At 36.6% G+C, this 72,089-nt stretch overlaps 1 protein-coding gene across 2 annotated transcripts; it reads left to right on the top strand.

The window, feature by feature from the left end:
- Positions 1-13,832: 13,832 nt before the first annotated feature.
- LOC149792391 (UPAR/Ly6 domain-containing protein qvr-like) lies at positions 13,833-58,803 on the top strand. 2 transcript variants are annotated; one of them, XM_089970973.1, is made up of 4 exons: positions 13,833-13,899; positions 14,178-14,225; positions 49,766-49,909; positions 51,713-58,803. In XM_089970973.1, the coding sequence occupies exons 1-4, from the start codon at positions 13,857-13,859 to the stop codon at positions 51,934-51,936; spliced, it is 459 nt and encodes a 152-aa protein (XP_089827099.1). In that variant the 5' UTR covers positions 13,833-13,856; the 3' UTR covers positions 51,937-58,803. The 2 variants fall into 2 exon arrangements, with proteins under 2 accessions (XP_089827099.1, XP_089827098.1); XM_089970972.1 differs by lacking the exon at positions 13,833-13,899 and adding an exon at positions 13,925-14,041.
- The last annotated feature ends 13,286 nt before the right edge of the window (positions 58,804-72,089 follow it).

Here is a 72,089-nt window from a genome sequence, read left to right as displayed (position 1 = left end):
ATGCGAGGTTGGCTTCCCAACTACAGAGTAATATGATATTTGACAAACTTGCTGTCTCTGAGGTTTCGCTGCGGATAAACGGGCATCAGGAACCATCCGAGGATATACTGATAGATTATGAGCGAAATGAAGTTGCACGGGCGTATCATCGTTTGATGACATTTATGGGACGTGATCAAAATATTGATACCGGGTTGCAGATATCACAACTGGATTTTACAACGCTGTATCCGATTTATTACTTTTCGCTGGAACATTTGGATCTAACAAAACAATCTGTCGTTGATATACACTTCAAAGCTCGTGTAGGTGAGTTTCCCCTCGGCCCGCCTGCTGGTTTTAGAGCGATCGCTGTCATACTCTCCGATAAAGCAATGCTACTTGAAGGTGTTGGCGGACGAATGAGAGTTATTGACGCTCCAGTAGAAAACATGTAACAATTAGATTAGTTTCTGAAATATAATGTCATACAGTCACGTTAATGTCACCTTGACTTCCGGTCAAACAAAGAAATTGCAATCGAAACACGCAAGCACGTGCGGGACATCAATAACGTTAAAACGAGATCAACTTGGTAGTGGTCCAAACAAATTGTCATTGACGGCCACTCAGCTTAAACATTTTAATAAGGCGTTAACAGCAAAAACTGGTGTCAGACTTGATTTCTCTGCTGCAGCTATCAAGGACATGACTAAAACCGGTGGAATATTTCCCCTCATCCCAATACTAGCTGCTGCAATTCCAGGATTACTCGGCGCAGCGGCAAAAGCTGCAGCGTTAGGTGCAGTTGGAACCGCAGCTGGAATGGCACTAAAAAAGGCAACGGGAAAAGGATACAAGAAAAAAAAGGGGAGATCCACTCGCGGATCAGGGCTAAGACTACCAGGAACTCCACCATCATGGTATCCAAAAAAATTCTAACGCCGTTGAGCAATTTTGATTTACTCGATGCTGTTAAAAAATTGCGTGTAAAACATTTCAGAGGCGTATTTATGCGAGATCAATTACCGCAACGACCGAATAATCCAGAAACTGGCATTATCAATCTCGACAACAAAGATGGTCCGGGAACTCACTGGGTTGCTTACGCGATCGATCCACGTGGAATTATTTATTTCGATTCGTACGGTTTAGCACCGCCAGTTGAGTTTCTCAGGTATGTCCGCGGAGTGCCTCGCACTCTCAACAGCAGATTTTTTAATATTCCAGTGTGGCAGTCGACGCTACCAACACAAACATTAGTTGATCCGCCCATTTGTGGAAACGAGGTTTTAAATGTTCTTGATGCAATCTCAAGAAATCCAGCAACTCCTCCGCATCGAGTAGTGTATGAATATACCGCATCGAGAAATGCTAGGCATTTTCATGCTAGCATTTGAAAAACAGCAATAAGAATAATGGTGGATATTTACGGAAGACCTTTCACAAGAAAAGTCAAACCTGGCACAGATGTTGATCTCTCAAAATATGCGACCCGAGATGAAGTCGATAATCTTTTGAATATAGCTGGAGTTGACCCAGATGAAGTTGCTATTTTCCAAGACAAGCAAGGAAAACTAAGAACGAGCAACATTAAGTGGAATGATATAATTCGCAGAGTTCTTGGAGCTACCAAGGATAACTTCGTTGCATTTAGTGATGGCGGCCGGATCAAGGACTCGAATATATCAATCGCAAGCATCAAAGACAGTATTGATAAAGGTGTTGATAAATGTGTGAAAAAAGCCGGTGACACGATGACAGGCGAACTCAGCATGAATGGAAACAAAATAACCGTACTCAGAGATCCAGCCTCGAACGACGATGCAGCAAACAAACAATACGTCGACGCGCAGTACAAACTCGTTGTTGACCTAGTCAGCGACAAAGTAACAAAATCCGGCGACGTAATGACCGGCGGACTTGACATGAGCGGCAACAAAATAACCGCGTTAGCAAATCCCGAATCCGACCAGGATGCGTCAAACAAACAATACGTGGACATCGTCAACGGTAAACTAAATACGCTGCGTGCAGAGTATGATGTTCACGTGGGCGCGTTTACAAGACTTCGAAGAAACTTCTCAAAAACTGATGAGGCCGTGGATAAGTTCTTTGGGGATCCTCCAGTCGTCGACACGAAACTTTCTGAAATCATACCAAATCTTACTAATAACGCCAACGATATCAATAAGATTAATACCCGGTTAGGTGTAGTCAGAACGGAAAAAAGTTTTTCAGATCAAGTTCAGATAATAGAAAATAACATTAACACGATCAAACAAACACAGCAGAATATAGTATCGGGTATTCCTGAGATCGTTAACAAAACCAGTCTGATTAAAGTCCCCACTGGAGTTACTCCCGGGCATATCACCAACATCGTATTCACGGTATCATCGGGATTCGCAACATGGTCACGACAAAATAGCACTATCAAATATACAGCAACAACCACCGGTGTTTACAGGTTGTCTGTGTTTTCAGCCGCTAAATTTGAAATCTTCACAACATATCCTTGGAGACATTCCACCGATAAGTATTCCGGGGTTTGCACTGTAATACTAAACAGCGGAACCGAGGAAACATTTATGCTTGAAGCCGCCGACGATACTTTAACAGCAACATCTTACTGGTTTTGTTTGGAATTCGTCGCTGCAACGCCTCAATTGGTTACCGCGTAATTGAAAATCGCCGGCGATTTTAAATAATAATGTCAACGTTGAAATCCGAAGGATTTCCAGATGCTCAACAATATCGATATAATCAAGTCCGTGAGTGGCAATCTGAGTTAAAAACTGTCATCGAAGTAACCAGTCAAAAAGTAAAAAAATACCGCAGACGCATAACAGTGTTAGACGTTATGGTTTATTCAGTATCCGCCGTTGTTGCATCCGCGGGAGTAATACTATCAGCGGTCACTCCAGTGACTGCAGTAGTCGCTGCCACGATCTCTGTTTCCGCTGCTACAGCAACAGCAGGAGTTTTCGGCATCATAGCAAAAAAAATATCCTCGTGTGCTAACACAAAATTACACGATTACACGACAAAATTAAATACAGCCACGACCGCATACCAGAAATTATCATCGCTGATATCATCATCGTTAGACGCGCAATCCAGCGACGCTGCGTTGATATCAGATTCTGAATTCAAACTAATGTCAGATGTGTACAATGACTATTTGAAAACTAAACAAATAAATAATGTCACTGATGGCAACGCCACAAGAACTGCTTCAACAAATAGTCACAAACACAACACCGGTAAGGACCACAATGATCTCAGTGTCCTCGACGACACCAGAATTCAGCATTAATTTTCGAACTCCAATTGCCGTGAACGAAATCGCGTTGGCGAAGCTCAGTGCGTATCACAGCTGGCCCAATATCAGGTCGGCATCATTTGGCGGTCAGCAGCCAAATAATTCGTTTGTGTTTTCGTGGAAAACCAAAGCCGACTCTGACGAATTCGACTGGGATACAATTACGCTACCCACTGGAAGTTATCAGATCGAAGAAATCAATAATGAGATACAACACCAAATAAAACGAATCACCGGCAAGGAAGCCAAAATATCTGTGACCGCGCACGAACCAACGCTGTCTGCGGTCATTGAAATCTCAACACCGGGATACGCCGTGGATATTTATAGCAGCTCAATCCGAACAGTATTAGGATGGCCACGAGAACGACCCGAGGTCGGACCGGGTCCACCGCCACCATCGAAGTCGGATTTCGAGACCACGAAGGAAGAACTACACGACCTCGTGCGCGGCGAGTATTTATTATTTTCAGATCAATTACGATCAGGCCAAGCCCGGTTTTCAACATCAGATAGACACCCCTTGGATATAATATATACAGCTTTCGAAGACGGGAGATTCCGTGAATACCTTCCAGAAGACATAGAAGCTCATTTTTTTAATCCGATCAAACAAGCACATAAACAACAGCTAGACCTGTTGCGAGTATATTTTCAAGATTATATCTCTGATATAACAAAACCACGCACGAACATTATCACCACCATAGAAAAACTAAACAAACTCGTATCCACGATGGAATTTATGAATCAAAAAGTAATTCAGAATCTACTGGATCACAAAGGCGATTATGGAACCCAAAAAAGATCGAATTTTGCAGCCCGATTTGGTATTCCCGTGAAGGATATTTCAGATTTTAAACTTCCTGGATATAACGTGCACACACTGAGAAAATCAGTCCAGGATCTCATCGCGGAATCTTTCGAAGATATTTCTGCCACGTACACGCGAACAAAACCACAACCTGTTATTTTAAGACACGACAACAGTACAGCATCCGATGGCAGACACATCTCACCCGGGATCGTAAATATCACAGATGTTATTGCGGTCAATCTTGTATGTGACGTCATCGACGGTAGCTACAGCGCATCAGATACTACGACGGCCCAACAGGGGTTTATCCTGTATACGTTCACACCAAAAGACCCCCCCCGGTTTTCTGATTGTGCAAGAACCAATCAATGTGGTCTATCTGCGGTGTAATAATCCGTGGTTGTCAACGATAAATTTTAAACTCACCGACCAACGGGGGGGGTTGTTGGACCTGCGTGGCGAGACTGTCTCCGTGAACTTACTGGTGAAGTCCTGAAACTCTTCGAGTTTCCACGCTCACGCATTTAAAAAAAAACAGTTGTATATAATGTGTGAATACATTCACGCACGAGTTCATATTCATGATAAGCAAATTCTTCACGAGGCAATAAAAACCGCATTTCTGGAAGCCCAAGGGACTTCTCACGCTAGCATTTCTGGAAACTCAAAGAGTCAGCCCCCTAGGGTTTCCCTAGGGGAACAGTATTTCCCCGTTAAAATAATCGTTGACGTGTACGGCGACGAAGACTTCTTGTTGACGTCGTCACAATTAACACAGCTACAGCAAAATCATATGATCACAGCTTGGTGTCAACGAGAACAGATTATGAACTATTCTCATTGTTGTATTGATGTTGAAACGCTTAAGCAAATCCTGGAAGTCTAAGGACTTCTCATGTAAAACTCGAAGAGTTTCCAAGGGCAAAAAAAATAATACACTTTTTTTTTACCGTGGAAATGTGCTTTACACTTAAGCGGGGGGGCTAGCGTTTCTCAGGTTCTACTTTCACTTTGTGCTGTGAGTCACACGCGGCGGTTTATACTTCCTTGTCGGCCTCGTAGTCACAAATACTAGTATTTTCGTCAGAAATGCAAGGCATTTCCGTGTCTAGATTCTTTATATAACCTTTTAACCGTCTCACCCTGGTGCTAATTAATTTTCGAGTCTCATACTCGCTTGACAATACAAGACGAATCTTCTCAACTGCACGGCACAGTGGAATAAATTCAGATACCTGATTTTCAGTTATCCCGGCAAGTGATCTGTAAATGCGATCTTGCAAACCCTTAATGAACCTATAACACGCGGGGAGATTGTTCTTCCCCGATTGTGATAGCTCATTCAAGGATTCAAAATCTGACATAATTGTTTCAGTGTCTAGTAAAATATTAAAACCTCGCTGTTGTAATTCTTTAATTTCAACAAGTATGGTATTTATATTTTCGTGATTCATATTATTATATATTTTTATATTTTTAAATGCATGAGCGATGCTAGCATCGCCAGAGAAATGCTTTGCATGAGCGTGGAAACTCGAAGAGTTTCTCTGGAAGTCCAAGGGACTTCTCATGCTAGCATCACCAAAAACAAAAATAAACAGATAGATGATGAGCGGTTATCACTTACTGGGTACTCTTCACCGGCCTACGGTTCTTTCATGAGTCCTTTGTTAGGATTTTTTTTTCTTTGTCTTATATTAGACCTTCGTGTTGTGATTTTTCCCTTAGGCACCTCATGTTACCGTTTATTTTTGGCCAACACTCTTTCTGAATGTTTCTATTGGTGGGCACCCAGGTGACGTAGAGCTTTATGCATCCATCTATCTGTTTATTTTTGGGGGTCACTCACCCCATGAGGAACTTCTAGATCGTCAAATAACGGTCTAAAAGCTCGGGAGGGACGATACAACACAGAACAACCTTTAACCTCTGATTCGAGTGTCATAGCAGGCAAAGGCACAATGAACATGTAATCTTATCCTAAGACCTTATCCTATGACGACACAAACATACACAGGTGGGTCATTTTCTACGATCAGCAGCAGAGCAAAACCATCCATTGAATCGACCATTGGATGGTGCACAAAAGACACCCGCCATTGGCGGATTTAATTTATGGTTTTGCTTGCGCGTGCTGACTTTCGATCGACCCAAAGGTCTTAGGGAGGGATTTCGTATATAACCCAACTGTTACTTGCGAGTTGGAAATTCGCTCTAGCAGTGGGCGGGACTTGTTTAAAATATTTTAATTGTATGTTTTCTCGAGCGCGGTCATATAACAAGCACAGAAGAGCAAAACAGTCGGATATATTCAGTAAAACGAGGATATTGTTTGTAAAAAAATATATATTCTACGGTAAATAAATGATTACATGTTATGAACTCGATAAAATATTTTATCAAGGTGGCTTTCTCAGGGGAGCAAATCCTCTGACGACGACAACTCTGCAAAGCGTTACACACTCGTGGAGGAGTTATCGTCGTTTGTGTCAGCGATAAGAGTTATATAGCAGAATGAAATCTTCTGTTTGAGCTTCTTTGAAAATGCTGTTTTGCAGATCCCATCTGCGACACGCTGTACAACAGGTGAACAAATACCGAAATACCTACCGGCGGCGTTTATTGACTGGAATACAATTTCTTCACCTGCGTTTATAGATTTAATAGCTCTTCTTGCAACTGTTTTACAACGCCCTGTGTTACCCAGTAGGCAGTTCTTGCTCTGAGTGACCACGCGAAGATTGTTTATAGAGTTATCAAGTATGTTACCGTTAATGTGATCAATGACAAAACCCTTAGGGATCACTCCAAAGAAACATTCATAGACGAAACGATGACATAAATACCTCCCTTTCCCAACAGTAAATCTTAAATAACCAGCATTATCAACTGTACCAACTGGTCGTCTTCGCGTGCAGTGTCGTACTATGCCATCTCGGTTTGCCTCATAATTTGGAATAGTTGGATGTGCAACAAATTCTTGTTCGGGAACAAATTCTTGTTCGGGGACGAATTCTTGATTCATTATACTATAAGCAAATCATTTGTCTAATTCATAATTTGTCTGAAAACTTATTTATGTAATCACGCTCCGAGAACGTGTTCGAGTCTGGATATTTTTTATCATAATACCGTTTTAGTTCTCGATAGCGTTTCCCCCCACACGCTGAACATAATTGCGTTTTTCCTCGTACTCCAATGCCGCATCTGATACACGGTATCGGTCCTAGACTCCCACCGCGGACCTGTTGAGCATGTTGTCCACAGTATTCGCCTCTGCAACGTCTGCTACACGGCGTTAATAAATTTAGTTTGATCCACTTGCATGAGTGCATATAATATATTTGTCTATTTAAATACTTGTCTTAATTATAATAATGAGTTTTGAAAGACTATCCAGAATAAAACCTGGAAATCTCCAATTTCCCCGAGGTCGATTCGATCTTGACCGGTTAACCGGTGATGTACGACGACGAGAACTCACACTCGTAATTGGTGTTATCAAGAACGCCAAAGAAGAGTTTCGTCGTGATGGTGCCGCACATGTGTGGTCTTCGTATAAAATCATTTCTGAAAATGCCATCATTGATGGTACCATCAACGATACAATCGCGTCGAACATAATTGGGTATCTCGATGATAAAAAATATTTCATTCAGATAAAATTTATCGTTGGCGTCGACGACACGGAAACAGGTGAAACAACGTGGATTATCAGAGACAAACTAGACCCTATTCTTGATGCCCGGCGGGGGAAAACCGTCGTCGTAACCAAAGACTCAAACCCGGGAGTACTTGTTGGGATTGATACACCGTATTATGCCAGAGCGTATCCTGTAACCGCAGTCATTTATGGAATTTATCCGATGAAGAAACCACGCGTTGATAAACTCAAACCGATGAAGATGTCAGAGTCATTGATAAAATCCCCAGGGTTGAATTGTGTAGCCGAGCGAGTAATGGAACATTTTAAAAATGCCGCGCGAGGAAACGGCCTAACACCGCTAAGACAGACTAAAATAGCAGCGTGGGCGGCAAAAGTAGTGGATGAAGGAGCGTCAATAAATGATGTTGCCGAGCTCGAACGATTACTAAAATTTCCTATAACGGTTTCATCGTTGACCGGTGAGGTATTGTACAAGAGTAAATATGATTCCCGTGGAGCACCAATAACTATTATCGATCATAACAGTCACGCCTGGACTGACTCGGTTAGGATATTTCCTCGAGATCGTGTTGTAAAGTATTATCCGGAATTGGAAAATGCTAGTGGTTCCACGAGCGGAAATGCCAGCATTTCTATGTTTGATTTTATTTATCAGATAAGTAAAACCGATCCAGTGTCGGTGTGGTTATTCCGAAGTGACCTCGAGGGAGAGTTTGATCAGTTTGTGAAACCCAACGGGGAGGTATACAGAACGGCGGCATTACATCACGAAATGAAAAAACTCGCAGAAAAATATCATGCGACGAACACTGATACGTTACTGACGCAGTGTTTTACTGTCCCGGGTGTTGTCACGCATATAGCCCGAGAACGAAATTCATGGAGACCAACCCCGAAGAGTTTTCTCGAGGATATTCAACAGAGCTGTATCGAATACGGACACGGTGGTTTGTGGAATACCCAGTATGATCACCGCGATATGATATCCGTGGATATGACGGCGTGTTATCCAGGAAGTTTTCTTGGGCGGGGAGAATGTAGTGAGTATTTTAAACGGTTTGGTCATATTACAAGCTCGATGACAAGAGTTGCCATAAACGGACCATTGCCTGATTTTGACCTGACCGGGGTTGCTTGTGTGTCGTCGTTTAAACTCGCTACGGGTTTACATCCTGTGTGTTATGCTTGGTTTGGTAAACATTTCGTTGAGAAGCGATGGGCACCGATAGTGTTATTGCGATACATGCTTGACAGTCAAATACTACTGTCGCTGACGGTCAGTGAAGCGATTATATGCTACTGTCGTCAAACCGAAGTTTGGTTGCCAACTCCGCAAGTCATCGAAGAAACTAATAATTTCCAGGAGTATCCAGAATCTTTTATCGACACTATCATCGAAAGAACTCCTAAAATTTCCCAAACTGATGAAAGCGCCGCAAAAGATCTAGGACGAAGAATAATAGGAAAATTTACTCAAGGTGGAGCGTATGATCATAAACTACATCATAGTCGATTAATCATGGACGAGGCCGAATTGGATCTTATTGTCGCTGATGCCGCCACGAATAATACGTTTTGTACCCGCGAAGATGTGTTTCTGTCAAACGGGGAAAAATTAGGAACTGTTTTTAGTTATATCGACGGAGAATCATCTCAGTACACACATTTGAGATCTTCGATGCTAGCTTATGTATCAATAAACCTATTGTCGATGATTAATAGGTTTCCCGTTGACGCAGTGAGAGTTGCAACGGATTCATTCTATATCGATAAAAAACACTTAGCGGCGTTGAATAAGGTTATACCGAATGATCCATCGTGGGGTTCATGGAGAATAAAAAATGAAATGTTGCATGGATATTGTGAATCAGCTGATGTTGAAATCGAGGATGAATATCGCGGCGCAGAAATATCTGGGATATTTTCAATTTCTACGACAACTTCGCTGCCGCCGGTGCACGATCCTGTTGTGAGACATAGAACAGTTTATCTCAACGGGGCTGGTGGTTCCGGTAAGACAACTCGCGCGATAGAATTATTTAGAAACTCTGACATGATTGTGCTAACACCCACACATAGACTTGCCAGGGAGATGCGACAACGGGATGTTAACGCGTGCACGTATCACAGTTTTTTCAAATACAGCGGCGGCACATGGACTCCTACGCGAATGGGAACGAAATATATCCCTGGAATAATCATCTGGGATGAGATAGACACTGTGCCGTTGGATACATTAAAACAGTTTCTGGATTGGTTGCTAAAGAAAAATACCGCAGTTGTTATGTGCGGCGATCATGGTCAACCACCGCCATTTACAGGTGAATCTCCACACACGTGGCTGAAAACTTTTGTAGATTATTATGAGGAAATAACTAACGATGTTAGAGCACTCGATGAAACGCTGAAAGAGTTTAAAGCGTTGATCAGGCTACAAACCAATAAAGTCCAGTGTGAGATAATGCGTGAAATAATTCCAGAGACTTCGCTGAGCGACTTTTGGGAAACGTGGAAACCAGGTGATTTAATTGTGGCAAGTAGAAAGATAGTCAGGGACACACTTCAGCAGCGGTTATTTCAGTTACATCAGAAGAAATTTCCCATGTTGCCAGTGCCGTTGTGTTATAGACCAGCTGATACGCGATTGCAGAATACCGACGTTGATATTCCAGGGCGCCTGACTGCGTCGGGTCCGGAGAAACAGAATTTAGTATTAAATGATATTGTCACAGTTGATGTTGATGCTGTTGAACAGGCACTGAAAATGAGCAAATCCCCGTGGACGCTAGGATACGCTATGACCATCCACAGTTCGCAGGGACTAACTATTTCAGATACAACAGTTTGGATTGTTGATGATCGCATCGAGTGGTCAAATTTAGTTTATTTAGCCGTGTCAAGAGTAAGAAGGATAGGTCAGTTACGAAGAATTGTATTAGATGATGTTATCAACGACAGCATCAACAGATCAATCGCTGATGATACAATAAGAAAGAAATTAGCCGGTTACAAACAGAGCGACAAAAAAAATGGCAACGAGTTTGATCTCGACGAAACATTTATTATACAATTACAACAACAGCAGAATAATCACTGCGCGAGTTGTAATTGTTTATTGCTGTGGCAGTATTCGAAAAATAATCCAAGGCAATTTACCGTAGATAGAATAGATAGTAATCGCGGTCATACGCGTGAAAATGTGATGTTGACCTGTCTTGAGTGTAATCGACGCAGAGGTGCTGCTGCAGTTATTTAAGTGATCGAGGTGGTAATTGTGTATCCGCGGGGATCACCTGAAGTTGCTCGCGTGTGAACCCACGCTGAGGAGCAGTTGAATCTAATCTGTAGATTGCGTTTCTCCCAGTTGATCTGGTTATGCTGGATATCTTGTGTGTGGTAACACTCCATATAGGATCAGTTGCCCTTTTTTTTCCTCCTTCGAGTTCGCCGGGTTCGTATAAATACCTAACGGTGACATTACCCAGCAACGGGGACGCTAGCGTCGTTGGCTGCGTTGAAACACGTTCACTGACGCGGGGTATATATTTTTTTGTGATTGCATTTACAGGTCTCATGTTTGTTGTTCTGGTAATTTCATTATTCAGTGCGGCTATCACGTTTGGCAGTCTTGCAACCCATTCACGAGATCTCGTATCGTAAATGAATTCCCTCGCGTACTGGTATCCGAATAATCTCTCAGCGAGTGTTCTATTAAATCGCTCAACAATTGCCTGATCCCGATGAATTTCAGTATGTCCTCGTCGTATGGTAACGTTATGCTGCTTTGTCAGTGATGACACCGCGCCCTGAAATTCCTTGCCAGGATCAACTTGTAATAATCGTGGCCAGTTTAGAGGTCCTCGTTGATAAATTCGTTTAAACGCAGAGGCAACTTCGGACGCTGTTTTAGTCGCTAACGGTTCTGCTTCTTTGTATCTACTGGCAACATCAACTACTGTTAGCGCGTATTTGTATATTTTTCTGCGGACAGTATCATGAGGCAGGAATAGTATGTCAGCCTGATGAACTTCATTGGGGGTACTAACATCAAAATGTGCAAAGTTGATTTGTCGAGGTGGTGGTAAGTAGATTTGCCATATTGCTTGTTTTGACAGCCATTTTTTGGCAGCCTCGCGTGGTACTGATGCCGCGTTGGCGAGTTTATTAATTGCTGAGTTACCTCTCCAATATCCGATTGGGGAATAATAAATCGCTTGCATGGAAACACTAGCGTTGGAAGTCCTTGGACTTGTCTGCATCGTTATTAATTATCCAGCGCCTAATGCTAATTTAGATTTCATCGCTGATCTTACTAACCAATTAGCGAGTGACTCCCTAAATGAGTTATTTTTTATGGCGCTTAGTGCATGAATTAATTTCACATCCGCGATATGCCTGTCTTGTAGATCTTTACTTCGATAAGCAATATCATGTATGTGACACGCTGCGTCGATAGCGTTTATCGGATACTCGCCGGGTTTGGGCTGATCGTTGCTGTCAAGCCTGATATCTAGTCGTGTTCCCGGACCGCAGTAATTGTATCCTGGGAGATGTTTTTCTCCGGGATACTTTCCCCAAGGGGTACCTGGAAGTCGTCCGAGGGCGGCTGCAATGTCACCACCTCGTTTTTTTTTTGAAATTTAAATTTTTTTGTGCCACATCGCGTACACGTACCAGAAAGTGCTAGTCTGTTATTTTTTGTTGTAACCGTTGTTAGATCATTCGTAGGGGTTCGTGCCCGACACTTCACACAATATAGATCCATAATTATTATTCTTTGTATACAAATGGAAATTACAGACTTTTCTGCGACGCGGCGAAGGGAGCCAATCAAGCATAATTCGGTGTTGCCAAATTCTATCAGAATGATTATCATTGGACCGTCAGGATCGGGTAAAACGCAGTTGTTGCTGAACCTGATTATGAAGTGGATGAAGTGGGATAAGCTGTATTTGGTAGCACCATCTGTAGACGATCAGCGATGCTATAATGTTATAAAAGATTTTAATGAGAGTGCAAAAGCGCTGAGTGAAGACGGTGAGGAAGTAGTTGAATTTATCACTGATATCGAAGAAGCTCCCAGCGTTGAGGACCTCGACGGGGAAAAAAATAACCTAGTAGTGTATGATGATGTGATGCTGGACAAGCAAAAAAATCCTGCAAGAATATTTTCACGAGGTCGTCATAAAAACACTGATGTGATTTATGTTACTCAGCGTTATACACAAATTCCAAAAGTAATTAGAGACAACTGTAATCTTCTTGCGGTGTTTAATGGAGTTGATGTTCACACGCTGAGAAATATTCATCAAACCTGGTGTAGCGGCGATATGGATTTAAATAAATTTAAAAATTTCTTTAGTCGCGCTCAAAGAACCCCGCACGGATTTGTAACAATAAATTTACACGACCCGCGTACACGATACCGCGTCGGCCTTGATACACTATTTGCGACATAAAAATGTTTTTCCTTGGAAACTCATTTCGTAGAGCAGCAGAGGGGGCGCAAACTACACCTGATTTTTCGATGATACCTCACCGTGGAAATTATGTCGGATACGAGTCGGATTTATTGAAGTAACTCGCGTTATATCAGCGGAAATACAAAGCATTTTCAAGGACATTTTTTTTGTCCTGTATTCTGAATAGAAGGGTTTATTTCGTCGAAATAAGCCCTCTATCGAATAGTTTCCGTGGGGAGGGCTTATTGTGCAAAAAGCTTTTGGTCTGTTCGCCCCCTCTGCTGCTCACCGCGTGGAATGGTACTCAGTTTCCGATAATAGAATCTCCAGATGGAATGGTACACTGTCTCCGATAATGAAAGGTCTGATTAATGCGTACACAAATAAACACATTAAACGTATTCAACCCATTAATCGAGCAATCTAAAGTGTTTGTGACCTTAATGGTGAGTCTGATCTGTTCTGCTATAACACTGACACTATCTACTAACTGAATTCGTAATCAGATATCTATTAATGGTATTCAACGGACATACATATATTCCCTGTTTGCTGTTTTAAACAGATTCATCCTCATTTTGAAGAAAACGCATTTGCCGGTAGGCAATGAATCTCGATTTCGACGAACATTCTGTATTTACTTGTCAAGGTTGGTAATAGTGGCACGTCACACATGTACATTATGTGTCTTTGTTGGGCCCATAATTCTTCCAGATCAATTGAAGCTGTGTCTGGAAGACATGTTTCAAATAGGATTCTCAGTGGGATGTACAGACTGTATTGGATTGATAGTATGTAATCTACTTGTAATTGTTGTTGTTATATTGGCACAGTTGTTGGGAACTGGATATAATCGAATTTTAATTTTAGTCTTATAGAATTACATTAACGGCTTTCATTTTATAATTTTGTTTTCTTCTCTTTCAGTATTGTTCATGATTTCCATGGTCTCAGGTGGGGATGAAGATTGCATAGGTAACATGCTATGTCTGTTTAGTTGTTAATCTGTCTGTTTATTTGTCTACCTCTCTATTTTGTCTCGCGGTCTTTTTAACGGTCTTTTTATCTTATTGTCAGTATATATCTGCCTTGGATGGTATATCTCCTAGCGTTTGATACGTTCTTTTGAACGCTTTGAATGCTATCAGGTGACGGTTATTAACACAAATTCCTTCAGAGGGGCAATAATATGTATTGGCAAAACTAATATTGATCGGTTCATTTGACGTGTCTGTATATATATTAAGTACCAGTTCCAGATAAAAGTCATTTCCATTTTGCCTGCGAAGCTAGTCCCCATCAACACAGCTTCATAGTTCTTAAGAAGAAATACAACCATGTTCGCATGATTACAGTGTTGATTGTGAATGACATTTCCAATTAGCTAGATCATTTTTCCCAAGGAAATGAAATAGGCGAGACACCGCCTTATCTGATTTGTCTTTTTCTGTATATAAGAATTAATTTCGAGCATGGACTCTTATCGGTGCTGCACCTGCTGACATCAGCTTAAGAGATTACGAACGGAGATAAATGATTTTGTCTTGAAACGTTAGAGAGAATTCCTTTGAGGTATAAATTATTTGGCAGAATGAAACTACAACTGTCAAGCAATTAATACAATTTTAGACGGTTACTTTAACGGTTTCATCGTCGTCACCCTTTCCATCCATCCATCCATCTATCCATCCATCCATCCATCCATCCATCTATCCATCACTTTGTTAAGATAGGTATAACACACCTTAGCTTGTTAAGATAGGTATAACACACCTTAGCTTGTTAAGATAGGTATAACACACCTTAGCTTGTTAAGATAGGTATAACACACCTTAGCTTGTTAAGACAGGTATAACACAGCGTAGCTTGTTAAGATAGGTATAACACACGATAATTTGTGAAGACATATATACCATTGTTTAATTCGTTAAGACAGAAATTTCGCTCTACATTGTTTAGAAAGGTATAACTATTTCACATTTTGAAAAAAAAGAAATCGAACTTTTAATTGAGTTAACATCATGTCATATGAATCTGTAATCCATATTTTTTTTACAGTATCTAATTGAATGAATATCGTGTCATACGAAAATGTAACCCACATATATTCAATCTGATTAAAATCAGATCTCCACTGTCCTGCGTGAAGATCTGACAGCGCCCGCTTAAGGGTCATATTCTGGTGACCTATGTTATTACTGTAGTGGCTAATTTTATCAGCCAATCAGATGAAGCCTATGTCTTTTCGTTTGGGAAAGTGAGCAGTATAACTGAAGAGCATCACTGTGTGCCTGTCAATTTGATTCTCTTTCAAATTTCTGAAAGCTGCATTTCCACTGGCTAACTCAAAGGTCACCAGAGCATGACCCCAAAGACGTCGCTGTCAGATCGTCACCCATGGCAGTGGAGATCTTATTTTAATCATATTGACATTTATTCACCGTATCTAATTGAATTTAAGATAATGTCATACGAATATATAGCCCACATTTATTCACCGTATCTAATTGAATGTAACATCATGTCATACGAATATGTAGCCCATATCCTCATTCACAGATCTTTGTGTTCGTTACAGTAATCTTTGACATTTAATATATTCCTAAATGGCGACCTTCAGATAAAATAAACATTGATTATAAACTGTAATGTTTTAAGATAAAATAAATAATGGTTTTAGAAATATCATTCGCAATGAAATATAAACTGTACTCCGTCTGACTGAATACTGACATAAACTATAATCTCTTTGATTGAATACTGACATAAATGTTAATCCCTCTGACTGAATACTGACATAAATGTTAATCCCTCTGACTGAATACTGACATAAATGTTAATCCCTCTGACTGAATACTGACATCAATGATAATCCGATTGACTAAATACTGAAATTTCGTCAAAAGAATCAGTATGCACAGAAAGGAAGCATATATTTTTGAAATTATCATACTGATGTATTTTAATCACTTGGGTCTGTCCCCATTACACTTAGGACGATTTCTCTTTGTATAATTATTTATATACGGTATTACTTCAGCATGCTATTTTGTCACGCCTGCATAGGAAACATCCGTGTCGGACATAATAAGACATTATAGGTCTAACTGCAAGACACGTGTAATGCTGATTTCAGCAGTCTTCAATGAGATCATACTTACATTGTTCGCAGTGCAAATATTCATTCTTCCGAAATAATTTATTATTTAAATGGAGAGCAATGTAAAGACAAAAAAAACCCTCAGAAATACTTTTATTATCCAGTCTGGTAATTATATATATATATATATATATATATATATATATATATATATATATATATATATATATATATATATATACACACACACACACACACACACACACACACACCTGCTTCACTGTTCGGTCAACGTTTAGAATTTCCTATGAATATATACACCAGAGTTTGGTTGCCTAAAACACGTACTGGGGTATTGCGCACGGCATAATCTGATAGGATATTTTTGGCTAAATGTGAATAATACACAAACATCCCGGATCCAAGTTCGCAAATTTAATAAGACGGCGAACTTTGACCCTGGAACCTTTCGGGCACAAAGGAGAGCTATAAACAAAAAAATTAACACTTCTATCAGACACAGGTCCATGAATGGGTATTTGGTGGGTTGTTAACGTTTTTCAGTGATTGTTCGTGTTTATTTAAGAACAAAATCACTTATCTAGCGAATCGATCGCTTAGCAGTGACAGCTGCACAACGGTGACTAGAAAACTGCATTTCATACGTATATTATTACAGCAGTCTGCCTCGTATAATTTCGTGGCGCTTGATGAGTGTTAGGTACAGAAAATGATAGTGTTATATATCACGCTAGTTAGTACATGTACAATGCAAAGTACGCAAATATTCGACGTACTTACAGGCGTGCTTACAAACGTACTTACATGCATACTTACAGAAGTACTTACAAATGGATGCATTGAAGGTTTCCAAATTTAGACGGATTTGATGTAAATCCACCTCTGAGGTTTTATTTCGCTTGACAGAAAATACAGGAAAGGGGTGTGCGACGTTTGGAAGTTGTAGTGATATTTTATTCCTAATAGAATTTGTTCCTAAACCTTGTTGCTATGGTAAATGTTTATACAATGAAATTGATTACTGGTAAAGACGGTCAGTTACCGAACTTGTACGTACTGACCAAGCAATGCAGTATTAATGGCAACAACGGCTTGTTTAATTAGGGAGGACTAAACAAATCCGGTCCCGTTTATTAAGATGACTTACACACGTACACATTACTTCGGTCACATGTATATCTAACCTTTTCAAGACCTAGTCGCAAATATCGTTCAATACATAATCAGTTCTTGAAAACTTGTATTCCAATGCAGCGGTTCTAAATCAGTAATCAGTAATCAAACGGCAAAGATATTTTCGCAATTATAGCAACAGGCAAAAAGAAAGAAAAATAGGAATAGAAAAAATTATTATTCCACTGTCCCTGTCGTTTACTTGGTTATGTACTTTAGTTTGTGTACCTACGTCAGACACGAGAAGCTTGTTAATACGTCTGAACAAAAATCCTTCATTTTAGACGAAATATATATTTTTTTGTATTCGTATCACCATGCTGAAAACGGAACTATATTTTCAGGCCATTGCAGTATTTGCATTGTTTTTGTTAAACATCCATAATAACAATATAAAATCTCCCCGTTTGTTTTTGCTATGTGGACAAACAAATAGGGTTATGCAAATGAGTAGTAACTCTGAGTGACTCTCATAGTAACAGCCATAACTGTAATACTCATTATCAGTGATGTCCAACCTTTTTGACACCATGGGCCACTGAAAAATGTTTTTCTTGAAGCCGAGGGCCGCAGAGGGATGGACAGCACTGCTCAATATTATCCAAAACGTTCACAAATAAACCGTAACCTAATTTTCGTCATTTAGCAGACTCGCAAGATCTGATTCGCCATTAACTCCAGATTAGCTGCCTTTGAATACTGTTGTCGAACTATAATTGCTCGTATTTCACACACGATAATATACAAAATTAGGTCTTATGGATTCAGGGAGATCCCCGTAATTGTTACTTTCTATATTTAGGTAACATTTTAGGTTTCGATCGGTTTTCTACAGCAACACAAGTAGGTTATTTATTAAGACAGTTGGAGTAAAGTACTTTGCCCAAGGACGCGCCATAGTAGGTGACTGGGGCTGATACGAAACTAGGATTTGAACCGACACCATTTTGGTCGTTAGTTCTGCATGCTAACCATTGAAGTAACAGTGGGCCCCGAGTGGCCGAATTGTCTGAAGCGCTCACCGTTACGGATCACTGTCATCTCACCTCTGCGTGGGTTCGAGTCTCGGATTCGGCCAAATGTGGGTATGTGAGAAAAGCTTACCATTAGCTACTCGTGGGTCGGTGGTTCTTTCCGGAGTTTTCGTGGATTGCTCCTCCACCATTTATACTCGCCGCCATGTATAGCCTATTTTGTGCTGAAAAATGGCATTAAACCAAACAACAACAACATCAACTGAAGTAACGACAAATAGGGAAGACCTTAAGAGAACAAATACAAATTCTGCAATGCAATGTACATTTATGAAACTTAGGAATTAACCAATCAACCAGCAGAACTTTAGTAACTTAGAATCGAAGAAAACAAAACACCCAACAAACTTACCAACGAACCAGCCATATGCTTGCCAAAGAACCAGCAAAGGGAAAGAAAAAAATACCATAAACCAGAACCATTACTTTGGGATAGAAATCATGGAAAATAGATCATGGAAATCTTATCGGGTTTGAGTTCTACCCCAGTACTGTGTTTGCAAGCAGTTCCACATTCGCCAGTCTCGAAACGCTAAGATACACCAGAAGTGTAAATCAAATAGAACTAATGGCGCCGGTTTATGCATGTACGGTTCTATTCTTATTTTACGATCGTGAGACGCAAATTCAAAGGTCATTCGCGTTATGTCTAAGTAACATGTTACAACCTGTTGCCGCCTTTGATAATTTCCCTTTGTCCATTCAGTAGAAATAAGGCTAGAAGTAGGAAAGATAAGAATGTACTCTCAGATGATAAAATCGTCTATATATGAGTTTCCCGAATTGCGGTATCTTCGAAAAATTACAAATGAATTGTCGTCATTCGGACCCTCGCTTTATTTATAAATGTATTTCAAACAATATATCTACATAGCCGTTCTACATGCAATATATCTACATGACGGTGCAGCACGCAGCTTGACTACAAGACACTTTAATGGATTGTTCCTGAATGACATCATCAGCAGCCATGTTTGCGGTATGCTGGCCGATTTACCATTGAGTTTATATGGGGTTTGGAAGTTGAAATAAATTCATTGAATCTAAAGATACTGTTACATAACATACATACATAAATATCAGGCAAATCAGGCTTTCTGTTAGTATCTATATTTGTAATTTATAAGTTGTTTTTGCCTCAGTGTGCCTTGTTTAGAATTGTCAGTTATGGTGGTCGCATATAGGAGATTCTTTCAGGGTGCTCATAACGGTACTGCACGCAATATATCTTGATAACATTGCTCCATACAGCATATACATAACGCTTCTATACTATGTATATCTACGCAACAGTACCGCATTAAGCATATAAAAAAAACTTCTATACAGAATATATATATATATATATATATATATATATATATATATATATATATATATATGCATACACACACACACACACACACACACACACACATATATATATATATATATATATATATATATATATATATATATATATATATATATATATATATATATATATATAACACATGACCACATACAGCATATATAAAACGCTTCTATACAGAGTTTACTATTACGTGTTTAGGTTCTTACAAAACGTCACAAGAAAAAAGTGAATACAACAAGTTTTGTAAAATTTAAGAAATAATTTATTTCCCTAGAAAAACAATGTAAAGGTGAGAAAAGAACTACGGTTTTACGAATAAAATCCAAAACTAATCCAAGAATTAAAAAATAGAAGTCCTAGAAACAAAAAGTTCTAATAAAACTGAGTTCGAATCCTGATGAAATCCACAATGGAGGCAATGACGTATGCTGTGGTCAGCGTCGTACTGATGTGTCAACAGTTCTTTGTAGAATCAGAGAAAATAATATTACAGTGTGTGAAGTCTGTGTAAATTTCGATAGCTGTCCTTGTCCAAGAATTAATTTAGAGCATTAGAATTTCCAGGGAAAAGAAACTTGAAATCGAAATAAATTAAAGAAAACAAAATATTTAGCCCAAACCTGGTCACAACATAAAACACTTTTCAAGTGGTAGGACGCTAATCATTATTCTTTCTCAAAACATCAATAATGAATCTAGTTACAACGCAAAACATATGCCCGGATATGGGCCAATCCTCTGAAAAAAAACGTAATTGATACATTCCGCTCTATGAATCTTACTCTGAGAACGAACAAAAATAAAATAAAAAAGGTTTTTACTACTACCTTTACTGGTTCTGAATCAAGGTTTAGATATAGGTCAATATTAGATACAATGTCTCTTTATGTTGTTTACGACAAAATCAAAAATAAAAGAAACAATCAGAACTGATCAATATCATATCCAGTAAATAAAGTTACATTACAATAGCATATAATTGAATAAAAACATTAAAACTAACAAACAATTAAATTAAGTCAAATAAAAAATTAAATCAAATATACATAACACTTCCCCCATAAAGAAAAGGAAAGATTATATAATAAAGCTTTCTTTTTACCATATATTAATTATATTTTTTTTAAAAAAAAAAACATAAGAAGAAATCGTATGAATTATACAGACTATACATAAAATAATACATTTCTATACACGGGAAAGTGCATCTGCTGTTATATTATCTTTTCCCTTTATGTGCCTGATGTCAGTTCCTGTAGCAACAAACTTCATCTTAATAGTCCTTGATTTTTATTTTTCATCTTGCCGATGAAAGTAAGGGGGTTGTGACCACTAAAGACAATAATCAAAGAAGGAGCTGAACTGATGTAAACTTCAAAATGTTGCAATGCCAGGATCAAATGCAAACAGCCCTTCTCGAATGTGGAATAATTTCTTTGGTGCTTATTTAATTTCTTAGAAAAATGTCACACTGGATGATCAACACCATTTTCGTCTTCTTTAATCAATACTGCTCCAACCACAACATAACTTGCATGAACAGAGAGTTTAAATGATTCGCTGAAATTTGGAGCTGTAAGAACTGCCGCTCTTTTAAGTATGGTTTTTAACTTATCGGAAGACTCCTGACTTTTTCTGTCCAAACAAAACAACATTTTTTCTTGCTCAATAAATTGGTCATGGTTCAGCAATAATGGGAAAATCGGAAAACTTTCCGTTAGTATCCAGCCATTCCTAAAATCGTTTAAGTTACTTTTTACTAACAGGCACAGGGAATTCAGATACCCTCGACCTTAGCATCTATAGATTTAACTTGTCCATGTCCCATGATATGTTTTAGAAATATTACACTAGTACCACGTAAATCACGTGTCTATAAATTAATTGTCAAACGTACATCAGTGAATCTGTCAAAGAATTTCCAAATTGTCGCTAAATGTTCTTTCCAGATGTCGTTGTAGATAATGACATCATCGATGAGGCATCACAATTATCTAGACCAGCGGTAATCATGTTCATTAGACGTTGAAAAGTACTTGGCGAACCTTTTACCCCTAACATCATCACTTTATATTAATAAATTCCATCAGGAGTCACGAATGCCGAAATTTCCTTTGCTTTTTCCGTCAGTGGAATTTGCCAGAATCCTTTCAGAAGGTCAAATTTGGTGACATACTTGGCATTTCCGATGTTATCAATAGAGTTATCGATTCTTGGTAATGGAAATGAATCTCTTTTAGTCACACTATTCACTTTCCCCATATCAGTGCACATACGGAGAGTTTTATCTGGTTTCGGAACAAGTATACATGGTGAACTCCAGTCACTTTTACTTGGCTCAATGAAATCATTCTCCAGCAAATACTGAATTTCTTTTTTTCAAGTATTCATATTCGAGAGGCTTCATCCTGTACGAATATTGTTTCACAGGTTTGGAATTTACAATTTCAACGTTAGTGAATATTTTGTTCGTTCTTGTAGGAACATCTGGAAATAAGTGCTCATATTCAAATAATAACTGTTTAAGTTGATTTCTTTTTTGCTCTTGCAAATGTGAAAGTCTCTGGTCCAGATCTTTCATAAGTTCTGAATTCCTAAGATTTGTCACTCCAATGTCATTAGAATCCGATGATATTCCTTCACTTAAATCTTCACTGAGTGGGACAGATACAACTAAATTAATTGCATGTCTAACTTTTTAAGTCAGTTCTTTTCTTATTGTTGCAAACGTGAACGGTTCTGGTCCAGGTTATCCATAATTTCTGAATTTCGAAGATTTGTCACTCTATTATCAGTATAATCTGATGGTATTCATTCACTTAAATCTTCATTGAGTGGGACAGTTATAGCTAAATTAATTGCATGTTTAACCTGGCTATCTCTCTCAGTATACTGGTACTCCATTAAATTATTTAGATCCCAGGAGTACTATTATTATAATTTAATTCATTAATTTTCTTCTTAACCTTGTAAGGGCCGTAATACCTAATCTGAAGAAAATTCTGAAGAATGAGCAAGAGATACAGAACTCTTGTTACCAGACTCAAAAGTTCTTTCCATTGTAGCTCTGTCAAACCATAATTTCATTTTTGACTTGAATTGTTGGATGCCAGATTGAAGCATAGCTAGCTGGAAAATTCTAGACATACAATTGGACCCGTAACATGATTGGACCATTTTTTTGAAGGTCAACTTGAGTAAAAAAAATCTTTATTAAAGCTTTTAGTATGGTTTTATATTGAATATTCTTCAAAGGAATTGCCTCTGGAAACCTTGTTGACGCACACATGGCCAACAAGTAAGTATTGGTTACCTGACTTGGTCTTAGGTAAGGTTCCAACACAGTCTACCATTATTCTGCCAAATGGTTCGTCAAATGCAGCAATATGTTGCAGATGAGCCTTAGGTATCTTCTGATTGGGTTTCCTACCATTTGACAAGTATGACAAGATCTGTAGTATTTACAAATCATCATTTTTAATGTCTGGCCAATAAAAGTGAGTCAAGATCGTGTGATAAATCGTATTAATCCCTAGTTTACCAGCCAAAAGAGTTCCATGGGCCAAACTAAGAATTTCCTGTCTGTACGATTTTGGAACTACAGTTTGATTGTTCACTGACCATTCGTCACCAGCAGGTACATCGGGAGGTCTCTGTGTTCTCATAAGAATTCTATTTCTACTGCAATAAAAGACAGGTACTTCATTGGCTTCAGTTTCACTAATGTCCCTTTGAACGAAACGGGATATCTCGGGATCATTCACCTGTTCGGCGACAAGTGATTTTTGTTTTTCACCCAGATTAGAATAAAGAGAATGAGAAGTTAAAAGAAGATCACTGTGATCAATACCTTTTGATTCATCCAGACAAAGAGTAAAAGTGTCCTCATAAAAAAACCTGGCCGATACATGTGTCAGCTAAAGGAATACTTTCCTTATCAACATCATTTTCAAAAGCTTTCTTTGCCATAGCTATGGTAACTGCATAAGCTGGGTATAAGTCAGGGAATTCGTTTTCAATATTATCAACTTTCTGACCCAAACAAGGCTTGTCAGTTTCAAGTGGTTTAACCACAACCTTGTCTCCAGCTAGGTCGTTGCCTTGTAATAAATGATTGTCCTCAACGGGTAAAGCAAACACTGTTTCGACTGTCACGGGTCCTGAGACTATGTTTGATGACCAATTTACACAATGGAGAGGAACAATAATAAAGCCGCACTTTACGTCGTGAATAAGAACAATCTCATTAGAAGAATACTTCTCAGAAAAAGGCAAAGTACCCGACAATAAAAGACTATGAGAAGCTCTCTGTGCCTTAAAATTTCAATAGGGATAGGATTGGCCGAATCACCCAAGAGTGATATAGAACCCTTCCATATGAATGGTTCATAATTCTCCATAATAAAATCAGACTAGGGTTTATTAGACCCAACAAATGTATTGCTTTCAATAAATGACCGTGAGCTTGACTTCTTAGATATAAGAGCATTTGGAATAGGTCTCACTTGATTCTGATGCTTATTTTTCAATTTGTAGCAATCGTAAATAACATGTTCTTTCTCCTTGCAATAGGTACACGTAGGAATAGAACAAGATTTTTGATCAACCTTATCAGAAGCTTGATTTTTAAAAGTTTTGCCAGATTGAGATTTAGAAGGGCTTGTATTAGGCTGAAATACTTTTCTGCCAGAAGACTGCTGATTGGAAGACTTTCCTATAAAAGGAACTTTATGAGTTAAAGAATACTCGTCATCGGCGCGAGCAGCATTTACCAATGTTTCCACTATATGCTCATTGAGACAAGTCTTAATGTCACTATGGACGCAGTTCTTAAACTCTTCAAGTAATGCAGTTTAATTGAGACTTTCATAATCTTGATCAACTTTCTTGGCTAAGCACCATCTATGAAATAACTGCTCTTTTTCTCTTGCAAATTCGACATGAGTTTGTCCAGGTTCTTTTTTATTGTTTCTGAATTTTTGCTTATAAGCCTCAGTGACTAACTCATAACCGTTTAATATGCATTCCTTAACTATATCATAGTCAGCACTTTGCTGTATGACAGTGAAATGTAAATATCACTAGTTTTACCAGTAAGTGCACATTATAATAGCAGAGTCCAATGCTCCCTTGGCTATTTCAAACTTTCCGCAATTTTTGAAAACGAGGAGAATATTTGTCTACTTCTTTTTCTCTGAAGGGGGCACTAACCTGATATTCTTTATATTATCAAAACGCGAATTTGTATCTAAAGTGGGAATGTGGTTTTCACTTGCCAGTTCAATTTCTTTTATTCTAAATTGATACTCCCTCGCTTTCTTATCTCTTTGTATTTGTATTTCCATATGTCTCTCTTTCTTCCTTATCTAACTGCATTTGTTTCTCCTCTTTCTGTAACTGCATTTGTTCATTTTGTAACTGCATTTGTCTCTCTCTCTTTCTTCGTTATCTAATTGCATTTGTTTTGCTTCCTTGTCTTTCTGTTACTGCAACTGCATTTGTTTTTCCTCCTCCTGAAGTTCAAGCTTTTTTAACTCCAATTCCGTCTTGTATTTTATTTGTAATTCCGTTACTTTTATGTTAGAGTCTGATAGTGACGTACTGATCGAAACCAAAGCACTTTTATCCAAAATATTCTTTTTCCATCAAATACTGGACCAAAATATTTTTTATTTCTTGCTTCGTTAAGGAAGCTTTTGCTTCAGAAAGATCATATTTTTGGCACGTTGGATCAATTCATCTTTTTTGTGACAGTCCAACTGTTCTTGTTTAGGATTTGAAAGAAAAATTTCCACTTTTGATGACATTGTAAAAAAAGGCTGTTGATTCCATTTGAATTTCAAAAAAACGAAAAATAATGCTTGGGATTTAAAATTAGTTTAAAAAACTATTGGAATTTTATTAAATGTACTAACTCATAATTAAATTTCAATGTAGTTCGACAGATACAAATAAATTTTAATGTAGTCTGACAGTAAAACACAATTAAATTTTAATGTAGTCTTACAGTAAGCATAATTAAATTTCATTGTATTCCGACAGACACAATTTAATGTTAATGTAGTCTGACATTAAGCCAAAATTAAATTTCATTGTATTCCGACAGAAAGACACAATTAAATTTCATTGTATTCGGACGGTAAGACACAATTAAGTTGTAATGTAGTCTGACAGTAAGACACAATTAAATTTCATTGTATTCCGACATAAGACATAATTAAATTTTAATGTAGTTTGACAGTAAGCCACAATTAAATTTTAATGTAGTCTTACAGTAAGACACAATTCAATTTCAGTGTAGTCAGACAGCAAGACATCGAATATTTACACCATACTTAGCAAGGCACATTAGATTTCACCATACGTGAAACCAATCAATGTCATACGCCCCAAGGAAAATTGGGTTGGGGATTGTCAGTGTTGACAAATTATATATATTAAAAGCACTAGTGTGAGTGTACAAACCAGCCCCTCTGTAAAGAAATAACACATCCCTCCAAAAAAAAAAAACACAAAAAAAAAACACACAACATTCTACAACAACAAAACTAAATAAAAAACCCACCAACCCCCTCTCCAAAAAACCCAAACAATTTTAATTAAGTTAGCTACCCTAACCCCCTATCACTCCAATAAAAAATCACAAAAATAACTCGGTTAAATGTTATGTTGATGCTGGTCTAATACTTTTTTATTTTTATGTTCAGTTTCCTCCTTAAGCATTAATCACTAGTCTAGATACTACTGCAAGTGATGTTACTATTAATAGGTTCACAACTTACATGTGGTGTTTTAATGCGCGATGCTGGGCTGTTGGATTCATGACTTGATTTTGTCACTGATAATTTAGTTGTCTACAGATTGCAATTCTCGTAAGAAAAGCACTATATTCTTAACACTTCTTTCTTCTGCAGTTTTACCACGAAAAGACATTTTTTCCTAATGTTTAAAACGGTTTCAAGAATGATTTCTATAGTTACAGGCCAAATGCTACCGATAAAAAATGAATTAAATACAGTGCATAACTACATCATGACGCGGTTCGAACTCGACTTCTTACGTGATTGAAAACCTTCCCTTATGATTTTACTGCTTAATTCACGATGTTGGTTAGACTACTTGACTAAAGAACATTTATTTTTATGGTGATTAGAAGATAAAGTTCGTTTTATTATTGTATGTCGTTCATTTTATTATTGTATGCCGTAAAATTCATTTTATTCTTGTATGCGGAGGGTTCATTTTATTCTTGTGTGTCGTAAAATCTATTTTATTCCTGCGTGTTTTAAGTTGACATTATTCTTGTATGTCGTAAAATTCATTTTATTCTTATATGCCAAGGGTTCATTTTCTTCTTGGTTGTCGTAAAATTAATTTTATTCTTGTGTCGTAAAGTTCGTTTATTTCTTGTGCGTGTTGTAAAACTCATTTTATAATTCTGTGTCGTAAAGTTCGTTTTATTCTTATATGTCATAAAATAAACTTTATGCTCGTGTGTCTCTTTCACAAAGAGATTTTGAGAATGGTCCTAAGTTCCCTTTTCATGCTGGTTCAAGATTTCATAAAAAATGCTCTTGAATCCTCTTTTAATGTTGGTTCAAACATTTTATGAAAATATCCATAAATCCTCTTTTAATGCTGGTTCAAAAAATTTCGAAATTGGTTCTAAATCATCTTTTAATGCTGGTTCAAGATTTTATAAAATTATCATTAAATGCTCTTTTAATGCTGATTCACTATTTTATGAAAATATCCATAAATCCTCTTTTAATGTTGGTTCAAGATTTTATGAAAATATCCATAAATCTTCTTTTAATGCTGGTTCAAGATTTTATGAAAATATCCATAAATCCTCTTGTAATGTTGGTTCAAGATTTTATGAAAATACCCTTACATCCTCTTTTAATGTTGGTTGAAGATTTTATGAAAATATCCATAAATCCTCTTTTAATACTGGTTCAGTATTTTATGAAAATATCCATAAATCCTCTTTTAATGCTGGTTCAATATTTTATGAAAAATATCCTTAAATCCTCTTTTAATACTGGTTCAAGATTGATACAAGAGATGCATTTCAAGAGTCCTGTAAATGCATATCATATCACATTATATTTTTCAAGATGGCTTTTTTTGTCAGTACACAACATTGCGTCTGAATGACATAACGAGGGATGAACAGTTAGTGGTGGATAAAATAAACACGCATAAAGTCGATAACAACATTATTGTAGGTTATTTAATTTTCAGTGAACAATCATCAACTGTCCAGTTGCCATTTTCTTCAACTAGATATCCGAGCTTCGTACCGTATATACTCACCTATAAGTTAATTCAACTGCAAATTGCACAGACTCAGATATGACGTCGTACAATGCACGTTAGATCTGGTTTGAAACGGATAGAACTGGATTGAACCTGTTTGAACCAGTTAAAACGTGTCCAGTCTCTCGATCTTAAGCCATAAAATCGGCGTATAATAAATCGGTTTGAACTGATTTTGAGTGGGTACGTGGGAAAGCCTGCCGAAAGCTTCTCGTGGGTTGGTGTTGGGGTTATACTGGCCGCCATTTATAGCCTATCTTGTGCTGAAAAATGGCGTTAAACCCTAGAACAACAACAACAACGACAACTGATTTTGAACCAGGATAAACTGGCTTGAAACGGATGGAACCGGTCAGAACGTGTCCAATCGAGATTTTAAGCCATACAATCCGCTTGAAATAAACATGTTTGAACTGATTTTTGAACCAGGATAAACTGGTCTGAAACGGATGGAACCAGTCTGAACCGGTTAAAAATGTTGAAAACATGTGCATTCGAGCCTTAATCCTAAAATCGGCTTGTAATAAACCGGTTTCGAACCAGGATGTACTGGCTTAAATTTGGTTTTAACGGGTGAAAGCGGCTTGAACAGGACTGAACCGGTTAAAACCGGTCAAAACATGTGCAATCGAGTCTTCATCCTTAAAGTCGGTGTTTAATAAACCAGTTTGAATGGGATAGAACCGGTTGAGACCGGCTAAAACTTGTCTAATCAAGACTTAAGCCATAAAATCGGCTTTAAATAAACTGGTTTGATGTGGTTTTGAACCAGGATAAACAAGTATGAACTGGCTTGAAATGGATGGAACCGGCATGAACGGAATTGATCCGGTCTGAACCGGTTAAAACCGTTTTAAACCTGTGCAGTAGAGCCTTATAGGCTGCAAAGCGCTCAAGTCTGATAATTCTATTATACGTTTTCTTAAAGGAACAGTGTTAGTGCACAGGTTCAAAAATTATAGTGGATACGAAAATTACTTGTGTAACCTTTGATCTCCAACTCTCAGCTGCATTTTTGAAGTACCAGTACACGAACGCGACACATCGACTTGTCGAGTTATATGACTGTTTGTTTCATTGATACAAAACTAGTTTTCACGCGCCATAAATTGGGAATTTCACCTTAAAAATATACAGAGTTAAGACATGAAATTGTAAAGAATTTGACTTTATATATATATATATATATATATATATATATATATATATATATATATATATATATATATATATATATATATATATATATGTACGCTGTATCAATGATATTCCACGAGATGTATTCATTTTTATTAAAGAAAACGAGTCTTGTCGAGTTTACTTTTAACGAAAAATTTATACAACGCTATTTTATGTATGTCACATACAGATACATATATTTGCCCTTTGAACGGAGTTAAGATTTACTACAGGCAGCTGTGTATTGACCGAGTGACTGAACTCCTCACATTCCCGATTTTGTCCGCTACAAAATGTAGTTCTATGCCTTTTGTGGCTGTTCACTATCACCTTTGCATATTAATAAGTTGATTGTTTTCTTTTCTTAGTTGTTCATTATCATCACATTGATTTAATCAATATAAAACACACTTATGATTGAAACATCGAACATGGTTTTGATGAAGAAAGTCATTCACGTACCGGCGCATGAAAATTTATGTGGAATAGACACTAAGCCAAATGACGAACCAACAAGAGGTAATTAAAATATTTTAATATATTTACATTTGATCTAAGTCATTATTCTGCTTTAATAACAATACTACCCATCATAAAACTCTCTCTCTCCCTATTTCTCTCTCTCTCTCTCTCTCTCTCTCTCTCTCTCTCTCTCTCTCTCTCTCTCTCATCCTTTGGTCGGTTTGACCTAACTTTTACCATCATTCATACGTCCAGAGACAACCTGAGATGACACAAGCGAAAATCCTCTACGCTATTCTTTTCATAGATTTTGGCCCGTATCTTGATACGATGGTCGAGAGAGAGAGAGAGAGAGGGGGGGGGGGGGGGGCGGCCATGGGACATTTTCGTATTTAATTAATACTTTGTTAAAACATTATAATTGGTTTAAGAAATCACAGCAACAACAACGAAACATTAAATACATCATATTATATGTACAACGTAACCGAGAAATTTACCGTATAATGTCGACAGGGTTTGCAACTTTGTATCATTGATTATATAAACACTGTAGACAAATCCCTTAGAAAGTACACACATACCATTACGTCGAACCATATTCTGTTAGGTTACTTGGTTTAAGATCAGTTTCAAGGTTTTCTTCCAACGCAAAAACGTTTTCTCTCTCACTCCACATTTCTGCGTAGTTTTTGTTCCGTTATGCATCAGAGGGGAGGGGAATATAAAGCAAAGAGGATTGCGATGAAATTGTGTACCATATTAAATTAATTTAGACAACGGGGATCATTAACACTTTTTATCGTTATTTTAATACGTCACTAACAATTAACGATTAATGAGTGGAAATTCATAATTGATCTAGAATCAATAGCACATGGTTGCGTGAATATTTATATGTGCGTATTAATGCGCCATCAATAGTACTGGTATATCAGGTTTCTTTATACCATCACTTTAAATGCCATCTTGTTTTTAATGTATGTGGTATATATACAGAATACATGTATAGTATGTATAGTATAGTATGTACGCTGTATCATTGATATACCATGAGATGTATACATTTTTCATTAAAAGGAAATGAGGCTTGACGAGTTTCCTTTTAATGAAATTTTATACAGCCAGTGGTATATCATTGATACAGCGTACATACTATACATATATTTAATTTATATTACATACAAATACACATGTTTGTCATTTAAACGGAGTTAAGATATGCTCCGGGAAACTGTGTATTGACCGAGTGAATGAACTCCTCACATCCCTGCGAGTGTGTCCGCTACAAAATGTAGTTCTACGCCTTTTGTTGTTATTTTCAATCACATGTGCATATTCATAAGTTGATAGTTTTCTTCCTGAGTTTATATTGTATGCACATTAACGAAATCAGTATAAGACAAACTTAAGATTTAAACATGAAAGTTGATTTTATGAAGAGAGTAGTGTACTGGAAACACGGTTAGCGCTTGTAAACTGAACTTGAACGCTAGGCATTCAGTTACTGGCGTATGGAAATTAGCGTGTAATAGAAACTAAGCGAAATGACGAACCAGCAAGAGGTAATTAAAAAAATATATATATCTACAGTTGATCTAAGCCATTATTTTTCTCTAATTAACATTTATAAAATTCTCTGTGTCTCTCTCCCTTTGGACGGTTTGACATAACTTAACCATTTTATTCATACATTGTTGTATAACACAAGCGAAAATACCTAACGCTCGTATTTGTTTGGAAATGTTCATATTTAATAATTAATAATCGATTTTTAGAATATTATAATAAGTTTGAGAAACAACAACAACAACAACAGCTCATTAAATACGATACAGTATATATGCCTGTCGACTGGATATTGCAACTGTGTATCGTTGATATTATGAACACTTTACATAGGGGCCCCGTGTGGCCGAGTGGTCTAAAGCGCTCTCCGTTACGGATCACTGCCATCTCACCTCTGTCTGCGTGGGTTCGAGTCTCGGATTCAGTCAACGTGGGTATGTAAGAAAGCTTGCCAGTAGCTTCTCGTGGGTCGGTGGTTATTTCCGGGGGTTTTCCCTGGTTCTTCCTCCGCCATGTATAGCCTATCGTGTGCTGAAAAATGGCGTTGACCCCTACGACAACAACAACGACAACACTTTAAATAGTTAAAAACATACGGATACAACGAACCATATTATATTAGGTTACTTGGTACAAGTTCAATTTTAATGTTTTCATCCAGCGCAGTCTTTTTTTATCTCTCACTCCAGACTTTTTTCTTATTTTGTCCCTTACGCACATGAGGTGAGAGAGGAACGGAAAAAAGAAAGGATTCCGATGAAACTGTGTACCATTTTAATTTCATTTAGGAAACAAGGACTGTTAATACGTTTTATCGTGTTTTTCATATGTCATTTATGAATAGTGAGTGGAAATTCACCATTGATCTATAGGCCTGCAGTTGAAAGAATGTTTATATATTCGTATTATTGCGCCATGGGCTGATTACAATCTGATGTACCAATAGTCTTGGTATATCCATTTGCTTTATACCAACACTTTAAAAGCCACGTATATATATATATATATATATATATATATATATATATATATATATATATATATATATCACACACACACACACACACACATACATACATACACACACACACACACACACCATTTACTTTGATCTGTGTACTGTGTATATAGCTTGTGGCTGTTACACACGTTCTTAGTCTTAGTTTCGTCTGAAAATTGAAGTATTGCCAATATTTGTCCCATGGAGATCGAAAACCGGGAAAAACAATTGCATTTGTATCCCCTTGTCGTTTGCTGTCTTTACTACTTACCCCAATATAACGCGAAGCTGAATATAATAGTGTACCGATTTTCTCATTAATTTAATCAGAAAGCATTAGGTTAATTCCAGTTTTTTACAGTCTAACGTGTAAACACTCCGGACAAACGTCACCGACAGTATTTCCAACGTGGGTCTGGACTTACATCGTGCTATTCCGATATTTTGGCTGTGTATCTACTTGTTACAGATATTCCCTGCGTTAAAGTTTCATTTATCTTGTTTTCACCTAAAGACTTAAACAAAATTGGTGTGGCTGGTTGGTTTATCTAGAATCTTGAATGGATCAATGAAGTCATATAACCTAAAGATGATTGCAAGTGAACATTAAAATAACCCTAACTTGATCCGTAACTTTTCAGTGCAGAATAAGTACACATTTATTTATGTTTTGATGTTGATAATTGGTACTTAATTGTAACACGCTACGAAGAAATCCATGTCAATTATTGATAACTTTTTGAGTTTTTACCTACATGGAATCATTTGAAAACATGATTCTAATAAGTATGTGGCATCGCTAACGTTTTAAAAAGATTGTCATATCAATGATGTTTCCGCTTACAGAGAATTCTCAATTTAGCGTTGCTTTACTGTGTGATAATGGATTTTTGTAGCGAGATTGTGATTGCAACTAAAACTATTCATAATTTACTAGTATTTGATAGCGACTAGATTAGAGTTTTTGTTAATCACCGGTTGCTTATTCTTTAAGTCATATTATAGCTTGGTACCACGAAAAGTTTTGTACCGCGGTATTTATGAACATACTGCAATACATAACACGGTATTCCGAGGTATTCCTGAACATACCGCGATACCTAACACGGTATACTGCGTTATTCCTGAACATACAGTAATACGTGCCACGGTGTACTGCGTTATTCCTGAACATACCGCGATACGTGCCACGGTATACTGCCATATTCCTGAACATACCGCGATACGTGCCACGGTATACTGCCTTATTCCTGAACATACCGCGATACGTGCCACGGTATACTGCGTTACTCCTGAACATACAGCGATACATAACACGGTATACTGCGTTATTCCTGAACATACAGCAATACGTAACACGGTATACTGCGTTATTCCTGAACATACAGTAATACGTAACACGGTTTATTATATGCTCATTTTTTTCCCCGTTAACTTTACATTGTCGGAATCGTTCAGTATTCCCCGATACTGAACGCGCGCGACAATGCACATATAGCATTCACGTGAATAAAGGAACTACTTTCTATTGTAAACAAACAATGACGCAGACACCAGCAGTTTTGATTTGTAAACAAATCATATACACCCGCGTAAGAGGCTCTTTACGTTGTGGTTATTTAAATTTGTTTCTGAATGAACTAAAACATGTTTCATGGACTGCAAAAAAAAACAAGAACCCCCCCCCCCAAAAAAAAACCCCCCAGCTGTTTTGGCACATTCCGCGTTGATACAATATTACGGATTTAGGCTAGCTACATTATATAAAAGATGGACCATTATGTCCTTACAAACAGCATACAAGTGACAAGGAATATACTGTATTCTTTATCTGGTGATAAGAATGGCAAAATAAAATGTACTTACAGTTTTACATCCTGAATTTCCTCAAAATGTTTTTTTCTTAATTCTGCAAATCCGAATTACACGAGCCATGTCATAGGTTTTCAATCTGGATTACACATTTCGAAAGTGTGCTGTAATTTCGATGATAAGTGCAATTGCATCCTCCTTACTGCACTCAGAATGAAATACACATTAAATTCCATAGCGTCTTTTTGAAAATTGCAATTGAAAGACTTCATATTTTCCCACGTTATGATTTCAAACATTCAGTGACAGAAACAGAAACACATTTGCAGACGTAAACACGCTTCTCCCGCGCCACTTCAATCCGATGTATTTCATGTATAATTTGCACAGATGAATCCGGTCCAAAATCACAAACCTTCGTCGAATCGAAACAAAATACCAAAATAGTCGTTGCAATGCGCATTCATTCACAGTATGACTGCAAATTTCAATTTTAACTAGACACGCCATTTTCTTTCGAAAGTTAAGTCGACCGCGCGACTAAGTTCAAATTTATCTGGGCGGAGCTATGTGCGCATTAATAATGATGTCATTTTGTAATGTCAAATCTGCGCTTGTGTATTTAGTTGGAATACGGCATTCATTCATTTACGTTGTTTCTTATAGTGTATTTGTTTATATAATTAAACCTTAGGTAGAATTAAAAAAATGAGCATATAATAAAAAGGTTACTGCATTTGTAGGGGAAAATATGAACTCGTTTTGTCGGAAGGTCATACTGCACTCACAAGTTCGTGCAGTATTCATTCCGAAAACTCGTTCATATTTTCCCATACAAATGCAGTAACCTATAAATACTGCGTTATTCCTGAACATACCGCGATACGTGCCACGGTGTACCGCAGTTATATTATGGACCAACAATTTAATGTCTGGTGTTTTTACAAATTTCCATATGTCGATAGTTACAAAAATATCTTGCTCTGATTTATAGAAAAATAACACCATATTCTATCCATTACATTATTTGAAAACAATAATAAATTATTCAGCTAAAAAGAAAATCGCAGCCCCTCCCTGAAAATGAAATGGCCAATACCTTATAGTAGATGAAGTTTCTATGTTAATGTTAATTTTTGTATTATTATATTACTGCAAGGAAAGTGGAAAGATTAAGTTTACATTATATTTTTCATCTTGTAGAAGTCATCGTGCTGACATTAGAAAAGGTATTGATCAAATCGGAAAAGTGGAATCATTAAGAAATGTTTCGACGTGTTTGCACTATCAGGAAAGTTTTACATGAATTAGTTTTCGAACCATAACTTAAGGCCCGGCTGTACGCCCTGGTTGTACCAGTACTGACTCGGACAGTGACACTGGACATAGTTGTGCCTCCATCGTGTTGTCAAAAGTTCTGGAACACTACTAAACCATCCATCGACGCATTGTTATCTGAGATAAATGTGCCGTAATTATAGACTTCCTGAAGGAGCACAGCATTAAAACTTTTTGCCGTATCTTCCAAACAGATCTGACTTAGCTCGAAGTGATTTTAGCTGAATCCAGTTATAAAAAGATTCGTTGAGAGGCCGACGATCTTGAAAGCCGCGGTGCGGATGGAGAGCAGTTATCCACAACAACATACTAAAATAGTGAATATAAAATATCATTTAGTAATTGGATAATCAGACTCAGAAAGTGGGTGGAAGTGCGTGGGAAGTGCTTTAAGGGGGTTCACTGACCTACTGTCCACTGATAAACACGTTTTAATTTCAACGCACTATTATTCAGGACATTTGGAATAAACCTAATAAGCAGGTTATTTAGTGCTGAGGTAATTAAGGTGAAGTCATTAGCCCAAAGACAATCCATGGTTTCCGACTCGGGCTGATCCGATAGCATGATCCGAACCCGTACCTTTTCGGCCGTGAGTCCTGTACTCAAATCACTGAGTCAACGCGGCTCTGCATCCATGTTCCCGCTAACAACAAGCATGGGAGTTCATTGGGCCAATTTTACATCCCTGAGAGAACCGTTGAGCATACAGTATGTATTGATCCGCGGTGCTGCCAAAGTCAAGCTGGTATAGTACAAGCAACACTCATTAAACGATTACCTTTAACTTACAGTCCGTTACCTAAAAGAGATCCTATCTTAATATTTACAACCTCCCTATCTATAAGTAGGGCCACATGTTCTATGACGTCAAATAAGCGTTAGTTGCACTTTTATCTCTACCTTGAAATTGATCCAGTTGCCATTATCAAGAATGTACGGCAAACCTTCCAAGGAATGTTTATTTTTAAAAAACAAATTATTTCTACATTACATTTGCGCTTAAACAGATTCAGGGAATAAAGGCCTGCATATTCACCGTATCCAGCATACAGGGGCTATAGCGAATGAATTCATGATTGTGTGGCACACAGGCAATTTAAGGTTTCATCAGTGCAAATAATTAACTCTAGCTGTGCCTAATATCCTGAACTATTTTAGACACCTATTATTACTGCATGGTATTTAGTCCTCTTCCGAATATTCGGTATCACTTCCGGTGTTGTGCGTTACCTGTAGATGATGCTGAAAGGTAACCGGAAATGTAAAGTCATGCAATCGTTTTGTTTGCGATGGTCTTTTTTTATTAAAAAAAACAAACTTTATTAAAAGAATAATTTAAAGCGTTTAATTTAAGTAGATGGGCTAGATAAACAAAGACGGTAACTGCACTGAGTTACAGCCTAGACTACCGATGATCAAATTCGTCCAAATTTCCGTTAATGTTAATCTGCCTACCAAATTTGTTGAAATCCGTTCCTAAATCAGTAGTGACCATAGCAAGGTGCGAAAGGTAAGTGAAAGGGAACTGGAAATTTTGGAGTTTGTTTAAAACAGATTATAACTAAGGCAGATTATTTAAAAAATAAATTTGGTTTTGAAAACAAACCTGTACTTTTCTATTAATATTTCACATAATTTCTTTAGTTTTAGAGAAATTAGATTGTGGGGACCCATTGTCTTCATTTCGCCCTTGTTCCGCACAGCCCTAAAATGCCGCTGCATAAATAATTTAGTTAGTATGCGGAAGTAAACGAGAGTGTATCTGAAGATTGAAGACTATAATCTGTAACTCAGCTAAATTATGAAGTAGAGACCAGCGAATCAAACTTAGTCGTTACATTATAACCTGGAGACGAGCTAGATCAAACTTTGCCGAGATGACATAAATATGAACCTGACAATTATTGTAGAAATTATAAAATTTGGCAGAAATGTAAACATAAATTATAAAATTATTGTGCAGAAATAAATGATAGATTTTAGCTCTACTGATCGTAGACCAGAAGAGCCTGTGTAATGGCCTGTTGACCGTCGTTCCGCGTCTGTCTTTTGTACATTAATCCGTTAGAACAAGTTCTTTTAAATGTTTTATCGATACTCCTGAACTACTTTGAGGGTTGCCATAAACCTTTGCACAAAACATTCATCCTAAGGCCGTGTTTGTCATGTATGAAAATACTGGTGCCCAGAGTGCCAATGTGGCCTCCACAGCAGCCATTTTGAAAATATTTTTATCGCTGCACCTTCTGAATGGATAGTCCTATCAACATGGAATTTTACCCGAAGACTTCAGTGGTATATATTGGTCCTAAATGAAAACGATGAAGATCTTAAGTGTAATATGGTTACCTAAGCAGCCCTCTTCAAAGTCTTGTTATCACTACTCCGTCTGTATGGAAAATCACATCAGCATGTAGTTTTTACGTGCGGACATTATATGGAGTATAATTAGTCTTGTTATAAATTATATGGAGTATAATTAGTCTTGCATATAAATTGTTCCTATCTGAGATCCAATATAAATACCGTGGCAGCCATCTTCAAAATCTTCTTATCGCTACTCCTCCTGAATTGAAGGCCATATGATGTAGTTTCCACCATACGTCTTCCAATGGAGTTGAGTTTCTCTTACATGAAAATGGTGTAGTTTGTCCTCATGAAAATGGTGTCCCAGCGGCTCGTCGTTTCGTTCAAGAATATCACACTGGTTTCAACATTCAGTAATTTAAAATGAAATAAATGGTCTTATTTAGAATTCTTTGAAATTCCTTTCAGACAGTTGAACGTATGTCCCTTCCTAGAACCTTTGCCAGTTTTTTCTTGAAGTTATTGATGCATGTCGATTGAAAAAGTCTCTTGGCTCGTGTCACGTGATCGAAAAAAGAATGAATTAAACGAGCCTGTACTTTGTCTGCTTTTGCAATCCTGAGTATTCAGTATTCTCTGCCGAATAATATATATATATATATATATATATATATATATATATATATATATATATATATATATATATATATATATATATATATATATATATATATATATAAGCATATTTGTATAGTTCAGTTTGAATGTCTGCTTAACAGATGCTAATAAATATCTAAAATGCTGATGCTGCATATTTTGCATCAGAGTACAATGACAGTTCACAATAATTAATATTGGACGAAAGTTGGCCAACAGACAGTGATGTCATACCTGATCTTCAAGTATTACTTAATTAGTCTTCTTTAGGATGTATTTAGATTCTGTACTTGTCAGTTTATATTTAGTGTCTATATGTTTAATATATATTTAGGTTCGATTTCTGTTGGTTGATATTTAGGGTCTATTTCTGATAAATATTTAGAATCTTAATCTTTAATTGATATTTAGTTTCTGTATTTGCAGATTGATATTAAGGATCTGTATTTGTTGATTGATATGTACGGTCTATATTTGTTGATTGATATTTAGGGTTTTTATTTGTTGATTGATATTTATTCAATATTTGTTGATTGATATTTAGGTTCTTTATTTGTTGATTGATATTTAGGGTCTGTGTTGGTTGATTGCTATTTAGGCTTTTTATCTGCTCATTGATGTTTAGGATCTATAATTGTTGGTTGATATTTAGGGTCTGTTTCTGTTCAGTTCATCGATATTTAGGATCTATATGTTTTATTTCATATTTATGGTCTATAGTTTTTATTGATATTTTTGATCTATTTTGGTTGTTTGATATTTAGTGTTTTTTTATTTATTGTTTGATATTGTGGTTCTGTATTTGTTGATTGATATTAACGGTCTATATTTGTTGAATGATATTAAGGGTCTATATTTGTTGATTGATATTTAGGTTTTTTTTTGTTTATTGATATTTAGGAACAATATTTGTTGATTGATATTTAGGTTCTATATTTGTTGATTGATATTTAGGGTCTGCGTTGGTTGATTGCTATTTAGGCTTTTTATTTGCTCATTGATATTTAGGATCTATAATTGTTGGTTGATATTTAGGGTCTGTTTCTGTTCAGTTCATCGATATTTAGGATCTATATGTTTTATTTCATATTTATGGTCTTTAGTTTTTATTGATATTTTTGATCTATTTTGGTTGTTTGATATTTAGTGTTTTTTATTTATTGTTTGATATTTGGGATCTATATTTGTTGATTGATATTTAGGGTCTGTGTTGGTTGATTGCTATTTAGGCTTTTTATTTGCTTATTGATATTTAGGGTCTATATTTGTTGATTGATATTTACGGTCTATATTTGTTGATTGATATTTAGGGTCTGTATGTGTTGATTAATATTTAGGTTCTATATGTGTTGATTGATATTTAGGGTCTATATTTGTTGATTGATATTTAGGGTCTGTATTTGTTGATTGATATTTAGGGTCAATATTTGTTGATTGATATTTAGGGTCTGTATGTGTTGATTGATATTTAGGTTCTATATTTGTTGATTGATATTTAGGGTCTATATTTGTTGATTGATATTTAGGGTCTGTATGTGTTGGTTGATATTTAGGTTCTATATTTGTTGATTGATATTTAGGGTCTATATTTGTTGATTGATATTTAGGGTCTATATTTGTTCATTGATATTTAGGTTGTATATTTGTTCATTGATATTTAGGGTCTATATTTTGTTGATTGATGTGCAGGATCTATACTGATTGATAGACATTTAGTTATTATATTTATTAATTGATATTTAGGATCGATATTAGTAAATTTATATTTTGGTGACATATTTGTTGATTAATTTATAGGTTATACATTTCTTGATTCGTATTTAGGGTCTATCTTTGTTGATATTTAGGGTCTATCTTTGTTGATATTTAGGTTCTATATTTGTTGATTGTTATTCAGTCGTCTGTATATGTTCATTTATATTTAGGGTTTTGTTGTTTGATATTTCGGATTTATATTTGTGATTAATATTTAGGGTCTATGTTTATTGATTGATATTTAGATTCTATACTTGTTGATTGAAATTAGTGATTCAGTCATTTTCTTTCTTGGTGTTATTTCATATTTTATTAATGTATTTGTTTCGGACTTTCATTCATTCGAGGCACTGACGAGCAATGTGAGGAACACGTAATTTGTTTTAAAGTTTGCAACGTTTAAATAAATAACATCTTATATTAACGAGAGTATCATAGAGGTGAACTTGTTTTATGTTAACTTACTGAGATTAAATATAGACTTTGAATTCTTTGCGCGATGAGAATTAGATATATAATTCTCATTTGGACGTCGACCTTCATATATGCAGCTGATCAACAACATTAGAGTCGTAAACATTACGATTTTGAAGTTTATCTTTTCGACCGATTTTTATTCCCCATAGGTACAGACATAAGCGATTACACTCACTTACAGACCCTATAATTAGAAAACGGAAATAAGTGTTTTGGATGGCAAAGATCCAAAACATATTCAGGTGAAGTTTCAGGAACGCACAAACAGAAAAAAGTAGCACAAAAATCAATAATAACGTTGCCGTTTGTAAAATTTCTTGGAGAATCACAGTACTGAAATCGAAGAGTACCTACTTTATTCGGACTGTCTTTGATATTTAGGTATGCAGCTCTTCAGATTTCGCGATGGTTTAGAGATGTGTGTAATTGTAAGCATTGTTATGCGTTACACGATGAACTAAGTGAGGTTACATACGGGCGTATTTATATTTATGATGCTCTTGTCTTACGATGACGATGATGATGGCAATGATGATGAAGATGATGATGATGTATACCCACATTGGCCGATTCCTAGACTCGAACCCACACAGACAGAGGTGAGATGGCAGTGATCCGTAACAGATAGCGCTTTAGACCACTCGGCCACTCGGGGCCCCCCAACATGCGATGGATAAAATCACCGGAATTGATGTCATCACCGGAAGGGCGGTGAAAGTCGGTTTAATTCGTCTTTTGTTTAAATTTACTTATTTCATTTTCAACTGACAGGAACACCCATTATTTCCTACCGTTGCTCCCGTTTCTTATTAAAACTAGTAAAACAATGTCTTCTAGTTACTCTGAGCCTTGCACGAGATGTTATTGTAATGGGGTCGTATGTCATAATTGATGACCATTAAACAGATAATACAAATATTCAGTGTTCTCTCGAGAGCTAGGTAAATACATAGATAAAGTATGTATTACTATTAATGACGACTACGCTCTCCCTTCCCTCATTCCCTCTCTCTCTCTCTCTCTCTTTCTCTCTCTCTGTCTCTGTTCTGATCCATTGTTGATATTTTTTATTCGTTGCAATTTTCCCAATCGTATTTCATTGATCGTTAATGGCATTTGAATAATCATGTAATTAATTTGCATGCACATGAAAGAGCGCTGTAAAAAAAAAAAAATACTTCCAGACTGCCGGCAGCATTCCGTTTGAAGAATAAAAACCCTGACCAATATTGCAAAATCTTAAAGTTAAACTTCTGATTAGCAGCGGGATTTTGACTTCAGATAAGTCTATTAACGGAGGGACAAATGTAGTTTCTGTGGAATTGTGTCATAGAGTTACCTTATAAGGTGCTTGTACCAGTGTTAGTTGTTTGTGACGGTACATGTTTACATAAAGCACTATCTAGATTTTGCAAAGTACAGTTTACTGTCGTATCACCGAAAGCAATGTATCATTGACTACTGTCAAATGTGTGGAATGGTTTTAAACGAAAATGAAATAAAAATGTTAAGAAATTAAATAAATAATAGAATGTTGGTGAATACCTTCGTTACTTTAATTTTCACTTTAATTCTGTTTATCTATTTCGATTCGCCTTGTAGTATCCTTGTCAAGTACGACCGAGTGACGTCATTACGTTAATTGGGATATCAGTCGGAAACTAAATATAAATACTTTTCTTTCGAAATATTTTAACTCAAAGTTAATTTTGCTATTTTATTATTATTAAAAACAAATATAAATCACAATACGCTCGCTTTCATTAGTATTATGCTTGAAATATCTTAGCGTATTTCGAGGTTTCTATTAACCCTCAAAAACTGGTTTTGTATATAGGTCCTGACCTAAATGGAAATCTAATTGGATTTTGTATTTTTGGACTATTTAGTGGCATGATGATAGAAAAGAACAAGAACTTTGTTCGGGACCTAATTTTATTTCTTGGCTGCTCGAAATGCGTAGCTGTTCTATTTTCATGATAGTTGGACCAGTACCAAAGTCTGTATGTGCAAACACTAGACGTAATCCATCGAGCACAGCAGAGGTGAGCAAACTTTCCATTGCAAGTGCCGCATACACAAATTTACACCTTGTCGTGGGCCGCATAGTTCATTAAGTAAAATAATTAATATTTTGAAATAGCAAAAAGAAAAGATTTTTCTAAATAACATCTAATTAATTTTCAGTTCAGTTGCTAATATGTTGTTAATATTTGAAAACTTAAACTTAAACTTCAAAAAAGTACATTTATTTGATAAACAGAGTAACATAAACAGAGTCAGTGCGAATGATGACTTGTTCCTAGGCCGCATGAAAACCCTTGGCGGGCCGCATGAAAGCCATTGGCGGGCCGCATGCGGCCCGTGGGCCGTAGTTTTCCCACCCCTGGAGTACAGGATCCAAGGGAGCATACAAAATCTTTTGTCTACATCTAATTTCTTTTTGGTGTTTCTAATCTTTTTGGAAAGCGTAATTTGTCTGTGACCTACATCTGATAACGAGTATGCTATTGTTTAAGTGCGATCCGCATTTTAATGCAAGCACTACGAACATGTTTACAGTCAGGCTGAAACGTTGATATGTATCACTTATGTTTGCACTCAGTGCGCTATTTGTTGTGCTGACAAGCAAACAGAAAACAAAGTAAAGAAATGCATTAGTTAGAGTTATTCTTCAGGCTTGACATCTTTGTAACCAAGAGATTTTAAATGATGCTATCTGTTTGCTGACGTCAAGAAATATACATTGCGCTTCCTTGAAACAGCAGAGTCTTTGTGCTCCATTGACGCTGTATTCACGCACATCTTTGCTACGCAATGACATCTATTTCTGCGCTGTATTAACGCATATCCTTGCATTCTCACGCGAACGGGTGGCATACGCACGACTTTGATTGTTTGAAGTATATTGACTCTTCTGACTTGCTAATAATAAATTTAATTCCGTAAAAAAGGAAATTCACAATAAAAAAGTGTTTTCCTTCTCATTTGAAAAATGGAGTGCCTTTGATCGGACAGTTAGAGATAATTGTCGTATTTCTCTCCATTACAGTTCGGAATTGGAATTTTAAGTCAGCAACATGAACACACTTTATTTTTTATTACATCTGTTGAAATTTGAAAGCAGGGGAAATACATTTTATGAAAAGATACGAGTACGATAAATTTAGAGTTACAAAGACGTGAATATGGTCAAAATCGGGCCACAGGTAACCAAATCACGCGTAATTGAAAACAAATATTTTGGCTTCGGTATCTCCTATCTTTCGCTTCTAATTTTATCATTTATTGTCTTGTTTGTATCTTACTGTGTAATTTTTTTTCTTGTACACTACAGTGATTTATTTTCTTTTTGTAACTTTTCCCTCAATCTTTCATGTTTCTTTGTATACCGTCTGTCTTTGAAAAGTTATTTGTAACTGACGAGCATCAAACCACATGATAAGCCAAAAGGAACGTTTGGAATAAGGGAATTTCACACACTATTTTATTTTATTCATGGATACCATTATTATTCGTAAATGTTAAAGTGTAGTTTATACCATTTAATTATCTGTATTATACTGATATGATATGTTATACTAATGTGATATGTTATACTAATATGATATGTTATGATATGTTATAATAATATGATATGTTATACTAATGTGATATGTTATACTAATATATGTTATACTAATGTGATATGTTATACTAATATGATGTGTTATACTAATGTGATATGTTATACTAATATGATACGTTATACTAATGTGATATGTTATACTAATGTGATATGTTTTACTAATGTGATATGTTATACTAATATGATATGTTATACCAGTATGATATGTTATACTAATATGACATGTTATACTAATATGATATGTTATACTAATGTGATATGTTTTACTAATCTGACATGTTATGCTAATGTAATATGTTATACTAATGAGATATGTTATACTAATGTGATATGTTATACTAATATGATACGTTATACTAATGTGATATGTTATACCAATATGATGTGTTTTACTAATGTGATATGTTATACTAATACGATGTGTTATACTAATGTAATATGTTGTACTAATATGATATGTTATACTAATGTGCTATGTTATACTAATATGATATGTTATACTAATGTGATATGTTATACCAATACGATATGTTATACTAATATGATGTTATACTAATGTGATATGTTATACTATGTTATACTAATGTGATATGTTATACTAATATGATATGTTATACTAATGTGATATGTTATGCTTATATGATATAGCTCTTGGAATTGAAGCAGGGTTTTTGCCATCTACCGGTAGTGCAGGTTACTGCTACCGTTCTCTTACGAATATTTTCAGTGGACAAAATATTCAGGAAAAAAAAGACAAAACTTTAAAAACTGTTTCTCCGATTATTTGAAATGTGCAGAAACGTTATTTCGATGGTACATATCATTGAAATCCACAAATAACAGCCTTCACTAGAACCGTCATTAAAAAGTTTGAAACTTTCTTGTGAATATTTGTTGCTTGAAGAAATTTTTTGCCTACAGTTATGGCGTAACGAATTAAAGCTTCAACAGTTCAGACATGGCTTTACATGCATTGTATTAATTACCTGATATTTTCTTACTCTATAACGTTAAAAAGACAGAAATTAAGGCTTGGGAGCACATATTTTGTGTACATTATGTTCTCTCGCCATATTTGTATGCACTACATCTACACAAGAATTTTCCATGGCAATGTGCAAGGAAATAATGAACACCGGCACTACCTTTTGACCAAAATTACTTCTTTTTTAAAAACCCCGAAGTTCCGATAAGAAAAATATATGATAGTATGCAATTAGGACTATTTCCTCTTTGAAACCCAATGAACCTTACTCCTACTCAGTTTCATTTCTTCACACACTTTTCACGCATTGACTGTAATTTGTTTTGAAAATCAAATCTACAAATTAGATCCAATTTTGAACCGACTTTGATTTCCACTTTCTGCCCATGCGATTCTATGCTTTTCAAATATTGCTTAAACTCGACCGAACAGTCAGACTGTAACTGAAAGTGTTTTATTCATATAATTTTGCTATTACATTGCTCTTTGCTAACACTTCAAATGCTTCCTGTTACTTCTTTATGTTACCACTTGAAATACCTATTGCTACTTGATGTTACTACTTTGTTATTACTTAAAATTCCAACTGTTACATTTGGTTACTTATCTATACTATCACATCAAATACCTTATGTTACTTTCTGTTTTGCATCTTTCTATCGCTTCAAATACCCATTGTTAATTTATGATACTTCTCTTTCGGTCACTTAAAATATCCATTGTTAATTTCTGCTACTTCTCTTTCCGTCACTTAAAATATCCGTTGTTAATTTTGTTACTTTTATTTCTGTCACTTCCAACAACCATTGTTAATTTCTGCTAATTTTCTTTTTATCACTTCAAATACACATTGTTAATTTCTGTTACTTCTGTTTCTGTAACTTCAAATACCCATTGTTAATTTATGTTACTTCTATTTCTGTCTCTTCAAATACCCATTGTTAATTTATGTTGCTTCTATTTATGTCACTTCAAATACCCATTGTTAATATATGTTACTTCTATTTCTGTCACTTCAAATACCCATTGTTAATTTATGTTACTTCTATTTCTGTCACTTCAAATACCCATTGTTAATTTATGTTACTTCTATTTCTGTCACTTCAAATGACCCTTGGTAATTTCTGTTACTTCTATTTCTACCGCTTCAAATACTTAATATAACTGTCCGCTCTTTCTTCCACTTTAAATATCCAGTTATTTTCTGCTACTCCTCTTTGTATCACTTGAAATACACACTGTATATTTCTGTTATTTCTCTTTCTGTCACTTTAAATATCTACTTTTACACCTCTTTCTCTCACTTCAAATATCGCTATTAATTTATGTTATTTCTATTTCTGTCACTTAAAAAAATATCTACTGCTACTTCTCTTACTCTCACTTCAAATTACCCACAATTAATTTATGTTACTTCTATTTCTATCACTCGAAATATCTACCGTTACCTCTATTTCTATCACTCGAAATATCTACCGTTACTTCTATTTCTGTCACTCGAAATATCTACCGTTACTTCTATTTCTATCACTCAAAATATCCACCGTTACTTCTATTTCTATCACTCAAAGTATCTACCGTTACCTCTATTTCTATCACTCAAAATATATACCGTTACTTCTATTTCTGTCACTCAAAATATCCACCGTTACCTCTATTTCTATCAGTCAAAATGTCTACCGTTACCTCTATTTCTATCACTCGAAATATCTACCGTTACTTCTATTTCTATCACTCGAAATATCTACCGTTACTTCTATTTCTATCACTCAAAATATCTACCATTACTTCTATTTCTATCACTCAAAATATCTACCATTACTTCTATTTCTGTCACTCAAAATATCTACCGTTACCTCTATTTCTATCACTCAAAATATCTACCATTACTTCTATTTCTATCACTCGAAATATCTACCATTACTTCTATTTCTATCACTCAAAATATCTACCATTACTTCTATTTCTGTCACTCAAAATATCTACCGTTACTTCTATTTCTGTCACTCAAAATATCTACCGTTACTTCTATTTCTATCACTCAAAATATCTACCGTTACTTCTATTTCTATCACTCGAAATATCTACCGTTACCTCTATTTCTATCAGTCAAAATATCTACCGTTACTTCTATTTCTATCACTCGAAATATCTACCGTTACCTCTATTTCTATCACTCGAAATATCTACCGTTACTTCTTATTTCTATCACTCAAAATATCTAACGTTACCTCTATTTCTATCACTCGAAATATCTACCGTTACTTCTATTTCTATCACTCGAAATATCTACCGTTACTTCTATTTCTATCACTCAAAATATCTACCATTACTTCTATTTCTGTCACTCGAAATATCCACCGTTACTTCTATTTCTATCAGTCAAAATGTCTACCGTTACCTCTATTTCTATCACTCAAAATATCTACCGTTACTTCTTATTTCTATCACTCAAAATATCTACCATTACTTCTATTTCTATCACTCGAAATATCTACCGTTACTTCTATTTCTATCACTCGAAATATCTACCGTTACTTCTATTTCTATCACTCGAAATATCTACCGTTACTTCTATTTCTGTCACTCGAAATATCTACCGTTACCTCTATTTCTATCACTCGAAATATCTACCGTTACTTCTATTTCTATCACTCGAAATATCTACCGTTACTTCTATTTCTGTCACTCGAAATATCTACCGTTACCTCTATTTCTATCACCCGAAATATCTACCGTTACTTCTATTTCTATCACTCGAAATATCTACCATTACTTCTATTTCTATCATTCAAAATATCTACCGTTACCTCTATTTCTATCACTCGAAATATCTACCGTTACTTATATTTCTATCACTCGAAATATCTACCGTTACCTCTATTTCTATCACTCAAAATATCTACCGTTACTTCTATTTCTATCACTCGATATATCTACCGCTACTTCTATTTCTATCACTGAAATACCCTCTGTTAATTTGCGTTACATCTCTTTCCGTCACTTGAAATACCTACTATTATATGCCTTTCTGTTAGTTGAAATGCCTCGTGTTACATCTCTTTCTGTCATTTGAAATACATACTGTTAAATCTCTTTCCGTCACCTGAAATACCTACTATTATATCCCTTTCTGTTATTTGAAATACCTACTGTTACATCTCTTTCTGTCATTTGACATAACTACCATTATATCCCTTTCTGTTACTAAAATACCCACTGTTACTCTCTGTTACTTCTCTTTCTGTCCTTTAAAATACCTAATGTTACTTCTCTTACTGTCATTTAAAACATATACAGTTACTTCTCTTTCTGTCATTTAAAATACCTACTGTTACTGTATGTTATTACTCAATTGCCACTTTAAATACATATTGGTAATCAGGAATACACTTTATGGTACTAAAGTGTATGGTAATCAGCAATACGCATTATCGTATTACATAGCATGGTAAACATAAATACACTTTACCATATCACATTGCATAGTAAGCATAAATACACTTTGCCATACTACATTGCATGATAAACATAAATACACTTTACCGTACTTCATTGCATGGTAAACATAAATACACTTTACCATATTACATTGCATGGTAAATATATATACACTTTATCATACTACATTGCATGGTAAACATAAATACACTTTACCATACTACATTGCATGGTAAACATAAATACACTTTACCATACTACATTGCATGGTAAACATAAATACACTTTACCATACTACATTGCATGGTAAACATAAATACACTTTACCATACTACATTGCACGGTAAACATAAATACACTTTACCATACTACATTGCATGGTAAACATACACTTTACCATACTACATTGCACGGTAAACATAAATACACTTTACCATACTACATTGCATGGTAAACATAAATACACTTTACCATTCTACATTGCATGATAAACATATATACACTTTACCATACTACATTGCATGGTAAACATAAATACACTTTACCATACTACATTGCATGGTAAACATAAATACACTTTACCATTCTACATTGCATGATAAACATATATACACTTTACCATACTACATCGCATGGTAATCAGCCATATACTTTACCGTATTACAGTTTATGGTAGTCAAGAATACATTTTACGGTACCACAATGTATGATTTTATGTATTATATTATAACACTTCTAAGTAAAGAAGAAAAGCAGAAATGCGTTCTTAGAAGTTATGTCCGTTCCATTTGCTTTCTAAAGGCAGTAAATGTATTTATAACCATTTGTTTTAACTGGAAATGTAGCAGGCATCATCAAGTGAAAAAGTGTTTTAAATTGTAATTTTCTTTTCAACCAGGAACTAAGACAATTAAATGTTATGAGTGTGCATCTGCGTCTCACGATAACTACTGTGGAAGAAAGTTGAATGACTCGCACCCTGATGTCAAGAGAATAAGCTGTGAGGGGTACTGTGTCAAATGGGTCAGGGAACCAATCCCAGGTAAATAAATTCAGTTGTGTCAAATGGGTCAGGGAACCGATACCAGGTAAATCAATTCAGTTGTGTCAAATGGGTCAGGGAACCAATACCAGGTAAATCAATTCAGTTGTGTCAAATGGGTCAGGGAACCAATACCAGGTAAATCAATTCAGTTGTGTCAAATGGGTCAGGAAACCAATACCAGGTAAATAAATTCAATTGTGTCCAATGGGACAGGGAACCAATACCAGGTAAATCAATTCAGTTGTGTCAAATGGGTCAGGGAACCAATACCAGGTAAATCAATTCAGTTGTGTCAAATGGGTCAGGGAACCAATACCAGGTAAATAAATTCAGTTAGATATGACATTGAATATATTCTCGGCAAATTCTTGGGAAATGAAGAACCTTTTCGATTTCCGGCTCAAAAAAAGTTCAAGGTAAAGGTCATAGTGACAGAAGCAAGAAATGCTGATTGCACAATAATGCAGCGTATCCCTAGACTACATATACCATACTTTGTTAATGGTTTACAATTGTGATGAGGCGAATCCGATTGATTTTGGGGTCAAAGGGTCAAAGTTTAGGGTCACTGTAATTGAAAGAACACAAATGGTTTCTGCACAGTAACTTGAGTCATCCACCATCTACTGTTACCGCATTGTGTGTGCCGCTTGCACTTCGAGTGGGGAGGAATATTTTGGAATTTGAGTTTGAAAGGTCAAAGGTCAGTGTCACTATTACTAAGAGAAGACGACTAGTTTATGTACAATACTTTAAGTTCTATATCACAGACTTGGAATGGTCTTTATGAATAGTGTGCACTTGCAGTAAGGAAGAGGCTCTGATTTTAGGATCAAAAGGTCAAAGATCAACTTCAGTTTAGATTAGAGCAGGGAAGTGATTCCTGTACAATAACTGTAGTGCTAGATTGCATTTCTTGGCTAATATTTTGTTGAGGGCTTGAGCTTAATGTATGAGAAAGGACACTTGATTTTGGGGTCAAAAGGTCGAAGTTCATGTTCATCATGGCTCAAAGAAAATGTGTTTTGCAAAGTACGTTTTATTAAAGAGCAAGTCCCTTGACTAAACCTTGTGGATGGTTGGCACTTAGGGTAAGAAATCATCCTATCGATTCTGGTTACTATATGTCACATGTCAAGGTCAGAATAAGTCTGATACGAAAATAATAGTTTTAGATCTTTGGTCAGTAATATCCAATGTCAACAGCCAGCAAGTGCCTCCATAGAGTTCTGTTAAAATTGGACGTATAATTTATCATTCGTGGTATTCTTGTTGGAATTGAGATCATAATCCAACATACTGCCTGAAAACAAACATTTGATAACGTTGATTTAATCCTTGCAGAAAATACTATTCCGTGAAATTGAATAATTCGTGGAAGTATTCCCTTCAGCTGATTCACGCGTACATATTACTAAGGGCGTTCCTAAGATGGAGTCAAACTGAATATTATTTCTCTAGTGTGGAAAAGATAGACAGCAGGACTTGAGCTATAATGTTGAATGAGATTGATATAATGTTTCATTATGGTTTAAAAAGAGTATATAAACAAAGAAATCAAAAACAATCATACTTCTGTGATGAGAACAAAATGGTAGTAAATAATTCAAATGATTTAATTTTTTGTGGACTTAAAGCTTTCGCTAAAATTGTACTACGTGGCAGTAAAACCACCTTAAAGAATAACAAACTCTTTTTACATTCAAGTTTGCCCTGAAAAATGCCGAATTTAAAGTATTAGCATTTTTGTTATGTCATATGCAGTGTTTAATATTATTCTGATTGTTACTTTCCTTACAGGAAGGATTTGGTATCAGCGCACGTGCTCTGCCAAGCTACCAATCGGCATGCGGATTAATGTCGTCTGCATGCACGAGTCCCGCCCCTCTTCCGGTATGCTGTGCTTCTGTGATAAGAACGACTGTAACGGTGCTATAGCAGTAACATCGTACGTTTCCCCGACAAGCTTTGCTATGCAGGGATTATTTATTTTACTCTCTTGGAATGTGCTGTTCGACATATGAAAAACATGAGTCTAAAAATGCTCGTTATTTATTTGATTTTATTATGCAATATCTAATAGTCATTCAAATCAACGACAACCTGTTCTGTGATTTGTGCGCTTGTTCTTCATATGGGTTCTACGAGAAATCCCTGAGAAACAAAAATACGCCAAAAAAGAAAGTTGGATTTTTTCCTTATCTATTCTTGTGTTATTTGGTGTGAAATATGCAGAGGTTTGAAATTTAGGTTTCAAGCAATAAGCTTTAGCATTAATTGTATTCTTTCTTTTTGGTCTTCAAACCATGGTCTTGAAGAACCATTGGGCAAATGTCGTTCATTTGGATGAAGCTAAAGAAGCTTATACACTGACCTTCTGTTGAAATACGAAAAAAATCGCAGCTAGCTTTTCGTCAAATGTCCTCCTTGTTTCTGACACAACTTAGTAACAAAATGGCGCAAAACGGATAACAAGGAGGATTAACTTAGCTATGTTCTGTATTGCTCTGACTGGTAGTGAAGAGTCCTCAAAAAGACACCTGATTGGTTATTTTTGTGCCTTATTGTTTTCATAGCCAGGCCTGGCTTCACACCTGTACAGTAATACTGGCCAGTTTCAATTTCTTTTAAATAGCTGAAGCGAACGTTTTAAACAAACACTAAAAGTTAAGTTGCATTACGTTTTAACCAGACAGCCTAAACTGACACTGAAGCTTTTCTTTTTCTATAAAAGAAAAACAAGCATAAATTTTAACTCTGGAATTCTAAAGATATGAAATAGTAGAATTTAAAAAATGGTGTATCAGCCGGTAACAGCTCAGACAAACGGCAAAGCATTGTTCTATGTAAGCACCTCGAAGAAAGCTTGAAATGTTGTACCTTTTAGGATTGCTGGTCGCTAAAGCACTATACAATATGGTGAAAAATGGAAACCCGTCAAATCTGTGTGCGTCAAAACTACAATCAGGAGAACTCAAGACTAAAGGTGATGTCGGCTTTATGAAACTGGTTGATATTATATAATTTTTCACATTTAAATTCAAAGTTTTTAAGTTCATTATGAAAATAGTAGTACTGTACGACTGATGTTTTTAAAATGATTTTATAAACGAAGTGTAATTAATATTTCCCGCCTAAAGAAAAGGGACATTTGAATTATGTGTAGATAATTTTGAGTTATGGAATGTAATTTTGCTTTGCATCTTAAACGCAAAGCCAGAACGGGTTCGTTTATATGATTGATACTATCTATGAAATAACTGCTTGGATACGTGCAGAATAGATGTGTTTAGTTGCAGCTGCAAGGGAAAAAAATATCACAATTAAGAAAAGCAGAACAAAGGAATATTTTAGGGGAAGAAAAAAAAACTGCCAAAAATCGCCGGTTTGGGCCAAGGTGATGGGTAGGTTTGAAGTGGTCGGAACAATGTGAGTTTTGGACAGGCATGCTTTGATTTAGCACTCTCAGCTTTATCTCGACAGAATTGTATCTATTCATCTTTCTTCTTACACTGTAGTGACAATTTTTGGGGATGTGTTGCAGCTGCGCGTAAGGTCTGATTAGTCGACATAAAAGTATTCAAAGACGTTAATAGTACAATTGTTTGAGAAAAAAAGTGACAGGGTCACGTAGCCAAAGGACTGAAAAATATAAAAAGAAGGTTCAAAACACCCAACAGCAAACAAAAATAAAAACACATATATGATGAAGGCTGTTGATTGCCGGCCCCAACCTTACGATCGGCACAGACTTAGATCGGATGTCACCGACTGCACATGTGCATTCAGATCTTTGCTGTTGCTCAGCGGCTTATTTCAAAACGACCAAACCCTGATCTTCTGGTGAAACAGATTTGGATCTATATATGCCATAGAACATTTCCGAATTACTTTCCCTGGGCAATACCCAAGCTACCACTGAGCCTTTTTAGGGCTGTATCTGTTTCTCTTTTTGGTGACCCTAGAGCTGCAAACGTATTTGAAGCTTTGTTATCACATCTTTTAATATATGCACTTGACTGTGGTGGTTGTTTCCAGTGGATGGTATAATAACTGTGTAACTGCTCACCAATTTCACTTACTGTTATCTCCTTTATACGAGCACGATTAATGTTGTTTTTGAACGGTCACCTTTCTACAGTATTGCAATTTTCTTTGTATAAAATTAAAGATGGGATATGAGTAGAGAGAATTTAGATGCATCCTTTCCATTGATCATTAACTCAGACCGCACATTTAATGTATATTCAACAGGCCGCCTTGCTATACAAAAACACCCTATACAGAATTAAAGGTGATTTTGAAAAATTACAAAACAACCACCCCACCCCCACCCTCCAAACAAAAAAACAACAAAACAACCAACAACACAGAATGTCAATAGCAGTCATTTTTAGGTGTCGAATTCCTAATTATTTTACAGCCAAAGAACCAGTCTGCAGGTCGGGGAAGGAAAATGGAGTACTAAATCTTTTGAGATGCACCCATTGGCTAGTAAATGGATTTAATATTGCTAATTATTTTACAGCCAAAGAACCAGTCTGCAGGTCGGGGAAGGAAAATGGAGTACTAAATCTTTTGAGATGCACTCATTGGCTAGTAAATGGATTTAATATTGCTAATTATTTTACAGCCATAGAACCAGTCTGCAGGTGGGGGAATGAAATTCGAATACTAAACAGTTTGAGACGCACCCACTGGCTAGTAAATGTATGTAATATTTGTTCTCCAGAACTGCTATCTACATACTATAATTGTCAACAAAATATTTATTTTTATTTTCATGTCCTGAATTTAATTTCCTTATGATAAAGTGTTATATGGACTCTATGTGCGAGATTGTTTTACTAGGATGAGACACACCCGTATTGCAAGACTCAAAATTATTTCACTAATTCTGATGAATGGAAGCATGTGTGGTTTGTATGGCAACCTAATGCAAAGAGTACTGAATATTATCAAAGACGTTATGTAGTTAGTTGAAATATTTTCTATTCGTGTGACACCTTTGAAACAAAATAACATAAATATTTGTATACTGTCATGTTATAAGCATTGTGCAATCACATATCTTTTGAAATTAGTCATATTCATATGGAAATGTCAAACATTGTATTAATATGATAAAAGTTGCCAAATTTATTCATTAGTTTTCATAATTTGTAGTTTTAAAAATTGATACATACAAGCGGGTCAATAATAGACGACTATATAAAAAAATGTATTGTATAGCCATATTCATATCTTCCCTTCCTATTACAACTATTATATTATTATTATTATTATTATTATTATTATTATTATTATTTGTAGTCGCAAAATAAATGCCAAATTGTTACGATCAACGGAAGGGAGCTAACTTTACTAAAGCCATATCTCGTTTGCGTTGCTTTCCACAGTAAGCGTTCATATCAAGTCATTACAGTTGTCATTGCTTGTTCCTTTTTGGGGGTGGTTGGGGTTTTAAATAAGTCTCGCACTTTGCATTCTTCATTAACCTAATTATACAGGATCAGGAAGTGACTATTACTTTGTAGATGCGGTAATAAAGTGGTATTTCGGTTTAAGTCTAAACAGAAAGACCATATAAGATTTGCACGTTTTGAGCACGAATCACACGAATACTCGCGCATATTAAGTTAATCATTTTCCTGCACGCACTAAACATACAAAATTGTTAACAGCTTACATACCGATTCTGCGTGGCACACTGCACCGACAGTTTTTCATCTACGATTTTAGGATGAGTTTATAAGTAGAATGAACAGAGTACCTGACCTGACTTGGATATCATGATGAACAGAGTACCTGACCTGGATATCATGATGAACAGAGTACCTGACCTGACCTGGATATCATGATGAACAGAGTACCTGACCTGACCTGGATATCATGCTGAGTTTCTGATTCAACTGAATTTCTCCTGGCAGCCAAATAAACGTGATCTTTCAAGCAATAAAATTCGTTCATTTTGTTTCACAGGTGCTTCACAAGCTATGTCACATACCCACATTGGCAGACCCCAAAACTCCAGCCCCCTAAGACAAAGAAGAGATGGCAGTGATTGGTCAATGCGAGCGCTTCAGACCACTCGGCCAACCCTGGCCGATTACCAAGAAATTAAACAGCAACATATGGAAACTAAATTGAATAAATTGCTGATTTTAGTATTAATTTATTCCGATTAAATTTTGAGACCGTCAAAGTCTTCCTGCTTTGAGCTTAAAGCTCAAATACGGAGGTTCTAATAAGACATATTTTTTAATCTGCCATACAAGAAAACTCCATATACATTGTTATTTTTAATTTCTCGTAATCTGATTAAAATCAGATCTCCTCTATCCTACGAGAAGGGGTCATATTCTGATCACCTGTGTCATGACCATATTTGCTAATTTATCAGCCAGTCAGATGAATAGTTTCACGTTGGTGAGACTGAGCAGTATGGCTGAATAGCATCAAAGTGCGCCGAAAGATTTGGTTCACTTTCAGATTTCTGAAATCAGCATTTCCACTGGCTACTTCATTGGTCAACATAACAGACTGAGCAGTATGGCTGAAGAGCATCAATGTGCGCCGAAAGATTTGGTTCACTTTCAGATGTCTGAAATCTGCATTTCCACTGGCTAATTCAAAGGTCAACAGAACAGAACATGACCCCAAAAGGTTGCTGTCAAATCTTCACGTAGGACAGCGGTTACCCGATATTGAATCGGAGTGAAATTTCTTGCACTCATTATCATTAGCTGCTTTTACATACATGACCCTCATAGTTAGTCCCGGGTATTGCCAGCTTGATATGTAACATGTGGTGATGTATAACTTAATTTAAAAAAAAATCAAAACAACACAAAAAAGAGAACAAACAAAGAAACAAAAAACGCGAATATAGAGAGATTCGAATGTTCGACATCCGGGATAGGTTATTAATTAAAAGTAATCCGGTAGATATATGTGAAATTGAAGCGATCATTTCTACAATCCGGGGTCATTGTAGTCATCAAGAAAACAAAGAAAAACATGGTCGTGGCAATTTTTGGTAAGAATTCAGAAAATGCAGAAGAAAGAAAAGCAAAGCAAAAGAAATAAAAAGAATAAATAAAACATAAAATAAAACTTTTTAAAGTCAGACAGGAAATAAATACTTCAGATCACTGTTTTTTGTTAAAATTATTGACAATACATTTAAGAAAATAAACTGATAATTTGGAATTGTACATGAGGGTGTGCATGGCCGATAAATGTAGCCTTCTATCTCGCAACATAATACCTAACCATATTCTGTGTGATATATGATGTGCACTTATTTCTCCATTATAAATGTATAAGCACCTGTTTTATAAAAACCCGTCGTTTAGAAAAATATCAAACAAAAGAAGAAAAAAAAGAAAAACAATATCACCCACCCCAGAAAAACGCACCCGCCAAAACGTGCAAAAAATACACTCTCACAATAGCGACTGTTAGGCGTGCTGTAGCATAGCGAAACAAAAGAACAAATCGGGCTTTAGTCAAGGGAGGTAATATAGTTAGTAGTATTGGACAATGTAATTCGGCATTAATTTGAAGGTCAATTTCGGGAATTCGGTTTAGTAAATATATGCAGGAGAATCTGATATTTTAATCTACATATTATGTTCCCTAAGAAATGAATGTCTCAGATTTTGAATAATGATTGCGCTTAGAGCTTTTTAAAGATTAGGCGCTATACAAAGTCCTCATTATTATTTCATTATTATTATATATAAATGACCTTCAACTTCGAGCTTTGGGCTCCAAACATGTTAAGAATAGGAGTCAATCTGCTAGAATCCACTCCCACCCCCGACTCTTCAAGTCATGCTCAACATCCTGACGTCTGTTTGACTACCATTAAACTCTGACGTATGTTGGACTGACTTGACTAAGGACAGCAGAAATATAACTTTAGTCTGCGTTTGGAAGTGAGAACTTTGTCATTTTGGAGTCTCGCTGTTTTAATATTCACTTATAGCATTGTGATGAAAATTCACGTGCCTTGATGTATCTACTGAAAAATGAAGAAAAGAAAATCATAATAAAGGGAGGCTTTATTCACAACAGTAATTTAATTTTGTTTCAGATATTTCCAGATTAAGATTCGTTGTAATGTGTTGAGACGGTCTTTCAGCATTATTTATGTTTGATTTTCGGCAAGACATATATAATCCAGGTGATTATGATAAAGGCTATGTATTCGTCACACGTAGTTGTAATATTACAACGGCTCTTCTTGGAAAATATTTATGACTCGCGTTTTAATTACCATCATGGTCCAACTAATACAAGAATTAGACAAAGCTGACAAAGAGGCGGTTATTTGCTACAGTCGCTATCTATTCCGTGTATAACATTGTGACGTCGCTTATGACGTTTTGACGTTAGATGTATGAAAATTATGTCATTATATACTCCTTTTTGTCTCCATTAACTTTACATTCTCAGAATCTTATATTTATGTGAATAATACAATAGCTGTGTAATGAATACCATTTCTTAAAGAGTATGGAAACCACAGCATTTTCTTCTTCTTCTTAACTATGAACTTTGTTGCCCACGATTAAAATCTGAATCGCTTGTAAAATAATCTAAGGTGATATTGTAATGAGAATGACGTACCTTGTATGGGCATTTTGTATTTCAAGATGGATGCTGTCTGTACATTTAATCTTGTAGTTTTCATATGTATATTTGTCACGGATTGATAGATCGACAACGTATTGTACAATCAGCTTTATTTATTTTACCCTTTTTTACGGACATATTAATATATGATTCTATATTAAGATTGTTCTGCACCTGTTTGCACTTTGCCTGTATAATTTTTCAAACTCGTCGACACTGTCACGACTCAAATAAATCAGATAATTACATGGATAGCCTTTGCTTAGTTGTTATGTATGTATGTATGTATGTATGTATGTATGTATGTATGTATGTATGTATGTATGTATTTAACACTAAAAGGAATTAAAGCGTGAAATTACCTCATTACCTGTTATATTTTGGATACATACATATTTATGTTATGACTAAACTTTGTATCATAGCCTTCTTTTCATTTCTTGCTATGAAAAGGAATTACTCATAAGTTAACAAATGTCTTTTCCCATGGGGAGAGGGAGAGAGAAGAAAGAGTTATGCCTCTTTTAAAAGAGCTGTCACTCATAACGGTGTAGATACGGCTACATCTTTGGGAATATATAGCCGACTGCAAGGAGAGACAGACTCTTTCTGACTCTGAACGAACGAACTTTATATATATATATATATATATATATATATATATATATATATATATATATATATATATATATATATATATATATATATATATTCTAGAGATACATCTATAAAGCTTGTATATTTATCATACACGAAATAGATATACGATTACACTTTTCCTTTGAGCTTACCAACTTCATACATTTGTATAATTTCTGCATTTTTGGAATACAATACATATAATTAAATCTCGATTAACTTCATGATATCCAAAGAGTATGAAATTCAATAGTTGTGATTAATGCAACAATCATTTTGAAGAAATGTATTTTATTTAATACTAAATTTAAAATATAATACTAGTTTGGAATAGGTTACTTAACATTATTCTTTATTACTTAAAGAATCTTTTATTTTCAAATTAAATCTATTGTGACGGTTGCACACATTGGGGTGGGGTTCTTCCAATATATTAATTAAATTATGATGAAAGTTCCACCCGGGCTCGTGGGGTAATAAAGTTAAATTAGTGACGAGGTAGATTTACAGCTCTGAGCCCCCAGTCAGCAATGCCGACGGTTAAATTATAGAGAACACGAAGATGAAGTTCAGTTAATAACAATTTAATAAATTCGATAATTTAAAACGATAAAGTCTCAATCACCCGTCTTTCCCTGGACCAAGTGACAGCCTAATTCATCCCGTGATTTACAGTGTGAGTTCGATTTTACCCTGTCCTTGCGTCTACTCATCTCTTTCTTTCCCGCTAATTCCTTCCTTCCTTCCGTTCCTCCAACACCTCCTTCGACTCCGTTTCCCTCTCGACTATCTCCTCCTCCAATTTCGCTCCCAATTTCCTCTTCCTCCCTTCTCTCTCCTTTTCCTCCTAGACTTCAACTTCTCCTGACTTCTCTCCTTTCTTCTCCTTTCCTGCGTCTCTCTATCTGAGACTAGGGGACCAAACTGTAACTGGCCTGTCCCTCAAAGCTTCCTTATTTGAAGCTGTCTGTACTTAGCATTTCCTGTTCTAAGATATTCCCGCCAATAACGAATGGCTGTTCGGAGTTACTCTATCCTCCTCTGGGCAATCTCTCTAGCGAACTAATTCTTGCCGGAAGACGCGGAGATATGATTCTAGCCAAATCAGGGTCTCTCCCCTATCTCGATTCTGATTGGGTGGCGCTGTGACCCTGTCCAATCGTCTTAGCGGCCAGTTCAACCTGGCTGTCTGTCTGCAGGGAAAAGAAGTTAAGACACTCCCACTTCTTCGGGCAACTTCTTTTGATCTAGACAAACGTTTCCACATCTAGGTGATAACTGACCATCTGGCGGCCTCGCAGCTCCTAGGTCTGGCTCTCCACTTCTAGCTACGGCAATCTTACTTAAGGGATTAGTGCTAGCCTGCGACAATGTTTAACATCAAACAATGGCTTGTCAGAATTACCTTGATTATACATGTTTCAAACTGGAGCTACTCTGGGTCGGGGTAAACGTGACATCTATGCATGAAGTTGGTAGCGAATTCGTCGTTTCCAATAATAATTACCATAAATACAATGAATATAAATTCTTTAAAACAATTATACATTCCATTACATTATAACACATAATAGAAGGAACTAAAAAAAAATGTTGCAAAAATACTAACTTTACCGTTAAAATCTCAAATAATAAAAGTGCCTATTCTTTAGAGAAGTTTACGAACACAGACGATTGTTACCTGCAAGGAGAGACAGTCTCTTTCTGATTCTGAACGAACGAACTAATTCTGCGCAAGCTTGTTCTTATTTTATACGGAATTTAGAACGTATCCTCGCGGCCAAATATGGACATTAGTCAAGATGCTAATGTCCGTTCATTTCGAATCAGAACGAGGCTCCCATTTACTTTCTACTGAATCGTCTTTGCCTGAGTACGTCGTTAGACAGACAATTCTGCCGCATCAGCTTTTTCGTTTCAGAAAACTAGTGGAACTTATAACTTACTCAGTCAAAGAGAATTTTAGGAATCCGCTAGTTCAGCAACTTACCGAGTGTAATTTTTGCTGACTTTTCGATACAAGATAATAGTGCAAGGGAGTTTGGCATTTGTTCATAAGGCCGCAATCTTTATTAAAATAGTATAAAGTTGCAATACATAAATAAATGAAATTAATCTTAATATATTTGAATAGAAAATTACTTTCCATATAATGTAATAAAAAATTACTATTAATACAATTTAGAGAAAATGTCACTCTTATTACTTTTACTCAAAAATTCTGTCTTAATATTTACACAAGGTACAAAAACATCTACATTTCCACACAATTCATACACGCGCACTTTGAACAAGGTTAATGATTGAAGTTTAGTTAATTTAAAAAAAAAAATACCAAGTAAGGCTAGAAACTATCAGTAAAATGGAATTCTGGGATTCAAAATAGCCAACACTGGTTATGTCAACGAATTCCAGAAACATAGAAACCACTCAATTAAATTTTCAAATATTTAAAATTGGTAGGTTTAGCAGAGGTTTAATTAAAGATATCAGTTGAATCGACTACAAAGTCATGTAGTAGGATATAGGGAACTAATTTTTAATGTAAATAGTTGCGTGATAGGCAGGACCAATTTGGCCCAATCGCCCCCCTCCCCCCCGCGCTCATAGGGACCCCGCGCGTTAGTAATTAAAAAAAAAATATATGACCCCGCGCGTTAGTAATAAAAAAATAATATATCTATATAGAGAAAGTTTTTTTTAAAACTGATGGAAGAAAATTTTAAATTCAATGTCATATACAATTTGTTTAAAAGTTTTTTCTCCCTTAAATGCCGTTATGAGGGCGGCCCCGCCAAAATGATCCAAATCGGGTCCCGCGTTTGATAAGGCAGTTCCCGGTGATATGAAATCTGTATCAACGCAGTGGGTCAAAACTACAATGTGAAAATCCTGAATAAATTGAAAACCAAAAGTTAAAAAGAAGGACTGCCACAGTAACGTGATTGTTAAATGGAAACAAGGAATGTAAAAAGAAGTTTAATTTAAAACCATTCTTACTTTTGAGTACTGATTTTTTATATCTACCGTATCTTTGAGTTCTTTCGCTAAACATATACCAATCTCTTAGTGCGCTTCCTCCGCATCATTTTTTTTTAAAGACACCGTCTAAACTATTTCTCGTCGCCATTAAAGCGAATCACTTTTGACAATATCATGGCCCCCACACTATTATTGTTCTGACAATGTACGGTATGTATGTTGCATTGCTCAATCCTTAATCAGTGGCTAAGGAACAAGTGATGTACATCTGTCATGGTATCCACGTTGGTCTTGGGAACATTTTGTACAGCCCGGGATGGTACTGCGTTTCCGCTGAGTTTTGTAACAATAAATTCCTCGTGCGCTCGTCATGTAGACCACATGTGTCAAACTCAAGGCCCGCGGGCCACATCAGGCCCGACGTACAATTATATCCGGCCCGAGAGAGAATTTTAGGCAAAAATATTTTTTAACGGCCCTGCGATATAAAGTGCAAATCAAATTACCAAATTAGCAGCCTTGCCAAACATCCAGCTCTGGCATAAAAGCGAAAATGGGTATGCCAATGATTTTTTATTATTAAAACTTTTTTCTGTTTTAATTTATATTAATGTTTAAAAAAGGTTTAATTTTCCGCTTATTGAATGTTTATCCTGTTCGGCTAGCAACCTTACGTGTGATGTGAGTTTTGGCCCGCTGAGCGATTGAGTTTGACACCCCTGATGTAGACGAACATCACCGTTCCTGATTGGTATTACAGCAAAAGAACGCTCAGGAAATACAATTATGGCTACATTTCTTCCATGTCTGTGATCTATAACATAGTGACCAGGCCGGCCAGTATTATACTCACTGACCCGAACTGGATTCTCAGTTTTGTTTCAGTCAACGTACCTCCCCATCCCCATCTTTAGCTTCGCCCCAAACCTATTGTCCCAGCTTTTACCATCATCTCGCGCTTTATGTCCATCTCGATTAGAAAGACACAATTGGGAGTATTCTTGATGGGGAAAAAAACTGCAGCCTACTAGAAACGTTTTCCGTGTGACTAGCGATTCCAAATGGAAGGTATATAATATCTCTTATAGAAAGTCACGAGTTGGCGGGGAGTAGGAATAGTCATAACTGATGTTGAAGCGATTAAAGACAGACTACCTAGAATGACAGAGCAACTCGAAAAAATGAAAACACCTCATGGGATCATCGGCAGTGGCGTATACACGGTTCAATACGGATCATTCGATTGGACTCCTACGCGTAATGCAATAGATGTCACCGCAATTGTTAAGGGCATTTATCGATTGACATTGATTTCGGCGATGCAGTTCAGTATATCATCGCCGAGTTCATCCGGGTTTAACAATACAATATCAACAATCATTGACAAGGATACAATCGAACGGTTTATAATTAAAGCCGTTGATAGCAGTCTATTTAGGACAAACATCCCATGGTATGTAGAATTTGTAGTGGATCTAAGTGAGTAATTGAAAACACTAGCTCTTTTAAAATAAAATGACCACCAGGGTAATTGAATCAGAGGTATCACCGACGTCACATCAATATCGATTCGATACCGCAAAAGAATTCTCCGCGAGCTTAAAAACGCTTTCCGAACAATACCGTATAAAAATAAAAAAATACCGTCGTAAAATAACCGCCATCGACGTGGCCGTGTACTCGGTGTCCGGTATAGTAGCTGGTACCGGCGTCATTTTATCCACGGTGACCATGATGGCCCCGATCGCTGTTCCAATCGCTATCTCCGCGGCGACAACAATTGCTGGAGTCGCCAACGCAATCACTAGAAAGATATCATTGTGTTCTCAGAAAAAACTCAACGAGTATACAGTAAAACATCAAATAGTATCCGACGCGTACTCGAAATTATCCGGGTTGATCTCGTTGTCGATTGATAATTCGTTCATATCCGATGTTGAATTCTCCACGATGGTCCAGTTGTATGGCTCCGCGATGTCAAAAATCGAAAATTTTAAACTGGAAGCCGGAAACCACTTCAATGGCTTAAAACATTCTCCTGAAAACAAGCAGGTTGTTAATATTCGGTGTCAAAATTAGACACTAAAAACAACGAATAATAATAATGTCGCTGAACCCCGAAGGGTTTCAATTGCTTCAACGGATCGCGGAAAACACCACTCCGGTACAAACAAGTATGATATCAGTGACATCAACGAAACCCGAATTCAGTGTGAACTTCCCATCATCGGTTCCAGTGAAGGAAATAGCGCTGGCAAAATTGCGAATATATCACAGTTGGCCTAATATCCGAGCGGACGCATTTAACGGACAACAACCTAATAACTCGCTGTTTTTTGCATGGACAAATAAACCCGATGGGACCCCAGACTGGAAGGAGGTTACAATACCAACTGGGTCATACCAAATAGAACAAATCAATAAAGAATTTCAACGCAGGATAAAATCGATCACAGGAAAAGAATCAAAAATCGCTATTACGGTTCATGAACCGACGTTATCGTCGACGATTGAAATAAGCACACCGGGGTATATGGTTGATATTTATAACAGTTCAATAAGAACCATACTAGGATGGCCTGAGAATCCACCTCATGAAATCCCCGCGAACTTGCACACGAATGCGCAATCGTATCATGAGATTACCCCCCGATATCGAGATGATTTGTCTATTATAAGAAACACGTTATTACCCAGCAGGTTTATATTTCAAGACAGGAATACCATGCAATGGTATTTTCCGTATAAGCAAACTCCTGAATCGTCCGCCGTGGTCACAGTTGGTTTAAATGATATCACTGGTGCGTTTGCCGAGATTAATCGTGATTACCAATCACAACTAGAACAGCTACGGAAAACAAAAGCACGAAAACACGTTGAGGTGTTAAATCAACTTATATCAGACATGGAATATATTAATGAACAAATCGTTAAGACAATATCTGCTAACAGCGATGATAATAAACAAAAATTCCTAACCGAGTATAATATCACAGAAGCCGATTTACCCGATTTCAAGTTTTCAGGATACAACGCACCAGAACTAAGAAAATCTCTTAATGATTTTCTCGGTCCATCAATTATCCTCAGACACGATAACGGAGAGGGTGGTAGGCATATTGCTCCATACAACGTAAATATTGCATCGGTGATAGCAATCAATCTAGTGTGTGATGTTATCGAAGGGAGTTACCAGGTGGATACCAAGCAATCAAATCAGGCTCAACAGGGGTATATCCTTTATTCATTTTCACCAACAGCCCCTCCGGGATTTTTAATCGTTGAGAGTCCGATTAATCCGGTCTATATGAGATGCCATAATCGGTTTTTAACGAGAATTAATTTTAGACTTACCGATCAGTCAAATAACCTAATTGATCTACAAGAGGAGGAGTTAGTGATCACTCTGTTTGTAAGATCATTGTAAATAGCCCCTTAGCAGCAGGGGGGGGCGATGACATCGACGCGGTCGTCGCGCTTTTTTACCGGACGCTGACGACGCTAGGATCGGCGCGCAGAAGGTATTAATTAAACCAAATGACGTTCCGAACAATTGTCAATTTGGCCCCCTCGACGATGACAACGATGACGTCGTCGTTTTTTTTTTACCAGGCGCTGACGACACCGGATCCGCTGAGTGCAGAAAGTATTAATTAAGCCAAATGACGATTGAACAAAATGTCCGATTCGCCCCCCCTGCTGCTCGTGAAGACATTATCCTGGTGCTATCGATATACATCTTAGACTATACCCAATCGCCGATTTAATGTGCTACCTTGCTCTGAGAATAAAAACAGTGCTCGCACACTATAGCAAAGACTTATAAAAATAATACTTAGAGCTGCCTCGCTTGGCGCTCAGCATTAAAAGGTTAGTGTTAGGACTGATCAGCCTGGTATCAAGATAATATGAATGGGAGGTACATCATGCTACATGTCTGTGGCATGATGCCCCAGTGCTAGACATCACTATAAACCGCCACACTGCAGACATCTTAGCGATATGATTGAAAAATTGTTCAAGCTACGTTAAAGATCCAAATGTCATACACACACACACACACACACACTTGGTCTGGGATTCTTTAGTAGCAATACTGCAAGCACCTTTCGGCCTACTACTGTATCAAAATCAAGTATATGCTGAAACTCTAGGTCACGTGACGGGTCAAACCAGTGCATACACAATCACAGGTGCCGCCGTGAATGTCGTGTACTTAACGACCGAAATTATCTCATCTCTCATCGGGATTCTATAAATAAATACAGCTGGTTACTGTAGGAGATCCTGTACAGACAGTATTACTTCTGAGAGAGTGACAGGTGTAAAGTGAAGTTGTTTGCATTCGTAATATGCACAATGGAGAACATGATCGGATACTTATATACTACTTTCATGTACTGTGGCTGAAATTTCTTGGATATGGTTCTTGTGGAAATTGTATATTATCTAAGCACACAGCTGCCATGTGCTCGAAGAAGAAAAAACCCACATCAGCTTGAATAAGTCTAATGTACACTATCTTTAGCCGTTATTAAATACTAGAATAGACGAATTTTTCAGATTAGACCATACAAGCTTCTGAAAGCGCAATGAACGAACTACAAAATGTATAAAATGTGTACAAAAGTTAACGATTCGTTTATTAACAATTTGCCTTTCAAGTCCAGGAAGTGAAAATGGCCAAGCCATGCTAGGAATGTTTTAATAAGTGCACATCTTAAGTATAAATGTGTATACTTTATATCCTAAATTACCGCAATGAATGGTAAAAAATAAAGGAAATTTTAGCAACACCTAATATATACAAGGTCTTTTAGCAATACCTAATATATACAAGGTCTTTTAGCAGTACCTAATATATACAAGGTCTTTTAGCAATACCTAATATATACAAGGTCTTTAACAATACCTATAATATACAAGGTCTTTTAGCAATACCTATAATATACAAGGTCTTTTAACAATACCTAATATATATAAGGTCTTTTAGCAATACCTAATATATACAAGGTCTTTTAGCAATACCTAATATATACAAGGTCTTTTAACAATACCTAATATATATAAGGTCTTTTAGCAATACCTAATATATACAAGGTCTTTTAGCAATACCTAATATATACAAGGTCTTTTAGCAATGCCTAATATATACAAGGTCTTTTAGCAATATCTAATATTTACAAGGTCTCTTTTAAAAATCCAGAATAACCAATGAAAAAAAAAATTTTTTTTCTTTATAAAGTTATGTAAAATAAGAAACATAGAGTGTCACGAAATACATGGTTCTCTGCAAAACAAAAACGACACTTATCACCATTCCTGTCACCAGAGTTTCACTGCACTCCATGAGAATCGTGGTAACAGAATGTGGGCAACGTACGGCCTATAAAGACAGCAATCGTCAATCACTTAATAAAGTCCATGCATTCCGCTGAAAAGATTGGCACACTCCTGTCGTCGAGGTTGGCATGCTCAGCCATGTCGCGATAAACACCAACAGTCTCACTCTGCAGGAGGAGGCTGTCGGTGTTCTTGTATAACAGTACAGCCTTCCACCATTACGCGCCTTTATGTGACTATAGAAAAGGTATTACATGGGTTGCTTTCAAAAGTCATAAATCGCCTGCCCCTTATAGACTGGGTGGTTTGACTTTAGACTGGCATTAGCGGAATGGGAAGCAAAAGTTTTGCCTCTAAATATCTTCCACTTCCGAAAAGCCGGGTCGGCATTACGGTGTCGCAGTTTGTCTTTTTCATCATCAGACCACACGATATCAACACGGATCCGCGTCAGCAGGTTCTACATTGTTTTAAAATAACCGAGCTGTTCCAAAGCTTTAATAAACCTTTTTTCAAACTCGGATGTCACCTTGGTCCTGAGATGAATCTTAAGATGGTTTTATGAGGTCATCCACGAACTTTGATCACACTTAAATGCCCAGTGTGGTTATACATATTCCAAACTTTGCGAACAGCAAGAGGCATCGGTAGTGAACCGTGTATAGCTCCTTTTTTGCAGATTTAAAACGAGTTTATAGTTTTCATTGAACTTACACTCAGTTCGCTCACCAAACCGCGGTGGTACTTGGTCAGTCACCGCACCAGAAACCAGCGGATAGTCTATACTCCACTCAGAAAGCTCATCCGGACACTAAACGTCCACATTAAAAACGTAGTCCTTAGTGATCTGCACAATATGTGGTGGATCGACCCGCCTAATGTCACCAGTTTGTAAACTCTTCATCATCATCAAAATCGTAAAAATTGTTGGAATACAGTAGATTATCCAGCAGTTTGACTTTTCTCTGGAAATCGCAATAAGTATGATCACAGTACGGATGTTAAAGTAGGAATGAGTAATTCTGAAGTAAACAACGTTATATACATCCTCACTGGACGTGCGTCACAATAACCATATTCTGGAAATGCTCCGCCATCTTAACGGAATTTGTCATCATGTTCTTAAACAACTTGCTTCAAGAACATTCTAAATTTCTGAATAAAGATAGACCTTGAACTCAGCACCAGGAAATATATTTACCTCCAATTAATAACGATTTAATATGTAATCTATAGAAATATTAGCTATGTAATATGTTGGTTACCAAAAGAGAAAAAAAGTAGTCAGGTAGACCCTAAACTCAACTACTGACCAAGGTCAGTGATACAATATAGATATACATAACACATAATCATAGCAAAAAGAAAACACAATACAAATTAAATATCAATAACATACTGAAAACATGTTTTGTTCCATGTTATTGTAGATGCGCAGATTATGAATTTCAACAGGTGCCTTTCTTTTTGTTTCGGCAGACGCGCAGGTTGAGATATATTTTTTCCAATTTATGCAGTCGTGGTCGGGTACCTGTCCGTAGATGTGGCAGCTATTGGATTTCTTGAAAGCCTTTCGGTCAACTCCATTTTCGAGGGAGTTTTGGAGAGTCCCTCTGATTTCTTGTAGCACATGAACGAGACTCCGGATGAAAGTGGCCAGTCTGATGACCACGTTAGAAAACTACCCTCTTGGATACACAATCACAGCAGACGACCACATGGCAAAAGTCATATGGAACCTAGTCTTCCGTCAGAATGTTGAACATTTCAAAGGCTGTTAGTTAATATATGGAACACACACATGGCAATGGCGGTTCTGGGTCGTTAGGATGGCACTTGTACTGCCTTCCTTCTGTAAGGACACGCACTGTGGCTTGTCACCTATGCTCCGGAGGTCTTTACTGCTGCATTCACACAGCCACCAGTAACAAACGTGCTAACCTGGCTCCTTTTTTTCTTTTTTCTTTGTTGTGATTCTGTACCACAGACTCGAGCCTTTTATCTAGGGATACTGGCTCTTTTTGCCGTCCCAGCGGACACTTCACCTTCAACACCTGCAGTATTGTCAAGCGAGTGGTCTGATTGCACTTTCTTTGCTAATACCTAATGAGCAGATGCCATATTTCAAATGAAGAACATCAACCGCGATAGTTTCATTTGTGTCACACCACTACGTTGGCCTAGTGGTTAGAGCGTCCGCCTCGGATGCGGAAGGTCGTGGGTTCGATCCGCGGCTGAGTCATACCAAAGACTTACAAAAATGGTACTAACAGCTTCCTCGCTTGGCGCTCAGCATTAAGACGCTGGTGTTAGGACTGGTCGGCCTGGTGTCAGGATAATGTGGCTGGGTCGGACATCATGCTACATATCTACGGCATGATGCCCCAGTGCTAGACATCACGATAAACTGCCACACTGCAGACATCGTAGCGACATGACTGAAAAATTGTTAAAGCTAGGTTAAAAATCCAAATCACACACACACACACACACACACACACACACACACACACGTTTCAATTTTGGCGCTCAAACTCGGCAATTTCTTTAACCTTTACAAGAAAGTCAATGCTCACCCATGTGCTGACGATACTTTCTGTGTTGGTGAACACTGTTACCTGCTTTGCACATAGTCGACAGATCATCCATTTCAAAACAGCGACCATTGTTGTTTTCTACATTAATAACAGACCGCCGTGGTATACAATTTGGTGTTCAAATGTAGCTTCCGCTTCAAAATGGATGATATCGCGACACACTAATGTCAGGCTCATCACATAGGACAAAGGCCAGTCCAGGTCCATTGTGCTTGTAGTTTTCAATGCACAGCTGTTCGACGTCATCGCTGCGCAGTAAGATTATGGCGTCGGTGCGAAGCAAGACCGTAACTTTTATGGTTTTCATCTTAACCTCTTTATCATAAACGCTTATTAGGTTAGATATTTATTTATTTCAGTTCTTGAGCTTCATCGAAGTTACTGCGTCAAGCTTATGATATCACTGGTCAACAGTGAAATCATTACTGACTTGAAAAGGCCCTAATCTGTAGTATTTTGGTGTGCCGAACACGAATATAACCGTGAAAAATTTGTATTGGCTCTCGTTTTGAAGATATTCATATACCTCATTTTCTATGTTTCACTGTGTAAATTTCTCCAGTAGGACTGCAGCAACATCCGGAATAATGATGTAACATTGCATAATACCATCATGCTCACATCATCCACAGTTGATTGCATCATTTTCTGATGCAATGCAATACTAATGCCATGCGGCTGCTGAAGTAAGTTGACGTCAGCAGTGTACTATACATGTGTAGGCCTATTATACTAATGCCAGGCGGCTGCTGAAGCTGACGTAAGCAGTGTACTATATAAAGCCCAATCAGATAGGTTCAGCATTTAAAATATTTTAGACGTTGTGCGAGACAGTTCAAGCTACTGTTACATAAAACTTATTATTTTATCCATTTACGTACAATAAAGAACAGTAATGCCTCGAAAGTGTGTTAATACCGCGGACAATTTTTGCTATATTTGTGGGGAAGTGACATTTGCCAACCAGAAGAAAAGTATCAATTCTCAAGTGAAGAAGGCATATCATCTTTACTTCGGATGCAAGGTTGGTGACCAAGACAAGCCTTGGGCTCCGCATATATGCTGTGCTACATGTACAACACAGCTTTCACAGTGGTTGAATTGCAAAAGGTCATCAATGCCGTTTGCAGTCCCAATGGTGTGGAGAGAGCCAAGCAACCACCTAAATGACTGTTACTTCTGCTTGGTTCCTCCTCTTTCCGGCGGAATAACGAAGCGAAAGAAGTCGAGAATAGTCTACCCAAACATTCCGTCTGCATTGAGACCAGTTCCACATGGTGAGGGACTTCCTATTCCAGAACCTCCAGCAGAATATTCTCTTGATTCATCTGACGAAGACAAAGGTGAGTCGACCTGTTCTTCTCCTGGTCCATCAGCATGCAGTGATCCAGATTTTCACTGTGGTGCATCATCAACCCCACACAGAATAACACAGGAAGAACTAAATGACCTGATTCGTGATTTGGACTTATCAAAGAACAAGGCAGAATTGCTAGGATCAAGACTCCAACAATGGAATCTTCTAGAAGAAGATGTCACAATTACTGCATATCGAAAGCGCCACCAGCAATTGGAGCCTTTCTTCAGAAAGGAAAGTAATCTGATATTCTGTTCCGATGTTGAGGGCCTCATGAATGCTTTAAAAATCACTCATGACCCACAAGAATGGAGACTATTTGTGGACTCTTCGAAACTGAGTCTCAAGGCTGTGCTTTTGCACAATGGAAACATTCTTCCATCTATTCCAGTAGCGTATGCTGTCCACATGAAAGAGACATACGATAACTTAAGGCAGCTACTGAATTCCATTGAGTATAACAAGTACAGCTGGCAGCTCTGTGGTGATTTGAAGGTAGTTGCCCTTTTAATGGGACTGCAGCAAGGATATACAAAATACATGTGTTTCTTATGCGAGTGGGATAGCCGAGCAAGGGAAATGCACTACATGAGGAAGGAATGGACTCACGGGCAGA

The sequence above is a fragment of the Sinohyriopsis cumingii genome, chromosome 9 (genome assembly GCF_028554795.1).
Source record: "Sinohyriopsis cumingii isolate HCF-2022 chromosome 9, ASM2855479v2, whole genome shotgun sequence".
Taxonomy (NCBI): domain Eukaryota; kingdom Metazoa; phylum Mollusca; class Bivalvia; order Unionida; family Unionidae; genus Sinohyriopsis; species Sinohyriopsis cumingii.
This window is presented reverse-complemented; position numbering and strand designations above follow the sequence as displayed.

Bases quoted from the DNA above. Each gene is read 5' to 3' on its own strand.
- LOC149792391 (XM_089970972.1), top strand. From the start codon at position 13,933: ATGTGTCTTTGTTGGGCCCATAATTCTTCCAGATCAATTGAAGCTGTG. The intron at 14,226-49,765 runs GTAACATGCTAT...CTTTTCAACCAG, and splicing joins TGGGGATGAAGATTGCATAG to GAACTAAGACAATTAAATGT. The intron at 49,910-51,712 runs GTAAATAAATTC...CTTTCCTTACAG, and splicing joins GGTCAGGGAACCAATCCCAG to GAAGGATTTGGTATCAGCGC.